At 38.6% G+C, this 72,089-nt stretch overlaps 1 protein-coding gene across 1 annotated transcript; it reads right to left on the reverse strand.

Annotated features, from left to right (window-relative positions):
- Nucleotides 1-2,923: 2,923 nt before the first annotated feature.
- On the reverse strand, nucleotides 2,924-34,850 carry sema3b (sema domain, immunoglobulin domain (Ig), short basic domain, secreted, (semaphorin) 3B). The gene is made up of 18 exons (XM_079895985.1): nucleotides 34,344-34,850; nucleotides 17,136-17,431; nucleotides 16,889-17,046; nucleotides 14,234-14,296; nucleotides 9,805-9,924; nucleotides 9,596-9,689; nucleotides 9,385-9,504; nucleotides 8,784-8,926; nucleotides 8,575-8,689; nucleotides 8,404-8,473; nucleotides 7,826-7,970; nucleotides 7,002-7,221; nucleotides 6,812-6,900; nucleotides 6,399-6,440; nucleotides 6,123-6,280; nucleotides 5,898-5,953; nucleotides 4,895-5,034; nucleotides 2,924-4,651 (listed from the first exon to the last, which is right to left on the reverse strand). Exons 2-18 carry the CDS (start codon nucleotides 17,257-17,259, stop codon nucleotides 4,172-4,174), a joined length of 2,337 nt encoding a protein of 778 aa, XP_079752111.1. The 5' UTR covers nucleotides 17,260-17,431; nucleotides 34,344-34,850; the 3' UTR covers nucleotides 2,924-4,171.
- Between the last annotated feature and the right edge of the window lie 37,239 nt (nucleotides 34,851-72,089).

The raw sequence follows: 72,089 nt of genomic DNA on the forward strand, positions 1-72,089 counted from the left end.
AATAACCTTTCAGGGTTCTTTCAACTTTGGGAGGGAAGGGAGTCAAACATTACCTCTTTATGCCTCTTTCAAAGTTAAATAGCACTGTGGATGTAACAGATCAAAAAGTGCATGAATGTGAGAAAGGCACTGAACTGCATCTAGTGTCTACAGTATGTAAACGGATACTGTGCATTTTCTATCATTTAATTCTTTGCCAGAATCTTGTGTTTTTTATTTGTCTTTGTGTGAAAGTTCACAGAAAGAATCAGAGTTTGATTTTAAACCATAGCATAACTATTTGGCTATTGGTTATATTCGGGGTTAGTAACTTGCTCAAAGCCCTAAACCTAAGTAGGCTATTTGTACCAAACTTTGGCACATATCTTGCACTGTTTGTGCTACAGACAATAATGATACCTTAAATCGAAGTTGCAGATTTGACAAAACAGCGGAAGACAACTTGGTTGCTTACTGGAAGAAACGAGGCCACTAAAAATACCTACAGTATAGACACACTTAGAAACATACTGTACTTGGGAATGTTGTTAGGACTAACTTTTCCGAGCCAGCACCACTCAAATAAAACTCTCTTATAAAATGTATTTTCTATTTTTTTTTACGACAAAAACCTTTTAATTTAGTCACCTCCTCCCAAGTCTGCCTGACTGTACCCTGTTCCACCACAACCTCACATTTATCTGAAGTGCTCTAACTCAAGCTTAGCAATCACAAACACTTAGTCATTAAGTGAAGCCAGCGGAAGTGTAAGTAATTGCTCTAAACAGTGAACTATAGCAGCTGCAGGAACTGTCATCATTGACGCACACGTACTGACCCACTTCCTGTTTAGAAACATGAATAAACACCCTCATGGTCCAGTCGGACATACCTGTTTACAATGGATTTTTACTGAGCAGCACAGCTGTAGAAATATCCAGTCACCTTACAGAAAGATGCACACTGCCAAAGTATGAGTGAAACACCATTGCTCACTCACAATCAGTGCTTCATTACAGGTAGTTTAGCGCAGGTTAAGGGCCACATATTCATTCTCTCTCTCTTTTTCTGTCCGGTTTCCCACATCCCTTGTAATTAGATCCACAAATAATATTTTCTAAAGCATTATTAACTCTTAATTAACTGATTTTCATTGTTTGGGCAGGTTGTGTTTTTCTATGCCACTTGTACAAACTCATCTTTCTCCGCTCATCTTGTATCTTCTCTTCCGATGTCATGGTTTGTTTTTTCAGCCTCTGACACTCTCTCGCTCGGTCTGATCTGACTGAGACAGAGTGGAAGACAGAAAAGAAAATATGAGTGCAAGAATCCATAGCTAGTGAGACAGTCTGTCGACACTGAGGCCATGCTTTCTTAAATCAACACCTCTAATGAGAGCCTGAGAGGTTAAGGAGTATAATGAAGGGTTAATTAGGCCTAATTAGCATCATTAATCATTACAGCTGTCACAGACACAGAATATGAGAGACATTACTACCAATTAGCAGACAGAACGGAAAATGTGTGGCAAGTTGTTGCGTTTTATGTTGTAGGCCTACCTATTTTTTGCAATTAAAAAAAAAATGAAAGAAAAAAAGTTTGTCATCTTATCGCTGTTTCAAAGAATCATTTTATATTTCATAAAGTGAAAATTATTTTTATTTTTTTGTACAGAAACTGAATAAAAACAAAAACACCTATGGAGTTAAAGTGTGACAACTAGCGTGAAACATAGCGTGCACAGCAGCGCACTCGAGTGGTGAGATTGCGCTAATGCACACACAAAGTTTTGTCGCAATTTTCATTCTTTCTCTTACCTCACACTCGCTCTATCAAAGATAAAACAGAGGAATTATTTTGAATTAACTGTAGGTTTTATTGTGTTAATCGTTTACAGTCTGATGCAACAATCCACAGAGAAAATACCCAGGGAGTAATACAGTGTTCATGTCAACTTTGGCCTTTGACCTTTGACTTGTCCACAAAATGAAACTCACACTTTTCCCCAATGTACAGAAATTCTAATATTTAACAGCACAAACACACAGAGCCTCTCTCACATTGACACACACACACACACACACACACACACACACACACTCTCTCTCTCTCTCTCTCTCTCTCTCAAAAGCTGAGAAGCGTCACAAAGCAGAAAGAGAACCGGATTAGTTGGAAATGCTGTTTGGATAGTCTTTTAAATTACCCAGAATGTGATTTTAGAGTGTGTCATGTTAGGTTATGAATTCAAAAGAAGGGAAAGAATTTCAAAATATACACACAAAGATGTTCTCATATTCTCCTCATTACACATATAGGTCAGTTTTTTCACAAACCACAACAACACATTAGCTTATCGATCCATAAATATACGATGAACATACCATAATCTCGCAGAACAGTTTTAAAACATGGTCTTTTTTTCATTGTAAAACAAACAAAAACTCTCAAGACGTTTAAGTCATGCAAAAATTACCGTTAAGTAGCTATAACTTTTAGACAACTGATATAAATACTACCACATGATAACCCACCAGTTCTACTCAAAACATTCTTACATCCGTTTACAAATGAATCGGATTCGGAATCGATTAATTTAATGTCGAGTTTCTCTCATCCGACACAGCAGAAACCACCAGAAGAGAGCGCCATAACAACACAGCGCGAGGCCATCGGGTCCACTATAACTCCTGCGCGAGCACCACTCATTTACCTTGTAAAAGTAGCGACTATACTTAATTATATTTTTTTCCCCAGGACGCTCCATGGTAAATTTGTAGAATTTAACTTTTGGAATCTGTATGATTCGCTCCCACATCGCTGTTTGCAATGCATTAAAAAAAGAAATTTGGCATCAAGCGTCTGTAAACATGCATTTACTGAGTAATTCAACACTCCTTTTCCAAAGAGACAGAAAGAGTTAATAAAAAATAAATGGACAATTGGCTAGACTCTTAAATGTGTTATTTTAAATATTCATCTGAATTGTCAGAGCTAAGAACATTTTTCTTGGGCACTTTTTTCTTGTTTCTTGTCTTGAGAGATGGCCTTGGATCCGTGTTTTCTCATTTAACCCATTATGTACTAGCATACATAAGACATTAGCTGTGCGGTTACAGAATATTGATGCTCATTTAAACAGTGAATATGGTAGAGCTGTATAAAAAGCGGGAAAATCTCACTCTCAAAATCTTACACAGACATTCAAATATACATAACTATTCTGCCTTATTCGGTTTCAACAGGTTAGTTCAGAGATTAGACCTAAAAGTATCTAAAAAGGTTTCTCTGTAGATTTCCTTACCTGGTCCCAGACCACATTACCCATAATGCCCCTGTCCATCTCAGTCTCATACAACACATAATCAGAACACCTGACACATAACTTAGTATCTCAAAATAGTAATTCACCTTTGTTACTTTGTAGACGTGCCAGAAATGTAAATTTCGCTGACCGCTTTCAAGGTATAGAATTACTGTCAAATGAAAAAACATTTACTTAAGCACTTACACTCATAGTAGCTACAGCCTTACCAGATCACAAATGTACAGTTTTTTCTCCTTTTTTGTCTTTTGTTTGCTTGAAATGTTGTGTTTTAAGTCTTCAAGCAGTGAAAGAAGAAGAAGAGTGATGATGTTCATCTGGTGCTGGTGAGTCAGGGCCAAAGTGAGAGGATAATCTAATCTACAGTACACATGTAGCACAAACACCCAGATGAAAACATAGAAGAGTATACATGATTTACTCAATGCGTGTCCACAAGAGCCTGTGTTTACTGATTTACGCAGCACATGCATGTCTTTGCGTCTCGGAAGATTTTCCGGTTACAACTCAAAGTGATTTTTTGGACTTCAGGACCTTGAGTTTGGGTTAGTATTTAGATGAACTGGATGGAGTGTGGGTTTCTGGATAGCCATCAGGAGTTGGAAGGTTTGGAGTAAAAGATGCTGACGGGAACGGGATTGGGGTCGTGGGGGCACTAGATTGAGTCTTCAGACTGGAGATGAGGCCAATAGAGTATATAGAGACTAATAACAGGCAGTGGAGTGTCGTCACAGGGGTAATAAAAAGCTGAACAGGCAATAAGCAGTCAATGAATGAGATGCTGTGTGAGAATCTGTCCACCTCCAGTGGTTATTTTGCTCTTCCTTTCTGTCTCTCAGTCTCTCTTTCAACTCGGCCTCTCACCCCTCGCTACTCTCCCGCGCTCCGCGGCGCTCTGGGTGCGGGTCTCCCGTCATGCGTTCTGCGATTTCGTCCTTTCCTCACTTCCTTCAGGTGCTTCCACTTTTTAGAGTGCAGCGGATCGTGAGCCGGCGCCTCACTGGCTGGACCTGGCGCGGTCTTCCCTGATAGGCTGTGCTTGCGTGACCAAACTTGCTCACAGATCTGGTCGACTGTGTTTAGGTTTGGGTGATCCACCAACTGCATGAAGTCCCTGTACCACAGCTTTTGATTGGTGGACTGCCCGTGATTGGTGTGTGCAGGGCTGCGAGGGTTAAGAGCGGAGGAGGCGGGGCCAGCCAAAGGCAAAATCTCCAGCGTGATCGCAAGGAGGGTCTGGGTGAATCCATGTTCCATCGCGTGACACTGATACACGCCGCCATCTCTACGCACGGCTCGTCGCACCAACAGGCCTCGCTCGGTCTGCAAAATACGGTCATCTAGACGAACCTGTGAACACACACACACACACACACACACACACACATATACACAATGAATGCATCAAGCATCAGTAGTGATTACACTGATAGGCGAGAGAGAATGAAAGTCATTAATTTAAACAAAGACACATTTATCATCTCTTATCAATGCTGTCTGCATCCGTCTTTCTCTATAATAACCTCTATAATCTCTTTCTCTATAATAACCTGACATATCTACCCCAGCCTGCCTCTCTCTGCTCTCTCTCACCTCCTCCCGTGGGTTTTCCGGATGCTTCTGATAGGTCCATGTAATCTGGGCCTGTAGTGATTTTGGGATACATTCCAGGAAGGAGCTGCTTCCATCCACAGCGTACAGCCTCTTCTCCAGGACACGCTGCTTCTGATGGTCTGCAGGACACACACGCAAAAACACTGTTATACTTGCATTGTCACTTCTCAGCCATGGTCATTCTAGTTACTCATATTAGAAATCATTTTGCTTTCGATTTTACACTGTATATCAAGAAGCGACACACACAACACAGTAAAAAATTGTGTATCATCCAAAAATGTTACCAAAAAGTAAACAAAAATGTCCATAAAACCAAACACTGAAATATATGAACTGCACAGGCTCAACAATGTGTAAAAAAGAAATGCACTGATATTAAAATTCTGGTCAACAGCAATAACACAATCATTATTTAAATGTTATGGCAGATAACTGATAAATAGGCAATATTCTATACAATTTAAAATGAAAAAAATAAACAGTAAAAATTAAAACCAGTAAATGTACAGTATGAAAATGGATAATAATTTTGAGATTACGGATACTTTTAATTTTTAAAAATGTTTATGTTAAAGCTGAATTTTCAGCATCATTATTCCTGTATGCTGATTTACTGCTCAATAAACATTTCTAATTATTAACAATGTTGAAAACAGTTGTGCTGATTAATATTTTTGTAGAAACCAAGATACATTTTTTTTTTCAGGATTCCTTCATGAATAGAAAGTTGAAAAGAACTGCATTTGAAATAGAAATCTTTTGTAACAAAATAAAAGTCTTTCTTGCTTGCTTTCGTTTTTAAAACTCTTACTGACCCCAAACTTTTGAGTAGTTGTGTATTTTATCTCTGATACATGTGAGCAGACTTGTGACCCACCAGTTGAGAACCATTGCTTTAATTCACAATGTGAATGAATAACAGTAGTGAGAACAGAGAAATGACTCCTCCTAGAGGCTGACAGAGGTACTGTAGTATTACCTCCTGAGCAGAGAGCATTGGGATCCCCATTCCTCACATCCTGACGCCGGAACCTTCTACACACATCAATACACACAAAAATATATACATAAAAAACCTTAACAAAAAATACTTCACAGGTTTGACTGTCTCTAAATGTATCTATTTTTCAATGTGAATCAGATTTCTACGAGGTCTAAAATTCAAAACAACAGGTTTGAATAAAGCCATTAATGAAGGTTTTACCGTTTTGTGTTTGGCAGGTAGCGTGTGCAGGTGTGTCCGTCCCAGGCACAGTATGGATCTCGAGCCAGGCAGCACTCGGCACAGGCTTTACCGTACATACTGCAGCGGTGCAGAGGAACCTGGACAACACCTGTATCTGAGCCAATGTACAGCTGTTGCTGTGGAAAGAGAGAGAAAATCATCACATGATTTACTAATATACTGCTTTCATGTGATTCTTTAATACTCCTGTTTAAAAATAGCTGAAATTTTATAAAAACCAAGACTCATTCTCACCCGTTTAGAGGAAATCTGCATACTGGTAATAGATGAAGAATCCTGCAATAAGAAGGCAGTACAAGAGTCTGTTGGTAACACTTAAGGCCCGTCATTAACTAACAATAAGCAATACATTTCTTATAGTAATTATTCATCTTTGTTAATGTTAGATAATACAAATACAACTATTCATGTCATTAACAAAGACAACTTTGATTTTAATAATTAACTGAGATTAATAAATGCTTTTTGTTAGTTCATGTTAACTATTGTAGCTAACTAATGTTAACAAACAGAAAAGAAAGCTTTAATCATTTTTAGAATGAACCTTTATTTAAACAAGAATTTGTATTTATTTTTTTCCAATAAATAGATGTTTTGACTGCTTTAGCTCACTAACAGTCACAAAATTCCCACATTCCTTCTCTCACCTTAAAGACCTGAAGCTCCTCCAGCAGAAGATCTGTGTTACTCCAGCTTCCCTTGGGCACAGAGATCACCTTCAGCACAGAGCCGACATCTGCAGAGAAACACAGAGGGGCTTTAACCAGGGCCGTAACCAGTAAAGACAGTTTAGTCTAGACTCTAGATGCTTCTGTCAATATTCAGTCAGTATTCTACCTGTGCCGATGAACATTACATCGTAGTGTCCATCAGCTGCATTGACACGGTCTACGGTAATCTGAGTGAAGCTGTATGGTATTCCGGTACGCAGGAACACTGGCCGACCCCCCAGTGGAGTAACTGGATTAAACATTAACGGATGGTGCCTTGCAAACTGGATTACGTTATCAGGGAAACCTTTAGTTGACTCAAAACTGCCGAAGGTCTTACTGGGACACTGAGGAAGAGAGAGAGAGAAAGAGATATCTGTAGAATCCGGAAGCAAAACCCATTCACATGATATCAACAGTCTACACACGTCAGCAAGTCCAAAACTATAACCAGTTATTGACAAATCTAAATCTATATTTACTTTTCAAACATTCACACTACACTACACTTACCCTACCATTCAAAGTTAGGGGTCAATTAATTATTTTATTCAGTAAGAATGCATTAAATTAATCAGATGTGACAGCAAAGACTTACATTGTTAAAAAAAAATATATTTCAAATAAATGATGTTTTTTTATTTATTTACTTTCTATTCATCAAAGAATCATGAAAAAGCAAATGTAACACTGAAGACTGGAGTAATGGCTGCTGAAAATTCAGCTTTGCTATCACAGGAATGCATTATATTTTAAAATATATTAAAATAGAAAACATTCATTTGAAATAGTAATATTATTTCACAGCATAACAGTTTTTAGTGTATTTTAGATCAAATAAATGCAGCCTTGGAGAGCATAAGAGACTTCTTTCAAAACCATAAAAAAAAATGACAACCCCAAACTTATGAATGATAGCGTATGATTTGAGGCGTATGAATCTGTTCTCACCATGCCTGGCCGTGGGTATGGCACTTTACCCTGGAAAGGAACCCACTGATAATTGGGTCCTTCTTTATGGGCAAAAGGCCCTAAAAATGCCCGCCGAATGTCATTCATGGTGTAGAGACACACTGCAGAACCTTGAAATACACTGCTGTAAGACACAAACACACACACAGACCGTTAACACGTTACAGTACAAGGAGATAAAAATAGTCACACAAATGCTGAATTCAGGTTTTTGGGTTTACTTTTTCTCAGTGAAATGACCAATTCTTGAATTCACCCTAAATGCTTTAGTTTAAATGTTTCAAAATAGATTGATGTCATACAGTGAATATAAATACTTTCAATACAAATCCAATTTCTTAAATCTTAAAGGCACAATTATGTTATGTAAAAAGAAAATTATGTTATTATGTATGACTTACGTTCTTTAAAAAAAAAAAAAAAAAAAATTGTATTTTGTGTTCCACAAAAGAAAGAGTCATACAGGTATGGAATGACAAGGTTAGTAACCAATTTCAATACATTTAGCTTCTTGAGTGAGTTAACCCTTTAAACCACACCCTAAGATGAACTCTGACCTGGAGGTGGTAAAAACGGTGTAGATCAGCGGGTTCTTTCTATCACGGGTCTGCAGCAGAAACACATCCCCTAAAGGTCCAGACAAAGGTCAGCAGGCAATGAAATGCAATTGTCAGTGATATCAGCATAATTTAACCCTAGTGTCTGTGTGTGTTTTTGAGCGTTCTTACTAAGTTCATCAAAATGCGTTTCAGTGCCATCATTGCCTGGTACCGAACACACAAGACGAGCCTTTAGAAATGTCGTCCACTTGTTTACTAGACTGCGCTGTCCTCCCATATCATTCTGTAACCAAAAAAACATGCATGTTAATTTAAATCAAGATGACAAACAGCAGCCAATAGCCATTAGGCTTAGTGATTAATGATTGGCTCCTAACCCTGCAAAGCTGGCCAATCCGGGAATATGTAACCTTCCCGAATCCCTGAGCTTCTACAGCAGTTTCTCTGAAGAAGAAGAAGACTTTATCATCGTCAGGATTCTCACTCTCGGGAACACCAAATGCCGCTATAAACTTGGGCTCTGAAACACACAGCATCATCATAGGGCACATTGCCATTATACAAAAACAGAGATGCACATAAACACATGGGTCAACAACAAATAAGAGTATGCAAGATAAATAACAGGAAAAATAAAACTTTTTAAAATATCTAGTTTAAAATGCATACTCCATATGCATATCCTTTCTAATATATAAATAATAATAAAAATCCCAGCATGTTGGTTAAACCACATGACTTTGATTTGGCTTTTAAATATTTATACTATTACAAAAAAAAAACTGATAATAAAAAATGTTTTCTTTTAAGAATTTCATCTTTTTAAATTAGACTTTTTGGACTTTATGCCCTCGAAAAAAAAATTCAGAATTCAGAAATTCAAAACATGCTTATCACAAAGGATGTCTATTTAAGTCACTATACGTGTGGATTGCATTTTTTAAAATGTTTTTTTAAATAAATCATACACAAACGCACCATTGAGCCAGCGAGAATCGTGCTGTTCCGTTCGTATGGAAGGCCTTTGTCCCATGCTGCGAAAGATTGTAAAGTCCCGACCCATCAAATCAGTGGCAACGCCGGCATAAAGCTCATCACCTATATGATGAAGTAGATATGGTTACTGATTGGTCATGATGTAACAGTATCTTTTAGATGAGAGATAGAAAGATGAACAGTGGCAGCTAACCAATCAGAACAGATGCTGATGTGTGGCGTGGGTCATACGGACTCCTTCCTTTCCCATCTTCTACCAGAGAGGGGTCAATTCTAAACACATGATCCTATAGAGACAAAGCAAAATATACTGTAGCTGTGCATTTGACCATCAGAAAGACAAACAGGGGCCATTTAATCACACAAACTTATTCATATGCATCCAAACAAACACACACTTACCTCTATCTTCTGTCCCACCTCCACAAAAGCACAGGTGGGGTGGAAAGCCCCAGTCCCACAGGCGTACAGGTGAGTCCGATTATAGTGGTGAAGCACTTTCACATAGTTTACACAGTCCGTCTGCAACACATTTTATGGAGGACATATTTTACATACTTTCACCAGTTCATCTGTGAGACTGCCACCATCTGGATTGAATATCAGTAGCACAGAGCCACAGGCAGACGAAAACATTTTCGGTTTATCTCTTAAGGGACCTCGTATGGGGCGGATCATAAATGAAACGTCATTGTATTACGCATATCCCTGACGACAGTCTGACATGAGCGCTGACCTTTGCCTGCTCGCTGTGATCCCGGATCTCTCTGTAATCTCTCACGCTCTCTCTTTCACACATAAAAACAAAGACACATCGACTGTTCAATTGACATACATGGACACATATAGTCTCTCTGTTTCTCTTTTCCTTTGTGAATGTGCTCGCTGGAGCATGCCACATTTCCCAGAGTGCCTGGAATCACTACGACAACATTAGCGAGCGGGAACATCCGGATTCCAGGGTAGAGGGAGAGGATGCAAGGATGAAGCATGGCCCGAAAGAGAGGAATGTGAAAGAGAAGAGACAACATGAGACAAGAAGGATGACATGAGACGTAAAAAGACGACATGGGACAAGGAGGAGATGAGAGAAGATTGAGATGAGACTAAATGAAACAACACCAAAGACGAGACCAGAGAAGATTTAAGTCAAGAAGATACAACTAGAGATAACCAGAGAAGAGGAGAGACAAGATGAGATGACCCGAGACGAGAAGAGAAAATACTGTATGAGAGGTGAAGACCAAAGTTGAGATGACTAGAAAAGAGTAGAAACAAGACAAGATGAAAAAGTAGATGTACTAGAAGACCAGAGGTACTGGACAAGAGACGTGAAAGACCAAAGATGAGGTGACTAGAGAAGATTCAGGATAAGAAGAGACAAGAACACACAACAAGAGTTAACAAGAGACGAGAAGATTTGAGAAGAAAATAGATGAGACGAGATGAGACAAGAAGAGACGAGAAAAGACAGCAACTGACAATCAGAGGCAAGATAACCACAGACAGCAAGAGAGTAGATGAGATGACTAGAGAAAAGACAAGGTCAAAAGAAAAGAGAATTTATGTCAAGAAGAGACTATTAGAGACAAGACGACCAAAGACACCAAGACAACAGACTAGACAAGAATACCAATGAAAGGGACATGATGAAAAAGAGAAGACACGAGACAAGATGAGACTAAACGAGAAGAGAAGACCAAAGATAAGACGACTAGAGAAGATGATTCAAGAAAAGAGGTTAACCAAAGGGTTAACCAAAGAAAATATGTCCAGAAAAACCAGGAGAAGAGACAACAAGAGACGAGAATAGCGGAGATGAGATAACCTTAAAGAGGAAGAGAAGAGACTAGATAAAAGGAGAAGAGAAGGAGAAGACCAGAGAGGAGAGGAGAGGAGAGGAGAGGAGAGGAGAGGGGACTCTCCAGTTTCATATGTTCCTGCTGTTTGGACTGTAATTATGCCTCACTCCATCTTCTCTCTCTGACTAACAGTGGGCTTTCAGCAGCAGAATGAACCCTGAACTGAACATCTGTTCAAATGTGCTCAAGAAACACACACACACACAATAATTTCAGATATTAGGCACTTCTCCTTTAAGTTCCAGAGGACAATGTGACACTGACCCACTGTCCCATGAAGGACTGTCCCAAAGCAAATAAGTAAAAAAAATAACTTGATTGTGTATCTATAATACTCTATTTAATTAAATATATTTATAATCTGCATTTCATCCACCATATTAGATTTTACTCATCACAATGCATTCTGGGATGCTAGAAAATAGCAAAAACAAGGTATCTTAGTAGGCAGCATAATCATACCAGCTTAAAAGGTGTGTGTGTGTGTTTTGTGTGTAACCTCTCTGCTACCTCTACAGAAAGATGTGATTGACATGTGCCCTCCTGCCATGCTTAAACCCTGCACACAAACTCACACATACACACACATACAGAGCTTGTGGAGAACAAAGGCCTCTCTTTGAGCTTAACGCACCCTGTGAAGAGTGTGTGTGTGTGTGTGCACGCTGTACAGAGGGGGTGGCGGAGTAGAATCATAGAAGACCAATTAAGTTGCTGACAAACTGTGTTTATACAGGAAGGGGTCTCTCCCTTTCTCTCTACCTCTTGTACACACACACACTGGTGCTTCTGTTTCGAGAGCTTTACAGCCCTCAATAAGGGAAGGACGTGTTAGGGGTGTGTGTGAGCATGTGTGTGAGCATGTGTGTGTGTGCGTGCTGATGGGCTCTTTGAAGTGAGCCCACGAGACAAAGAAAAAAGACAGAAAAAAGAAAGAAAGACTGAGAGAGAGAAAGAGACAGAGTGGAGAACAAAAGAAAAAGAGCTTTAAAATGAACAATGTCTCTCAGGAGGAATAAACCGTATGTGTGTGTGAATTTCCTGCTGAGACACGTGCGGTGAACTTTCAACTTTGACCTTATTAGCCTGATCACTGGATCCCTGTGTGATTGTCCACATGTGGTCATCTACTATCAACAATTTATAAATACAAATACATAAATACAAATATATAAATACAAAAATAATTTGATTAAAATTTAAGTCATTATTCACAAATAATCTTCTACTCTTTAAAGTTGTTGACTTTGACTAACTGCAGTGGGATCATTGGGTTGAACTTTAAAATCAACGTAGTATGATTCATGTTGATCCGATTCACAAAATCAAGCCAAATGATTTGTTCACAAATTAGACTAATTTGGTTCTCCAATTCAACTCACTGACTCAGTGATTCAAATGATTCAAGAGAAGAGTTGTTTCAATTTCAGTCTCATTATATGAAGCTGCTGTTTAGCTTCAGAAGATGTTGTATGACAGAGACTGAAAGAAAGGGAGTGAGAAAGAAGTAGGACATAAAGAGATTGAAAGACAGAGACCCGAGATTAAGGGAACTGAGTAAATTGAAAGAAATATTGAGTGAGAAATCAGAGTTCAGACTGAGACCGGACAAAAGAGAGATAGCATGAGAAAGTGAAAGGTCAGGGGGAGAGTCTTAGGGAAAATCTTAAGTCTTTATTCATGGAGGTCTGGTTCTGTCCCTGCCGTCCTGTACACACCTACATGTAATGAGGGTCAACTCACAGGTCAGCGCACTGAACAAAGTCTGTGTGTGTGTGGCAGATCTCATTGTCAGCTGACCTCAGTCCCACCGTAGAATGAACCCCGACACACACACACATTTTGAAGTTACACAACCTTCCACGCCCTTTAAAATAAAGAGAACATTCAGACAGACACAGTGTCCAAAAACATCCCACACACATCCGCTTAACACACCAGATAAAACACACACAAGCTACAACATACATGAACTATGACCTTTTGACAAACATGTTCAACATGTTACAACATAAGTATCATAGACATACTGAGAAAACCATAAAAGTACCATGGTAATAGAATTAGACAATAGTATGACAATACTATTTTGTTTTAGATTTTTTAATATGCCATGGAAAAATCATGCATTTTGGATATACTCTATGCAAGTTTGAGGTCGGCAACATGTTATGCTCACCAATGTTGCAATTATTTGATCAATAACACAGTAAAAATGTACAATACACTTTTTTTTTAAAGAGTTTTAATATATTTTTAAAATGTAATTTAGTCCTGTGATGGCAAAGCTGAATTACTCCAGTCTTCAGTGTCACATGATCCTTCAGAAATCATTCTAATATGCTGATTTAGAGCTCAAGAAACATTTGTTATTATTATCAATGTTGAAAGCAGTTGTGCTGCTACATATATATTTTGTAAACTGTGGTAGAGTTTTTTCTTTGATGAATAGAAAAGTTAGAAACTTTTCTACATTTCTTTTGTAACATTATAAATGTCTTTACTGCCACTTTTGATTAATTTAATGCATCCTTGCTGAATAACAATATTAATTTCTTGAAAAAAAATTTGCCAAAAACTTGTGACTCAATGTAAAACATTACATTTTATCAGTAACACTTTATAAAAAAATTAATCAAAAAACGAACTAAAAATAGCATTATTACAATATATGATGCGTATCAGATAAGCAAATATTCATTAATATTTTGAGAACATTCAATATGTTCAATCTTCTTTGTGGGCACCTTGAAGTATGTTCATGGACCCCACAGACCCCTGATAGAAAACTTTGGCTCTACATTGATTTCTACAATGATGTCTGTAAATGATGGAGCTGTTTGTGTGATAGCAGTGCTAATTGCCTTGTGTGTGTTTGTGTGTAAACAGCTCATAGGAGAGATGGTACCGATAAGTGTGTGAAGCAGATATGTTAATGACCACAGGATCTGATTATGGCAGAGACTCACATTGATATCTTTCCCGGCCCAGTTGCACTCTTCTCTCCAATCAACAGGTGCTGGCCAGTAGATCTGACAAAGAGAGAGTTCAGAGGTGAGGAAGAGTTTTGGCTTAAGGTTAGGATCTTAGTTTGCAGGGTTAGACGTGTTTAGTAGCTTGAGGGACATTCTCTCTGAACCCCATCAGAGACGCAGTTAAAACACGTCCAGGGGCGATGCACACATGCACATACATCCGGACATATCCTCTCGTAACCACACCTGTGTGTGCTTGTGTGAGTCTAGAGCTATAGCACACAGTGACCGACAACTCTCACTAATCATTCCTTCTCTTTCCTTCCTAAAGAAATAAAAATCCATCATTCTGTCATCGGCACATTGGCCTGGACCACCATAAATCATCTGGGGTGACTTTAAAGGCTGATTAACTTTACACAAAATAAATGCTAAAGCTTCTTCACCTATTCTCTAGCTCAAACACACACACAATTTAATCACATGTGGGCGGCACAAAATACTAGTGTAAACAGGCTTTTAAACATCAAATCGTGTAATCACTTCATTTGTTAATATAAGTAGGGCCAAGTTATGACCCTGGACTACTTAAAATAAATATATGACAGAGATATTAGAGAGAGCACAGGAGTGAAAAAAGCTGGCAGCAGATTCACAAAACATACCTAAGAACAAAGTATGTTGAACATCTGAAACACAAGTTTGTTGATCCTGGAACAACATTCCTGTCCGAAATCTAGTCCCAGTCCTAACCCTAACCCTACCCCAAACCTAACCCTACCCATAACTTCTCCCTAAAATCAGAGGGGATGATGGGAGAATAACACTGCTATAGAAACACCTAAACATGGCTGTAAGCCTAAACTTAACATAAACTGTAAACCTGTCCCTCAAATCTGATTGGTTGATTGGAATGTTGATCCAGGAACATGTTGTACTTGGTGAAATCAGATTCGCCTTGTAAATAACCTCAAAATTTAGGATAAATCTCAAAAGGAAAGATGTTTAATGAATTTATTGTATTGTTTTTAAATATTAAGCATTACAACAACATATATTATTACCACAATATTGTTGTGGTATATAATATTTTAGTATAGAAAATATATAATACACATACATAATATATAATAATATTAATAAAAATCTTACTATTATATTAATATTATATATATATATATATATATATATATATATATATATATATATATATATATATATATATATATATATATATTAGGGATGCCACAATTCTCAATATAATATTGAACCGTTCGGTACGACATCCACGGTTCAATACGCGCTTGTGAATTGCGGTTTTTTCGGTTTTACGTTTAAATAATTTATGTGCGTTTTATTTATCTCCGAATTGACTGTTTGTGTGTGCCTGTAAGTCTACAAGCTGATAAGGAAATTCCCCGCGAGTAAATATTCAATATGCTCTAAATTTAGGGGGCGCTTAACCATCATTCCACACTTTAACATGGCGAGCGGCGGTGAAGTGAGGCTACAGTACGAGGAAGCGCCGGCGTCTTTCAAATCCGTGGTGTGGGGACATTTCGGTTTTGCCGTTGAGTATAGTGCCGAGGAAGAAAAAACGGTAAACAATAAAAATAACTGTGTGCAAGCATTGTTTTACACGTGTAGCCTACTCAAACGGAAACACTTCCAACATGACTGCACATCAGCGGCGCCATCACCCAATATCACTGTCTGAAGAAGGCACAAATATGTTTATTTGAAATGGTCAATTTAAAGGGGTCGCACACCGGACGCGCAGCGCCACGTCTTTTAAATTCGAACACATTATTCTCTATGAGTGTACGTAGCACTACACACACCGTCGGCGCCTTTCGGCTCAGGAACGTGTTCAAAATCCTGCCGCGCCACAGAATGCCATCTATATAGTTTTACATTAAATGTACATTTATTTGTCTCAAATCGTCGTTAATGTATATAGCCTACTGACTTCACCCTGTGCTGCAATATACATTTAGTTTTACATTCATTCACAGAAATCAGCTGCTTGAATGAAAATTGCTGATGTTATCGGATTTTCAGGTGATATTGTCAATTCATTCAGTTAACGGACGCTGAGATGTCAGTGTTAATTGTATATTATACAATACACTAAGAACTAGTGGACTTTGCTTAGCTTTTAAGTAAAATAAAGGAGTATTGCAATAAATCGTTTTTATTTTTTTCTCCTTAACCTCTTACTGTTCCTATTGCCTAAGCACAGAATAACAAAAAAAAAAACACTATTATGTGTCAAGCCATCAGAACCGAACCGAACCGAAAACCGTGGTTAAAAAACCGAGGTATGTATTGAACCGTGGGCTAACTGTATTGTTGCATCCCTAATATATATATATATATATTCTTAAAATATCTATGAACACTTTAAGACTTTAAGAAGTTTTCAAGAATTGCATTTAAGAAATATCTTACAAACTTGTGAACTTTGTGAATCTGTCCCCAGGTGTTTATGCTGTATATCAGTGAGTTATGATTGACTTTGTTAAAAACAATGATTGACTTTTTTTAAAAAGACAAACAGAATGGAAGATGTTTCCCTTAACTCTTACATTATGAATGAAGGAATTGAAGAAGATGATGGAAAGAAAGAGAGTAAGGAATGTGCTCTACCTTCTGTTCCTGTTTGCTGATGTTGTCGAGGCTGAGAGATAAAAGAAAGTTACGAGCTCCAACAAACAGCCGCCCCCTCTCCTCGTCCAATAGGAGAGCTCCGAAACAACACGAACGCTCTAAGTCAAACCGCTTAACGCCGTTAAACTGCTGAAGATCTGAAGAACACACAAAAAACTCAAATGTAAATCCAAACACATGTATGCAGACAGAAATATGTACATGAGATAAAAGCCAGTTTCATCACCTTTATATGCCAGCTTCATCCGGGGTGAGGAAGGTGAACTTCTGCTAGATGAAGCACTGACGTCGATCAGCCCGAGCAGGACCAGCGAGCTGCATATCATCATCATCATCATCATAGTCATCATCTTCTGAGGAGGACCAGAACTTCTTATCAGTTATAAACAGCAGACAGCTGCCACACAGATGGTTGACTGGGATGCTGGTTGTCGTGGCAGCTGTTGCCGTGGCGGATCTCAGTCGTCCTGCTTGTTGTGAAAGTGATGCTGTGGATGTGGAGTTTCCTCTCTACACCGAAAGCTGGACACCAGAAAAACAAAACAAAAAAGTGTTTAAGACTTTTCATTTCCCTTCCATAGCTAGTTTTCAGTACTTCCTGACCCCTTTTTCACCCGCTCCAACACTAGTCCGATAATAGCCATGATATTTCAGATATGCAGACGCAGACACTCACACATGCTTTATTTCAGTAGCAGATGGTCTAAAACTACTGTCCTGTCTAAGATGAGGAGGGAGAAATCTGATCTCATATCACACACACACACACATACACATAAGAAGCATTTGGTCTTGTTGAGCCGTTCATTTTGTTTTTTTTATGGTTCTGGTCCAGATTCACTGAACGCACAAACTGAAAGCCAAGATCCACTCAGTCAGAACACCGTCCAGCTCTCATTTCAGACCAACAACATCTAATTGCTGCCGTGTGTGTGTGTGTGTGTGTGTGTGTGTGTGCTTGCTTACTGCACTAGGTCATATTCAGCATGCGGAGGGTAAAGAAATAATGAATTAGAGGAGAGAACAGGAGAAGAGCGGTCTGACTCTATACAGTATCATTTTGAAGCATATCATTCAGATAAACTGCAAAAACCCTCAAGCTAAAACAGGATCCTCTTAGTCAAAACAGTTAGATAATTGAACACACTGACGTATTTACACACTTCTTGATTTTAATGTTCTCACTTTATCTCATATTTTGGGTTTAAGACTGTGTGTGTGTGTGTGTGAATATGAGTTCAGTATTTAAGACTTTAAGAGGAAACCCTCCAACCTGTCCTCCCTTTTGTCTAATGCATGCCAAAATAAAATAGGGAGCATCTTTAAATTTCTTTCTTCATCTCTTTTTGGTGTTCAGGTGCTAGAAAAAGACAGATTATTGCTGTATTTAAGTACAAACAGTCATAAGATTACAACCTTTGCAGAATCTGCAACATGTTAAAAAATAAGACTGATCATAAAAATTGCATTTTGTTTTTATCTAACTGCCCTTTATAAGCTATTTCACATAGAAGATGTTTATATAAAGTCCAGGTAACAATACACAGTATTAAGCACTCATGAACTTTGAATTGTTTCATTTGTGTAAATTAAGTTATTAATTTGGCTTGTGGACCATAAGTACAAACATCTGTTATGTAAAATAGCTTATTCAGTACTACATTTTTAAGTTCCCTATCAATTTTCTTAAAAAAATATGAACATTTTGAAGATTCCACAGGGGTATGTAAACGTTTGATCACAATACATGTGTGAGTTTTAGGTTTAGAGTTAGATGATAGAAATATATATTTAGCTCAGTATAAAAACAAAGTTATATGAAAACGTCCCACTATGATCTGTGTGTTGAAATGAAGACAGAGATAAATGATACGTGTTATAAGAGGATAATACAACCGAGAGTGATAAATTACAATTTTAAAAAATCTGTTACATCTCCAAAACCCTGTTAGCAACACACACACACACACACACACACACACGCTGCAGTGTTGAATTTTAATAAGTGTTAGTGAGCATCACCAGTAAGATGAGAGGAGACCTACTGACTCCACTGAATATAGATTTTACTCCCTGCCCCACACACACACACACTTACACACACAGTTTTACTGCACAGCTAAAATGTACAGAATCCTGAAAAACAAGACTATCCTCCAACGTGTGAACTTTTTAAAAATGTATTTTAAACAGAGGAACAAATACAGCAGCATCCCAAACCAAATATAAAAGTGCTTTGTTTTTCTTCCTCTCTTTCTGTTTCTATCGCTGTGAATAATGGAACTATTCACACTGGCAGACAGCAGAAGTCTCATAATAAAACACACACACACACACAGTCCCTCTGTCTGTAGCGCTGTCACACTGATTAGCTGTGCTAATTTACTATAAACACAGTTAATATGAGCTACTGCAGGCCCGCATTCGAGTACATCCAGCAAGATTCACACCCCCCGTCCTGGGAGATTTATACAAGAGTAGAGCAGAAAAGTGCATCCCAGCGCCCTTCACATCTCTTTAAGCAAAGAGGCTGTGCCAACGCAGCAAATCATACATCATCATTACAGCCAAGGCTGTAGCAGGACACGCTCGATCGCTCGCGCACACACACACACATACACACACACACACAGAGGAAGACTCTTCCACAGGAACCAGGGCTTAAAACCAGACTAAATGCTGCTAAATCCAAAATAAACAAACAATAATTAACCTTAAGACCTCAATGCCACAATGACAACACCAGACAAAACAGACCAAATGAGAGAGAAAGAGAAGAGAGAAGGAGGTAACTGTGTCATAAGCCTCTCGGTTCATGACGCTCAGTGCAAGCGAGACCCTGAAGAGAGAGAAAGAGCGAGAGAGAGTGAAAGAGAAGAGGAGAAAGGAGTCAATTGTTCTGCTGAACAGCTCCTCTGGACTGCGACCAACTGTCAGAACGTCCAGTAAGGGAGCGAAAGAGAAAGGAAAGATCAAAACGTGTGAGGAAAGGCTTTGCTCACATGCAGGGGGAAATAAAGGAATAGTTCTCACACACAAAAAAGAGAAAATTCTGCCATTACTATCCCATGCTGTTCAAAACCTGCACGACCGCATAAGAGTTCATGAGAAAAGTCTGATTCATAAATGAACAGTTCCTTTGAATCAGATATTTTCAATGAATCAGTTGATTCTGTGTACAGAACTAGTGTAAATGGCTGATTTGTTCAGATTATCAGTGAATTCATGACTTAAATTTGAGAAAGTCTGTTCTCTCGTTAAATTACTGTACGGCCTCCAAAGACTTGGAATATAGTGTACAAGTTGTATGAACTACTTTCATTCAGCCCTTTTCAAAGCTTTAAAGCTCCAGAATTGTAATTGCTCGGGAAAAAAAAGCGTCCAGCACATTATTCACATTTTCTGCTTTTGTGTTTTAAGAAAGAAAAAAAGACATCCGATTTGAAATGACAGTGTAAGTAAAAGATGACAGACTTTTTGTTTTGGGGTAAACCATCCCTTTAAGCTAATGCAGGTAGTCTTTGTACTGGAAAGAATCAACCAACCTTGCTGACTTTTGTGTTTCAGTCTTTGTAGGTCCAACAAGGGCACGCTGGCACACTAACATGAGTTATTTTTCCCTCCTTAGTCTCACTTGTGACTCTCTCTCTCAGGCACATAGATGTGAACATAAAACCACTCAAAACCCTCTTGCTTTAGACCAACTACTACATTCTCTGAGATAAAACTGTGTATAAACATAACAAAGACAGACACAAATCCCTTCAAATGGAGTCCAGAGAATGAATTTGGCGGATCTTAGCCCTGTCAGAAGCAAACAGCAAGTTTCGGCAAGTGTGTGTGTGTGTGTGTGTGTGTGTGTGTGTGTGTGTGTGTGTGTCTGTGTGTGACTGCAGCGATCTCCCAGGTCAGCCACAAGCCCTCAGTCCATTTAAAATAATACACACAAGTACAAAGCTCTCTCACACAGGCACTGTCAGAATGATAGATAGAATGAACTTTAAATTTGAAGAAAAAGGAGGGGAGAGAGATACAGAAAGAGAGTTAAGGAAAGAAAGGGGTTCAGATGGTCTAAAAGACTCAGAGCTCTTCTTCGGGCTGATTGTGTAAGTCTGTGTGTGTGTACGACAAGCTCCACTATTACTATTGATTATACTTAATTATATTTAGTTAGTGATCTGAACAAACCAGTAACCATAAGTATTAGATTTCAGCAAGTAGCTTTGCCTTATAGTAACCACCTAGAAAAGCCCTTGCATCCACACAGAACACCCTTCAAACTGCATAGTTACACTAATATCCCAATGAGAGCATCTTAGCAACTGCATAGCAATGCCCTGACAACCAGCTACAAAACCATAGCAACCATATAGAAAAGCCCTTGCGCCCATGCCAAAACACCCTTGCAGCTGCATAGTCACACTAAAGCCCCACTGAGAGCCTTAGAAACTGCATAGCAATACCCTGGCAACCTCCCACAGCACTCTAGCAAACATCTACAATTGCCCTAGCAACCACCTAGAAACTCACTTGTAACCGCATAGCAACGCCCTGGCAACCACTCACAAAACCATAGAAATCACGTTGAAAAGCCCTTGCGTCCATGCAAAACACCCTTGCAGCTGCATAAAGTCACACTAAAGCCCCTTTGAAAAGCACCTTAGCAACACCCTGGCAACCACCCACAACACTCTGATCTAGAAAAAAAACTTGTATTTGCATAGCAACGCTACAAACCCACTCAGAAAACTTTATTAATTGCACAGTGATGCCCTGGCAACCACTGACAATTGCCTTAGCAAACACATAAACTCTCCCTTGTAACTTCATTCACTTCAACGAAATGGCAATCAGCCACAACACACTAGCAACCACCCACAACATTTGCCCTAACAACACACTACAAAACCTTTTAGTAACCGCATAGCGATAGCAATGCCCTGCCAACCATCCAAATCATGCTAGTAACCACCAAGAATTGCCCTAGCAACCCCCTAGAAACACAAAATGCAAAAACCTTTTTAGGATTACTATTATTAACATTATGTAGAGCTTCACTCACACACATAAGGATATCTGTAATGTATAATGTGTATGTGTGTGTGTGTGTGTATGTGTATGGCAAACACTTCTGGAGGGTTAAGGACTTATAGGACAAAACTCTTTTTCTCTCTCTCTCTGTCCCAGATAATAGTGCTCCTTAACCCCAGTCTGGTTTTCTGATTACCATGGTAACGTTGGGTATTTGATGGGTGTGCTGCTGTATAATCTTTAAAGTATATTAAACACTTTAAACCCCTTGAGTTCAAGAGTGTGTGTGTATGTGTGTGTACGCTCAATGTCCTATTAATGTATTGTTTCTGGTGTAGAGAGTTTGTAGGGTCAGCTGTGTAAAAGAGCCCGATAGAGTGGTGAGCTTTAAGAAGATGTCATTTCAATATGTGTGCCAATAAATGAAGGGTGTTTCACTTATAAAGTTTGAATAGAGGACACAGATACACAAACACACACACTCTGGAGTTCAGAAGGTAATAAACTCTTGTCCCACACCACAACATCCCACGACTTAAACAAATGAGCATTACGTCAGCATGAGCAGCTGACGTCAATAACAGCTGATTCATCACACTTACACATTCACATAAGAGATTCACTTCTTGTTAAGGGACTAGTTATTTCTGAGAGTACTTTTAAAAGTATATTATGCAATGCAGAAGGTAACGTCATTTCAGCTACAATGTACTACAGGCTCAGTGGACTTAATAAAAATAAAACCTCTTAAAACACACTTTTCACATTCTCACTATAACTCATTTAATATTGTCTACCAAACATGTCTAACTGTGTATGATATATACATGCATCACTGGAAAATTCAGTTATTTTTTCTCTGAAAATCATTAAAGCGCTCATTTTCATCACATCTCAAATGATGTATTGTGTTAAACAGAATTTTGTGATGCAAATGACAGTGATGACATTTATAATATTTTTGGAATAAAATGACAAACTCTTACTAAGGTTAATTTCACAGTTAGCAATTTATAATCCTAAATAAACACAATTAAATATTTTTTTTGTAATAATTTTAGAAAAAGACACACAATAAAAATAAACCATCCATAAGTGATATTTATTGTGATTTTTTATTTTTTATTCACTTTCATCTTAACATATTTCAAGCTCTTTACTGAGACTGTTCTCTTCTTTCAAAAATAGTACTAACTTTACAAAGCAACTTTACTGGGGCAAAAGTGTTGGAAAAATGTATCTAAATATGTTCTCACACAAATATATATATATATATATTTTTTTTTACTATTTGTTTAGATTTTTATAGTTTGAGTTTTAAAGTCTAGCTCTGAGGAAAAAATTACAAAAACAAAGATGAATTCATGGGTGATTGGGACACTTTTTGCCATTGAGATGACTTGGAAAAAGTGTCCTGATCAACCTGAATTCACCCCTACACAAAAAACACATTTGAAATGTAGCATATACAGTATATATATAATTCAGGTTGATCAGAGCTATACTTTAGACTAGACTATATATATATGCTACATTTCAAATGTGTTTTTTTGTGTAGGGGTGAATTCAGGTTGATCAGGACACTTTATCCAAGTCATCTCAATGGCAAAAAGTGTCCCAATCACCCATGAACTCACCCTTGTTTTTGTAATTTTTCCCTCAGAGCTAGACGATGAAGGCATAATAAAAAAGGCTCCAAGACTATTTTTATGTGATCCTCATATAAAACAAAATAGTTAAAATCTGTAAGTTTCAAAAAAAAAAAAAAAAAAAAAATAATAAAACCCCAAATTTGAAGAAACACCTATAAATAGTGTGTGTGTAGTACAAAGACCATCACTAGAATGATAGCTGTCCCGTCTGTGTGAACTCGGGATGGCACAGTGTATGAGTGTGTCTGTGTGTCTTACACAGGGACATCAGTCCATCTCAGCCCGTGTTGGATTCTGGGTCATTGTTGCTTGAGTTGTAAGACCCGTAGCTAATCACCATGTCCGTGGTTGACTCGGCAACATGACATTAAACAAATTCCAGAACTAAGAGGGTGATTATCACTACGGCGACATCGCAGTGTCATCCACTCGGGTCCGGCCATAATATTCAAATCTGATTGGCCAGTAGACGTGAACCACCGCAATGGACTTAACGTTTTGGGACTGAGGATGTCATAACTCACCCAGCTGACAGTTAAATGTGCTAATTAAGGCTAAAAGCACACCAGCATTTAGAAGGTGAAAATTACACGCTCCTCATTTCAGCCCTGGTTTAAGAGTTTTGCTTCTCATGGTTCTGTTTTTTTCACACACTCTCCTCTGACATTCACAAAACGTCCCCTCTGAACCTGTGATTAGGGTCTGCACACATTCCACATGCTTCTCAAACTGAATATTATCTATAGTCTATTTCACTCTCTCACACATTTTCTCACCCCCCCTTTATCTCTCCCCCAGGGTCAAACCATCATGAAGTTAAGCCCTTTCACCCATAATCCTCTGTGTCTTTGAAGTGGACACACACACACACACACACACACACACACACACACACACACACACACACACACACACACACACACACACAGTTACTTAGTTATTTAAATGAGGACATATCATAGACTTATTTGCACTTCTAGAACATAATAATATATTATTTATGAACTGTTCTTCCATTGAAGGACATTCCAGGATGTATCCAAAATTTCCTTTTCTTTTTAATCTTCAAAAGGGGGTCTGAGGTGGTCTTGCAAGGGTCAGTCAATTAACTTCACCTGAACTGTCAATTATCTCCAGCTAATTTTTGTGAAAAAGGAAAAAACTGTTTTCAAAACAGAAAATATGTTAAAACAATATTAAGTTAACTTCAATTAAAGCTAAAGAAGCTAAAAAATAATGTTTAACAATTCCTTCCACAGTAAAATAAAATTACTATGTAATTTATATGAATTTGTACGTAAAAAATATATATTATTTTAATGGATTATTTTAAATATAAGCTCATAGAAACATACATTAATATGGTACTAAATTCATGTTATCAGAATGCCAGGCCAAAAATGCAAGTCTTTTTTTTTTTTTTTTATAAAATATGTAAAGTGGGTCTCTGCTCTGTTTCTTTATCCACTAAGGGGTCCTGGCCTGAAAAAGGTTCAAAGACCCCTGATTAAAGTAGCTAAGTACATCCATGCACGCCTACTTTTAGAACAGAGACCATCTAAAAACTATCAAACCATCATCAGAGTGCTGCACATATCTGTTTCAGCTCTTTTGCACCACACACAAAGCATTTTCTCATGAGACCGATTTAGCTCTAGTCCCAGGCCACTTCCATCGGGCCATTTTCTGTGACCTAAAACAGCAGCAGAGTGGAACCAGTGGGGAATCCAACACAAACCACACACACTCACACACTGACAGGGTCAATCACTGGCCCCACCCCCTGGTAGGATTATAGATGATTGACAGGTGCTTTATAAATAAAATGACACTGATTAATATGACTTCAACCTTTTATTCTTGTTCTCTGTTCTTCTTTTTTCCCCTCACTCTCTATTTTGTCTAGTAGAAGTGAAGGTCACATTTATTTGGATGGAAGTGGAAGTAGATTTGGAAAACACTTTGACAATTTTTCTGCTCTCCTTCCCGTTCCTGTCCCTGCCTTCACACACAGCGCCTGACTCCCTGGAGCGGCTGAAGATCTGCTCCCAGTAAGAGCTGTCAGAAGAGATTCTGGTGACTGGATAAAGAGACAGTGTGTGTGAGTGTGTCACAGCATACCGTCAGGAAGCTGTCAAGGCCTCTGGTATAATACTAATGATCATACACACACAGCAGTAACATTATTCATAGGGATGGTGAGAGATTATCAGTGGCTTGACTGATTATGCCGGGAACGTGATGGGAAGAGAGTGGCGGATCACTGCGGGAGTTTGAGCCTTCGACCCACAAGTCTCTGGGTTTCAGTTCCACGCAAACCCAATGAGACCATCAGAGCGTCTCAAACACACACACACACACATGGGCTTCGCTGCACTGTATAATACTTTTATCACCTTACATTTAATCCCTTGTCAGTTCTATTGCAGTTTTGCTAAATTTGACTGACTCTGGGTCTTTCTTTCTGTTGCACACACACACACACACACACACACACACACACACACACACACACACACACACACACACACACACACACACACACACACACACACACACACACACACACACACACACACACACACACACACACACACACACACACACACACACACACACACACACCTCTGGATGAGCTGTCTCAAAAGAGGCAGAAATCCCCTCTATTAGAGTGTAATTGAAAGGCAGGGGCAGCAGTAAAGAGAGATAGATGGGTTTTACACACACACACACACACACACCTTGTTTCTCAGGTGTCAGTTAAAAGTGTGATTGGACCATGCAGGTGGGCCATTTATGGTTTCCAAGGAACCACCCAGCTGGGAAATCACCCTCAGAAAGAAACAGAGCAAGGTGTACTTAACAGGTCAAGGGAAAAATCACACACACACACATCATAAAAAAACATCTAGTCCTCTGCAATTCACTTTTGATTAAACAAAAACACACTTTTCTCCTCATCTAAAGCCAAAAAATCCAAAACCCATCTATTATAAGTCAGACAGACAGACTGAGACAGAGACAAAACTTCTAAATGCATCTGTAAATGAAGCCTAAGAAACCTGAGTTGGTTAAATGGTAGTGGAACAAATTATGTAATGGCCTGCAAACAATAAAAATGTTCTATAAAGAATTTATTAGATTCACAGATGCAGAATCCACAGCAAAACTAGAGTATTCAATTATTTTACATCATTAACCAGAGATATGCACTTATATACACCATCTTTACCTTGTGCACCCACACACAATCGAGTAACACGCACACATAAAAAATCATAGAAGAGCAAACACAATGAACACTGAACAGCAGGTTTTAACGATATGTGGCATGACAAATGTCAAGTAACTAAACGTGGATAAGCAGATCTACACAGGGAGTAGACAGCACAGACGCCAGCCTCGTGTGTGTGTGCACACTCAAGACTGTGTTTAGTTGGGTGAATGTTTAATTTAATCCAGTAATGAGCGCAGCTGCAGAACTGAACAAATGTAATTTCACACAGAACAAACAGCCTATATACTGATGAAGAAAGAGAAGCTTTAGAGATTAAATAAAGTGTTTTTTGTACTATCAAAATGTACTATCAGAGGTTTATCTTTCACTTTCCACATGCGTATGGATTTCTAACCTACATAAAACACACATGGAGGTTCCTCGCAGAATGTCCAAGATGAATGCAAAATTAATACATTTATTCATATGATGTGATTACAATGACATAGAATCCCCTCTGTTTCTCTATATCAAACACCTATTTTAATTCTCCACCATTACTATTAATTCAATGAGGTATATATATATATATATATATATATATATATATATATATATATATATATATATATATATATATATATATATATATATATATATATATATATATTTTTTTTTTTTATTAATTGTTATGGATTGACCAAGGTAAGTTTTAACGAAAAGTTCAAATAAAACACATTTTATGCTGTTCAATCCTAAAGTACGGTGTGCGAGTAGTTTCCAAAGGAATGCAAGCAGGAATTCTCATCATTGTCTCCACTGAGCATGCACGCACACACACACACACACAGTATATTGTATGTTCAGGAAAGGTCAATACCAGCTGACATCTAGTACAGAAAGAATCCGTGCTAATGGAAATGTGGGAACTGCAAGTGCTAATCACTACTTGAGTTGATTAATTAAAGAAACAATCCGCACAGTAATAAGGAAACCACAGAATTACACTTTTCTCATCTCTACACACATACACAGACAAAACTGCCCCACTATCTGCTCTGAGGTGCCCTAGGGCAAATAACCATTGAGGGTGTGTACAGCAGCCAGGTGTGTGTGTGTGAGTGTGTGTGTGTGTGTGTGTGTGTGTGTGTGTGATTGACAGGTATTGATTTACTATGGTTGAGAGTGCTAGTGGGTAGAATCTCAAAGGGAATGGACATTCAACACTACACACACACACAGTTATTATATTTCACTTGATCATTCGTTTCTGCAGTGGCGCTTCTGCAGTATGTAAATATATCCACTGTAGATGAAGGTTAAGAAATCAAATAAGTTTGCTAAGAGAGGATTATTTTCTCTCTCTCTCTCAGGTAGCTTGTTAGGGGTTTGTGGGCATCAAATCAGAAACTGCAACCACCCCCAATCTCTCTTTATCCTGGGACTCCATTTTTCAAACACACACACACACACACACACACACACACACACAGCTATCTGTGCACATCCAATATCTTCTATCTTCTTTCATTATTTAAAAGCTGCTGCTGAACACACACTTTAGTCGACCACTACGGAATAATGAGCTAGGATGCAACATAACCACACACACACACACACACACACACACACACACACACACACACACAGACATGAGCAGCATACTATTGAGGGGTGTATGTAGGGACACATTCTCCCCCTTTTCATGCGCGCTGTGCACACACACACACTTCTACTCCTTGATGAGCATTAGCTAATCCACACTGACGGGCCTGCTCCATTACCCATAATCCTTAATGCCTTTTTAATGTATCGTTCTTACTTTTTCACTCTGTCTCTCTCTCTCTTACTATGTAGTGGCATCTTTAGCCGATGGATTTGAACCTGTGTGTGTGTCCAGTCACACTCAGTCCAGTTCTATTAAGGGAGAAATCTATCAGTGTCACACAGTCATTTGCACCTTCTACAGAGGTGTCACGCTGTATTCCATCCCCTATTACAACCAGTTCCTAGAGCTCTAGTGAGGCCGAAGGTGAATGACAAATGGGTTGGGAAGGAAGTAGAGAGGGAGACAGAGGAATGTTCTTTATTTACAGTTGTTTCAATGCCTCTTAACAATTCCTGTTCCTTAAAGCTTCCGTTAACAATTAATTAATGGAATGAATTTGAATTTGAGGAAGAACTATTTGGATAACTGAAATGCAATTCCAGTTACCTAAAGGGACATGGTGAAGAAAAAAGTGAGATGGGAGGAAAAATTATATGTCAATGCTTTTGAGTTCTCTCCCAAATGAATTGCGTTCCACCAAGAAACTTTGCGTTCTATCACAAAGAACAAAAAAGTTTCACGGGAAATGCAAAACTTTTTCGAGGGAACACAATAGCATTGAAATACAGTATCATTTTTCTTTCCATCTCATATTTTTTCTATCACCATGTCTCTTTAGGGGCTCTGTAGTTACCAAATGCTGGATTTACTTAAATACTAAATGAAACAAAGTGGTCACATATTTCATTCATTTAAATTTTTTTTTTTTATAAAATACCACAGACAAAACTCATAATGTGTCTTTCCAAACCAACCTACAACTTGCAGGTTGTCATGATTTATCTGTTGCCTCTTTAATCATAGCCACACAACAACAGACGTACACACTTACATGCACTACACAAACAAACACACTCCCTGTTTTAAAAAGCATGCATTCAGGAATGCCTCCCTCTTTTTAATCAAGCAGCAATGTTTTGTCATCTTTCAGACCCATATGAAAGCTCTCACACACACACTTCTGTGGGCACTGTCTAATGACATCATACCTCTATACTTAAAAAATAAACATGTAGTGATGGAAAATACTTCAGTCAAAAACACATTAATCTGAGAGGGGTTTATCGAGCTCAGTGGTATGTGTTATGTGTATCTACTGTGAAAGCAGTGTATACAGTATTTGTATGTGCACAGGTTTAACTGTACATTATTTGTGCAGGTCAAATGTTTTGCTTTCATGTTTTTCTACAGATATCAAAAAGATTCAGATTTGAGGTTTAGAAAATATCATTTTTCTCCATTTAGAAACCTGTTTAAAAGTTTCAGCTCAGTAAGATGTTTTTTCTTTGAAAGAAATAAAGCATTTTTATTCAGCAAAGATGCATTCAATTTATAAAATGTGACAGAAAAAGCTTTTATAATGTTACAAATATTTCCATTTCAAACAAATGCTGTTCTTTTGAACTTTCTATTTATCAAAGAATCCGGAAACATAATAATAAGAAATGTTTCATGTGCATATTAGAATGATTTCTGAAGGATCTTGTGACACTGAACAACTGAAGTAATGGCTGAAAATTCAGCTTTAACAAGCTGAATAAAAAAAAAAAAAAAAGTTATTTCAAATTATTAAAATATTTAAATTATTTTTGATCAAATACATGCATAATAGAAAAAAATCATACTGCCCCTAAAAATTTGAACGGTAGTGCCTGTCTAGTGAAACTGTGTATGCGTGTGTATAATGAAAGTGTGCGTAAGTGAGAAGTGAAATGTGGCAACAGCAGCACAAAAGACCATCACAATGACCTTAATCAGCACATGCACACACACTTACGTCATAAAACAACTTGTACACCACTCGCACACACACCACTGAGTGAACACACAAACATTCATGATGTGCATTTGCTACAGTATCATTACAAAAATCAACACCCTCCTGCACTGCTCTCTAATCCTTCCTGATCTATCATTCTTTCTTATCTTTACATCTCCTCTCCCACCAAAGTATGTTGTCCCACCTTCAGTAAACTGACCTGTTCAACTTTTCACGTTTCTACACCTGTTGACTCGGTCCTGTTCTTCTCTCGCCATCTTAATATCCTCTAAAAACTCGCGGCAGACATTCTAAAGAAAGACACTCGACATAAACAAACTCAATATCTGAATAATCAAAACAGGAAGAGATAAAACGTTTTATAGACAGCTCTGTTATTGTTAAATTATTAACTTTCGGCAAGCTTTATACCAAACCAGCACTTTGGTCTTGCTCAAGCTACAATGAAAGTTTCGTTTAGACTTAAAGAGATTGTAAAAGATTACAAAACCTCTTGTAATGAAGTGTCGTTGCATACAGGGTGGTGTTATGTGTGACTACAGAAAACATGTCTGAATATACAATATATCAAAACAGAGAACAGAGCCTCTGCTTTAAAAAAAATTATAGAATAATATAATTATGTAAGCTTCATGCATTCCTTTTTTTTTTATCAAAAGTTGGTAGTTAAAAAAAGCAACATTTTGAACAAAAAGTGGAGAAATTCACATTTTTATCTAAGACTTCGTCCAGATTGGATTCAGAAGTAAATCACGTCCATCAAAACCCCCAAAGCTTCACAGTCCTATACCTCTTCATGGGTTCGTTAGGCAGTTTTGGTTTATTTGCCGTTTAATGTTGGATGATTGATGATTGATGTGCATAAGCAATGCTTCTATCGCTTGTTTCTGCTTCTTCGCCTGTGTTTTGATCCAGAGATTCTGTACTCTTTCAGAAGATGCATAATAGCACCCCCCAATTGTATTACATTACAAACATGGATGGAAAGAGTTAATGGGCAATAAGAGATAAACTGACAATATTAAAATTCTGTACTATTTTGTAAAAAAAAAAAACACTCATTTTAAATGCACAAAAATAAATGTAAGCATTATAGCATTACTTTCATAGACCTATTTATCAACTGACTTATGATTTCTTGAAAATATATAATACATAAACCGATGTGTTGGTTTGTAATGGCAAATGGCAAATAACATAAAATCAGAACAGTCAACTTGATGTTGTTGTGGAATAACTTTCCAATGGATGCCAGAATAGCATGTCAGAATCTGAAATCTCCAAGCTCACCAAGTCTAGGAAGAGCCAAAAGTGCTCATGTTAGATTTATGTTTTGAACATAGTTCGGGAAAGCTGCTACAGTTATCCCACATGATGTTTTTCCACATAATCCTGCACATCTCAAAAACACGAGCCGTTAAATCGCTCCTCTATCGCTACACTACACCATGTGCCACTTTACATGATCGCTTTTATCTAGTTTTGGGCCACAAGACACAGCTGTTCATCCTAATAGCTTCATTCTACAGTATCTGAACATGTGAGGTAGGATATCGGATGCAACCACTGAGTCACACTGCTGTTCAAGAGACAATGCTGTAGGCCCTAATCGAGTTTTCTCAACCACAAAAAAATAAAACAATAAAAATACCGCAGAGTATTTAGTCTTCATCTGCCTGTAACTTTCATAATAGAGCAATAATGGAGAATTGATTATGTAACAACAGTATTTAAAGGAAGTTTAAAATTTCTGAGGTTGCTTTATGTACCCAAAATATTCCAAAGTCTGTGCAAACATAAGTGACATATCACTTTTCCATGACCTTTTCAGGTGTGTATGATTACTTTAAAAAATCATTTTGATTTCGACTGATTCAATAATGAATCATTCAGTGAACTGATTCAACTGATTAATTGAAAAGAACTGACTCAAAAGGACATCACTATGGCTTGTTATCAAGTTTAACACAATGTCTAGCTGATGAAATGTTTTAAAGTGAAGTATATTATGCCTGGAGAGCACACATCTAAGATTCCCGATATATTTTCCATGGCTTTGAACTCAGAAACATTCACAGTGATGTACAGAATGATTTCTTTGTTACAAGACAACCTAATGTGTCCAGGCCTACAGGTCCCACCGCAGTTAAATAGTACTACACTCCACAAAACAATCAATAACCCCACCATAGAGACACTCGCCCACACCCACCCGCAATCTCCAATCAGAACAGAATCTCCAGCAGTGACAAGACATCTGACAACTGTGGTCTAATAGATGGATATAAAGGGCCCTAAAAGAGAGTGTGAGTTTGTGTGAGGGTGAAAGCATGAGTGTGTGTGCGCTTGTGTGAGGAGGGGGAGCCAAATTAATCTGGGGTCTGATACCCCCCTATGGGAGCAGCTCAATTAACGATCCACACCGGCTGAGGCACCGGGCTAAAAGCCATCTCACTCTCAATCTCTCTTACTTACTCTCTCTCTCTCTCTCTCTACCCACCCCCCAATCCTGAGAGCAAGAATCAAGGAGCCAGAGAAAAATAAAGAAAGTCACTTGGTGATGCACATTGAAGGAAAGTCTGGGACCGTTCGGTTGTGTGCTGCGCGAGTCGTTGCGTGTAATTTCATCAAGCACATGCACACACAATGTTCTCTTAGAGTCGCCACTAAAACAACACGACATTCTTCCCCTCACCGAAAACACAGCTGACCAAAAACACAGCACATGGTGTTTCTGTGTGAATGCATGTGAATGAGAGAGTGTGTGTGAGTGTGAGAGAGAGAGAGAGAGAGAGTAGGTATGTGAGTGTTTGTGTGTCTAATTACTATTTTGGGTAGTGTATGGTATGGATTATGTGTGTTTTAGTTTGTATACATACTTTGCTATAGTTTGGGGCCAAAATCTGACACAAACACTGTTTTGGGATGGCCAGGATGTTCGTAGTTTAAAAAACTGATTGATTGATTGATAAAATAAATGTATTGTAATTGTAAAAAAAAGTGTATACACACATATAGATATACATATACATACATACGTATGTATGTATGTGTATATGTATATACACACACACACACACACACATACACATACACATACACATACACACACATACACACACATACATATATATATATATATATTTTTTTTTTATGTCTATGGAACATTTCCACTCAGAAAAAAAAGCTAGCATATGTGTTTGTGGGTGAATGTACACTCTTATCTTGTCATCTTTCCATTAATCTCTAATGTTTTGGGGTTGAAAATACAAAAATCATAAAATGTTGATGATGAAGTGATGATAACAGTCTTTTGCTCTTTGTGTGAACCAAAGAACATCATCCCATGAGCACCACAGGAACCGTCAGAGTTGCACCAGGGTAAATATTTCAGCAGAAACACACTTACAGAACGAACTTGTCTTTCCCTATCACTCTTCCATTCTTTATCTGTCTCTATCTCCCTTGCTTATTCACAGACCATTTAATCTTTTAATATCACCCTATATTAAGAAAACACAGTCCAGTTAGATCAGTCCACACACATACAGTACAGAGAGAGACACCCAATCTAAACAAGTGTTTATACCCGTAACAACACATCAACCCATAATTTATCTATACGTTACACAACATCTCAGACTAAACTACAGTATTCATATCTAAAAATACAATACCAAGCCTTCATTCATGCACATGCACAAAGAGGTCGAACAGCTTGTCGCATTGGAGGGCTCCCAACCCAATATACACATTCTCACTTTTTAAACTGTGTGTACGGCCTTTATTCAAAGTATTACAAATATCAAAAATATTAAATACAGGTTAATATAGATACATCTCAGATAATCACAAATGAAAGAGGCAGAACCTTCCACACACACACTCCTACATGCACACACAGCATTGCTAGAAAAGAAACTTACCTATTACTCTTTCAGCTTTTTTCTTTCTGCTTTAATCTCTTTCTTCCACGAGTTTTTTAAGCCTCAAGTTCATCCGTTCCTGACAGGTGCCATGGTCCCGTAGACTCCAGAGGAACGACAGGCTCACACACACACTCTCCTCAGCCTCTCAAGAACACACACACACGCTGTGAGGAATAATGACAGATCACAGCAGCAGAAACAGTCCACGCATGAACATGTGTCTCCAATGTGAAGTCCAAGACTTCTTTTAATTCATGTGTCTGTCTTTTTCCCCCCTCTCTCTCTCTCTCTCTCTGTCTCTTCTGTCCTGGTCTGAAGTTATTTTCCAGACTTCCTTCTTTCCTTTTTCTCCTTAATTTTATTTCTTAGTGACTAATTCCACAGTTTCTTTCTCAATCTACCTTCTTTTTCCCCCCCTCTCTCTCTCTCTTTCAGTCTTTCTCTGCTTTGGTTCTTGCGCTGACTGCTACCGCAGAGCTCTCCAGCTTTCCCTCTCTCTCTCTCTCTCTCTTTCCCCTCCCTCGGTCAGCCACTCCCTCCTGGATGGCAGGCTATTATGGGTGGAGACTGGTCAGAGGTAAAAGTCTCTCTTTCTCTTGTGAATACAGGGATGTACACTATCAGATGTGTGTTTTGTTACGTTGGAATGTTTTAATTAGTTCTGGATGAGTTCCTGTAAACTGCAGCGCAACTTTAGTTCAACTTAGGAGTGTAATGAGGTAAATTATTAAAGGGATAGTTTACCCAAAAATTTTGTTAACCCTAATGTCAACTTAGGAACTTAAGAACTCAAAATGACTATGATTTTTTTTTAAAGAATATTCTGCTTTTTCAAGTCTTCTGAAGCCATATGATAAGATTGTGTGAGGAACTCAGAATCATTATCCACTGAACATCTTTCATCAGAGGTCATAAGAAATTAGCAATGTCTGATTCATGAACGAATCATTCTTGAGTCAGATATTTTCAATGATTCAGTTGATCCAGTTCACAAAACCAACCTACTGTAAATGATTTGTCCACAAATTGGACTGATACGGTTCTCAGATTCAATGATCCGGTCGCAGTGGTTAACAGCTCACTGGTGGGAAGTCAGTGAATACAAATTCAAATCGTGGTTGGTCACAAAAAGATATTGTAGGACTTCAGATGACATGAAATACAGTGCATGCATCGTATGAATCACTTTTATGATGTTTTATGTTGCTTTTTCATCCTTTTTTGAAGCTTGAAAGTCCAGTCACCATTTATTAACTGCAGGAAAAAGACACTTTTCCCCCACAGTCTCTACTTTTTTTGTTCCAGAAAGAAAAAGGAATACATTTATATGGGTTTGGAATAATAATAAAGTGAATAAATTATGACAACATTTTCATTTTTGGGGTGAACTATCCCTTTAACTCTATATTTAAAACAGTTTCCCATGAACATATATCCGTCTAACAGTTGAGATCTGCAATCATTACAAACACAGGTCAGTGTGAGCTGCACTACACACTTTCGACTGAGTGGCGTCATTATGGCACCAATGAGACACTCTAGAGGGCAACAGTCAGCAAATATGATTCCATCAAGCTCTCAAACACATTTACATTTTCCCTCTATCTCCTTATTTTTATTCTATTTTCCTCCCCCAAACACACACCTTAATTTCTAGGTCTTTGCCACCTGAAATCACAATAATCAGAGATACATGACTGTAGCAAGTTGCACTGTGAGAGGAAGAGAGAAAGAGGAAGTGAGATAGAAAGAGGGAGAGCTGGCCCATGTTATATGATACTTACCATAAGCTGTCATGGAGACCTGATGTCGTCAGCAGCATATAATGTAAACCTTTGTTTTCCATTAGCTTCACACACACACATAGCAACAGACAATAACACACATGCACAGGTGTAAGAGTTATTTAAAATATCATTAGATATTTTAAGCAAGAAAACAATGACAAGCAATTAAGAAAAGTAGCACAGAAATTCAAAGTGAATCCCCATTTGCAACCTATTAAACTTCCAGAACATGACATATTTCAGATTGAAACAGGATATTGTTTATGAGATAAAAAATGAGGAGATAAAGCCAGACGGGACTGGATGCGAGTTTGCTGAAACAATGTTTAAACAGCCACTTGGCTTGGCTTACTTTATTCATTAGCCCATACAGTAAAAAGCGACATATGGAAAAAAAGGAAAGAAAGAAAGTCATCTGAAAGTCGGAAGTGCACGTTTGTATACATATTGATGAAATATTACCATTTTTTTTTCATATGGTTCGCATTTCGTTCACAATAAGAGGTACACCAGGATAAGACATCAAGAAAGTAACTAGTGTCAATTCTGATTTCATGTAGAATAGTGGGATGACAATGGATACTACGTCCCTACATACACTATTAAAGGGGCCATGAATTGAGAAATCAAATTTTCCTTGATCTTTTGACACAGTAAGTCGTAGGTTATTATAAAAATATCCCGTAAGTTTCAGAACACAAAACTTCCTCATTAGTCCAGCTTTCATTGACACCAAGCTGCCCAAATATTTTGGATTTTGTCACATTATGATGTAATAGTGTGGCGAAAGACATCATTGCCTCTTTAACCCCGCCCATCGATTCGCGCATGTCATATAGTAGTAAATACGAGAGAGACGCAAACACAGCATTACTTCAGCAACAAAACAATAAAGATGCCTCTGAGGATTACAAGATGTTTTGCGAAGAAGCGAACCTTATTTTAAACGAAGTTCCAGATCACGTCAGTGAGACACCGATTCATTTGTTGGCTTAATTTTCCTGCAAATTCGTTTTTTAAACAAGATAATGTTCAGTGCAGGCATTTCCAAGAGACTGAAAATAAAAGATGATGCAGTGCCAACTATATTGGATTCAACAGCAATGTCGCAACACACAAGTGTGAGTAACAATGTTTTTACCATGTGTCACTATTGCTATTGTCTGTTACAGATTGTTTGATTTATTTTTTGAGTATTTATTCTGTAGCGCCACAGTCAGACTGTGAATAGTTGAGTTTTTCTGTTCTTTCCTTTGCTTCGGAATTTAAGGGTTTAACACGGGATTCCCGGATCCGGAAGAAAGCACGTAGATAATGTTGTTTTATAGCGCCATTCGCTATAATCCTGAATAAAAGCTTCAGTTTTATTTAAAACACGACACTGCAAATTACAATTTATCACTCTATCGAAAAGGATAGGCTAAAAGAAGGACAGTGCGACAAATGATGACAACTATAACTGTGGTAACTCAGTATCCTACTTAAACTTTACTTGTCACAACCAAGAAATATAAAGCATATGTAATATGCATAAATGTTTCACATTGTTGTTGGGTGCGTTTCCTCCGAGGAGGCAAGGGAGGCAGTGCCTCCTCAAAAAACTGTTTTTTTGTGTAAAAGTCACTTGTTTTTATAAAGTAACTTTGTCCAACAGCAACACCCGCAGGTGAAGTTACAGCCGGAGACGTGTTAGTGGGGGCCTGAAAATAAATGGGGGAAAGTCACGTGAGAGGAGGCAATGTCTCCATCGCGCTACGATTGGATATGATTGGTTTGTGCGATAAATCCTGCCTCTTGTTTTCGTGCGCGTTCACGGATTGGCCTGAATGAAGACAATGATGGCGTTATTGGGAAGACTAATATCACCACAACTTTACGTCACATCAAAATCAAACTTGAAATGGCCTGAAAACATGATGACTGGGTTTTTATTGAACAATCAGCCTGGGGAAATTAAAGATACATCTTCGTGTCTGTGACCAGTGTTTACAAGCTTGTTGACTGCTAAAAATAAGTTGACTATTAAAAAGAAAAGCTGAACATTAATAACAAAAAATATGAACAAATAATATACAGTAAAGTGCAAATGTCTTAAGCACGTTAGTATCTTCACCAGAAAAAAAAAGAAGTTTTTTTAGCCAGTTTTTATTTCTTTTGCCGTAGTGTCAGTTGGAAATATTTTTACATTTCCAAACATTCCTTTTGCCATTAATTGTAATAATCCAGTGAGATTTTTGTATGCACATGGAGTCTGACAATAACCGGTATGATACACACGGAGATCTGATCTTACCATCATCGAGTCCATCTGGTATTACATGAAGAAACAGAAAAAACAGACATGTTTTTTGCAAAAACATGCAAAAACATGTTCGAAACAGAGGGTCAAAAACAGGATAGAAAATAGCTTATTACTTCTAAATTAGAATGTTTTTTGATGTAAATATATACCCAAATATATAACCAAAAGTTTATAGATTATTCAAATGTTCTTCACACTAAGAAAAAGAGAGTTAGTTTAAGAACTGTTCACTGAAAGGTTCTTAGGGGGAACCCAGAATGGTTCTATGGCATCACTGCAGAAACCCTCTTTTGGAACATTTATTTTTGAGTGTACATGGAAACAAGAACATATTGTACACACACATTTTCACCTGCTCATATCCCACTTTCTTCTCTTTCCTTTTCCTCTCAGCTAAAGGATGATGGAGAACACACACTTACATACACATAGTTGGTCTCTCCGGGCAATATTCATATGTGTGTGTGTAGGCCTGAATGGTCCAGGTGGAGAAACAAATCAAGAAATGGGACTGGTGCTGTGAGAGCCATTAAGGCCAAGACCACCCTAAATGAACTAACACATGAAATTACACAAATCACAAAATATGTGTTCATTTAACCTGGCTCATATCTGAGACATACAACCTTGCATTAAATTCCCAAGTCAAGATTGCTTCCTTTTATCTTACAGAAGGCCTAAAATAAGGACAGGTTCCTGTAATTACAGGAGTATTCCTGTACAACCATGAGTTAAGAGGCTCGCTCAAGGGCACGGCGGTGACAGAACATGATGGGCAACTTGGTAACCGTTCATTTCACGGCCTGCCCCAACCGGAGATTAAACCTGTGACCTCTGTTACCACATCAGCGCTGTTACTCCGCACAGCCATTACTCCTCATCTTATTCTAACCTCAGAGACAGTATAAGGAGGAGACGAAAAATGAATGCGAGGAATCATAATGCTCAAAATGTCAGCTGAAGTAATGTATAGCAGTCCTATCTTTTAGTTAAGAGCCAATAGAGGTATTGCTTTTCATCACCTATTCTTGAATGCATCTGCACATTAGCTTGACTAGCCTGAAAAGACTATAGCACAGTTTGAGGGGGAAAAAAGCAACATTTATGATCCCATTGTGATCTTGACAAATAGTTTTGGGGATTTCCATCTTTTCCTTTTCAAGTAGTTAGTCTACGTAAAAAAGAAAAGAAAAAAAAAGTTGGATGTGTTACAAAGATGGTTGCAAAAAGAACTGACTTTCTTTAAAGGGACTTTGTTTGCCCTCACCCACACCCAATTTTTTAATTTTAACACTTTCCGTGTTAATGCTAGCTTTGATTTTGATAAATGAATAATACCATGATTAATTTCCTTTTTCATTTACACATTTTAATTACATTTACACAATACAACCATGTGGTATACATTTCCTACTGTAACCACATGCAATAATAATATTCATTTATGATGTTCCTTCTTCTTTCTCAACTAAACCATGTTGGTAATTGATTTTATTAAATTAAAATGTTTCCTACATCCATAAATAATATACGTCACATTCAAAACAAATGCTGTAATTTGTGACAGCTCATTATAGTATTGGTTCCACAAAAATCTGCATTGATGCATTAAGGGGAAAAATAGATTATAACATGCATTTAATAATTTTTTTAAATAAGACTTTTCTGCTCAGATGTTTGGTAGGGTATAGGGTAAGTTTGCTCATAATGGATGGGTTCAAAGTCTGTCCTTTATGTCACCAACAGAAGTTTATATAGTCTTGCTACTGTAATTTATTCAGCTGTGAATGTTATTTGAAGAAAAACTAATGTGGAAAAATGCCATGTTCTAGCACAAATCACAGTCCATTCAATGGCATCGTAAATCACTTCAAGACTTTAATGATTAAGTATTAAAGAGCTTAGAGTTGTAATAGATTTTACTGTTGAATCTAAATCATAAGAAATCAGAGAACAAATACTTCCTTGTCTTATCCAATAGTGTGATTTAAAATGTAAACAACAACTCAACTATAGCTGAAGTGGGGAAAAGGGAGCCATAGTATAGCCCACCAGAGATACTGTATATAAGGTGAATTCTGCCGAACACATGATGTTGATGATGATTAACGACACTTAATACCCCGTTCTCTGGTCAGAGAGCTGATTCAAATCAAAATGTTCCCTGCTTGATCCCTCTGTCTTCCTCTGTTATTCACTTCAGCCAGCATTCCTGATGGACTGAGTGGAATTCAGGCATTCTGGCCAAAGTCTTCCGCACACACACAAAGCGCACTGGAATTCTGATGTTGTTTCAAAATGCGGAGCTGAGCCCCCTCTCCTCTCAGATACTGAATGCATTATTATATTGTGTGTTTATTATTTTACTGCCGACTGTCTGGTCAGTATTGTTCCTGCCGGGATGACCTTTGACATGTATCTCCGCCTGTTCTGACCCTACAGTCTCGGGCCACTTGCAAAGTTAGGTGTGTGTTATTGTCAGACAAGAATGACTTGTCACCTGCCAACAACGTACAATACTCGTGACATGATGGCAAGTTGATGAATGTGTTCACCAGCTATATACACACATACACGACTCAAGGTCTTTGCAAGCATTGTGGCACATTTGCTATCAGCATGGCCGAGACCTTGAAAACAGTTTATCAATCACTACTGGCTCAGTTAGGACGAGAGAGAGAGACAGAAGATTGTGATGGAAGAAAAGAGGATGGGATCAGAATGTGAAGAAACTGTGGAAGAGGGACACAGCGGTTTCTGGCAAAAGAGGGTTCCGCTGTAGCATGCTTGACTATGTGCGTGTGTTTTGGATACAGAGTATCTATGAGCGTGTGTATGCATCACTCAGCTCTAGCGTACAAGTCTGTTGTTATTTATCATGCCATGAGCTCAGGCCTTAAAGTCACCATCCACAACCACTGTCACCACAACAAATAGTTTGAAAGAACAGAAGAATTAGACTCCAAACAACATGTGTTAACTATTAAACTGTAATGTTCAAGCAATTGAATAGTCAGGTACACTAACATTGAAAAGTTTGGGGTCAGTAAGACAAACTTTTAACACAAAACTTTTTTTCTACAAAGAGGCATTAAATCGATCAAAAGTGACAGTAAACTCATTTATAATGTAACCATTTCTACTTCAAATAAAAGCTGTTCCTTTGAACTTTCATCAAAGAATCCTGAAAAGTATCATAGTTTCCACAAAAAATAATAAGCAGCACAACTATTTTCATTACTGATAATAAGAAAATTAACTTGAGCCCCAAGAATGATATCTGAAGTAGGGGTGAGTGATATCACGATTTTTGATCGTGGATGATTAAAATGTCTCCATAATCATTTTCTCCATAATCTGCTTTTGAAGAAATATCGTAGTATCGTGCTACAGTGTATTCTATCAGTTGCTGTTCTGGTGCCTCCATCTCTGTACAATGCGACGTACACGTTAACACAGAGGTCAAGTTACACTCACGGGATACTGCAATTCACAAAAGTTCATTATTTGCATGTGCTTTAAAGCCTTGGCGTTTAAACATTTCATTTGCGTGCTGATGCGCTGTCCTAACATGCTAAGCGCATACTGCCGAAGCGTACATGCACTTAAAAGCCTGTCAGACAGTGCCTGGTTACTGGACTAAGTTATCCTTTGACTAAGCCGGACACCGCCACGGACATCGGTAAAGACATCGGCACCAGCACAGACACACCGGCACGGACACACCAGCACGGACACTGGCACGGACACATCAGCACAGACATCAGCACAGATATCAGCACGGACATCGCCACGGACACCGCCACCGGTACAGACATCGGCACCAGCACGCACACCGGAACGGACACCGGTACGGACACCATCATGGACACACCAGCACGGACACCGGCACCGGTATGGACATCGGCACGGACACCATCATGGACACACCGGCACGGACAACGGCACGGACAACGGTACAGACAAAGGCACGGACACACCGGCACGGTCACCGGCACGGACACCGGTATTGACATCAGCACGGGCACGGACACACCGGCATGGACACACCGGCACGGACAACCGCACAGACAACAGCACAGACACACCGGCACGGACACCGGTATGGACATCGGCACGGGCACGGACACCGGCACGGACACACCGGCACGGACATCGGACATGATATCGAGATATGATATTTTTGCCATATTGCACACCCCTAATCTGAAGGATCATGTGACACTGAAGACTGGAGTAATGGCTCCAGGCATTACAGGAACAAATTGCATTTTAAAATATAATAAAATAGAAAACAGATATTTAAATTGTAATATTTCACAATATTACTGTTTTTGTTCAATGTTTGATCAAATAAATGTAGCCTTGGTGAGTATAATAGACTTCTTACAGAAAAATCTTAGACAACAAAACATTTTAACAGTAGTGTATTTAAAAACAAAAAATTATAATATATACATAATTTACACTTTTTGATTTGTTTGTGTGCCATACCTGGACAGGTTATACAGTAATAGCATCAGTGTAGCACAGAACCTATTTGAATTTGCTTCACAAATTGGCCTATATGAGCCTACTGTTTAAAAAAATGCAGAGAAATGCTCTCATAAGTTTGAAAAGAATTTAGTGTAGGAGAAAACCTGATATGTTAAACTAAAGAGTTATTTTGTCACATTAGCTTTCATTATTTCTTTGATTTTAAGTGAAAACAACACATCATAAAATGAAACGGTTAGAAGTAAACCTTTTTTTTTTTTTTTTTTTTGAAAGGCTTGTCATCAGTGTGAGATTAATACAACACAAATGTTGTAATGCAAAAATACAAATGTTAAACATGAATTGTGCCATTTGCACAAAAACATGAAAACTAAATTATTTATTGGGTAAAAGTGGAGTGTTTTAGTTAATTAATGTGAAGTGCCAATTAAAATACATTTAATCAAATTGAGTTACGTTATTCAGTTCCAAGTTTGCAAATGTATGTGTTTTCAGTGGGTTTGAAGCCCATTTCTTAATTTACTAATCACATTAACACTACCCAGTGGTTTATGCCCTTAATTGTCTGTTTTAAGCCACAGAGCTATTTCCTGTAACAGATGTGTGTTAGTCCTTAAAAGGGAGACAGAAAAACTGGGAAACCATATAAAACACACAATCCATGCTAGCAAAAAGGCTAGTTGAAGAGAAAATGGTGAGATGCGAGATGTGAAATGAGGACAGAGATGCTAGTCAAGTAAGGATGAAACAGAATGAGAAACTAATTTTCAGGAAATTGTTTCATATTCATGCAACATAATTGTACAGATAAAGTCTGTCTGTGATTTCTACTCCGACTTTATGCCAGTTATAAAGACGCACACACACATTAGCTGTTTTACAGAAGTTTGCACAAAGATCGGGACTTCCCTCTGCTTTTCAGACACTGTAATTGAGAGACTTTAAAGCATTTGGGCTTTTCCCTGACACACACACACTGACTCATACACACATGCTTGAACCACGTGTGAGGGACTTGGTAATTGCTAAACTCTATGAAAGACTTTAAATTTGTAATTTATATATCTGCTAAAAGCGAGGGAATATCAATGTTTATAAGAAATGAGCTGAAAAAAGGAAGAACGAGAAAGAAAGGGGAATTCACTTTATCAAATGAGGACACAGTGGGAATCTGAGTGTGATATTTCACAGACATCACTGTATGTGTGTGCGACTAGCACTGTCTGACCTTTTACATCACCGTGACATCATCATACATTGTCATCGAATGAATTGCTAATTGTTCTATTACCACACATGCATACATATCACATCAGTTACATTAATGCAATGAACAAACACAGTTCATTCAAAGCTCTGAAAAGAATTGCATTCAATCAGCCCAATCTGTTCTCAATCAGTTTTTTTCCCTTTCATCCTGCCATCTGCAAATTTACCATTTCTGCTTTTTATAGCTCAAAGTGCCTTCTCTTTCTCTCTTTTCTCTTGCCATATCTTCTAAAGAGGTAGATCTTGACTGGTGGGTAAATAATAAAATCACTGGTGCACAAGAATGTTGAGGCCTTTACAGGTCACCAATAGGCCTAATTTAACTGCATTTACCAATACTGATCAAGTTATTTATTTTTTAAAGTGTCGCTTGCCAGATTTTAAGTTAATGAGCTGCATAAAAAAAAATACCAAAATACAAAACTTCAGACAATTTACATTTTTGTGAAATACAAAAAATAATTTTAAAAGTTGTGAATAGTTCTGTTGTCACTATCAAAAAACTTCATGAAGCACTGGCAACCAGTAAAGCTGGAGCTCACAGTCAGGGTCAGCGTTGATACGTTCAAAAATGAGGAACAGTATGAGGTCGGTGACCAATCAACCGGTTAACTAGGACAGCAAACATAAACAAGTTTATTTAGGTTATGACATCATTGGTCATGTATCTGATTTTTTTTATTTTTCATTTTAGAAGCACAATATTCTCAAAACAATGAAAAAAGAAAATATGACCAAGATTACATAAATGGTTCCATTTGCAATGTGGATAAATACACTTGCCGACCATCATTTGTTTTGTGCAGTGAATTATCAGCATGCCGAGAGCATGAAACCATCAGAATACAAGGGACAAACCAAATCAAGCACTCAAACCATGAAGACTGTAAATTGTAAGCCTTCTGCTGTTTACATGTTGACAAAGTTGTCAATTTCATTCAGTCTATATTGTCTTAATTTTACAAATTGTTGGGCCTATGCAGGATCGCCACTTGATGTCCAATGCAAAAAAAACCAAAAAAACACTGTTTAGGAAATTATGCCGTTGGTTTGGTGAACACTGATCAAAAATGACAAAAACCTTGTTTTAAAAAGCCTCTAAAAAAAGCCTCTAAAACTATGTAGAAATGAAGTGACAGAGAAAAGAAAGTTTTCTTTCATCATTCATCTCATTTTTCAACTTGCTCAGAAACAACTCTTTCACTTTTGTTTGATCTGTTCCCAAACCCTTTGATGTGCTGTACCATATCATTTATAAAAATGAAGTGTAAGCACACAATAATTATTAAAGACACACACACACACACACACACACACACACACACACACACACACACACACACACACAAGATATCAAAAGCTGCCCATTAGACAGATACCAACCGCTCTTCGGTGTAGTCCTACACGCACACACTCCCTCAATTGAAGGTAAGTTAGTTACATTTTTTCCTTTTACAGATACAAATCCCTCACTGTGTGTTAAATGGTGAAACGTGTTTCTTTTCCGAACCGTTTGCCCACTGACACCAAATTCACTTTATTACCTTATTCTTTTTCTCTCGCTTTTCTTTCTTTCCCTATCTTTCATCCTGCTCATTGTTAAAGCAGATGTTTGTCTGGCTCTTCCATTAGTATGAGCTGCTGCGTGTGTGTGTGTGTGTGTGTGTGTGTGTGTGTGTGTGAGTGAGAGAATGAGGAAACTAAAATGACTTGGCATTTAATATTAAACATGTGGGACAGCAATGAACTCTGGGTAATGGAATGGTGCCAAAAATACAGACTGCAGGTGAAGGAAGGTTGAATATTAACAGGTCTGTGTAATAATAATTGGGTATGAGATCGGTTAGATTAGGGGTCTACATAGGTGTTCTACAGCGGTGCTACAGGCAATTTGTTTATGGAAAAAATTATGCATTAAAGGGCACCTATTATGCAAAATTCACTTTTACATGGTGTTTGAACATAAATGTGTGTTGGCAGTGTGTGAGCAAAACCACCCTAGAATGATAAAAATCCACCCAGTGGTTTTTTTACAATCTCAATAAATCATAAGCACTGTCTCAGAATGAGCTGTTCTCAGATTCCGCGCAATGTGACGTAGAATTGAGCAGGCCCCTCCCACGACTGTTGAGTGACACTTCAGTTTGAGCCTAGACCCGCCCTGTGTGAGCTGGACACAGAGTCCGCCATTGTTCGACGCTTGAGCAACTGTAGACAAGAATGTCTCCTAAGCGATTGAGGTGTGTTGTTGATGGATGTAAGAATGAACATAGCAGTCTTCATTTACTCCCGTTGTTACTCAAGGATGGATCTGTACTGTTTGTGATCCAGCTTACACTCTCCGGAGCAACAGGCCTAACGTGACTGGACACGGAAGAAATGAAAGTGCGAGCGCGCTCTTTATGACAGCTCTTCGAGTCATTTTACGGATATAAGGTTTACCAGTTTATTTAGCACCCACTGAAAAGGTGTGTATATTTGTTTACTGTTAGTTGTAACGAGTGTTTTGTGTACTTCGCTGTGTATGTTGTTGATAATGAAAGGGAGAGAGTAATGCGCACTTCTTATACTATGTTTATTCAGCTCTTACAGTGATTCTCTGGAGTAAAACTAACGCTCATCTTTTGTGTGATGTACAATAAACTTCACTGAACTTGTCAGTATATTTGGTTTTGCTACAGCAGGCTTGTATTAGTGGATAAAAGCAGATGACAAATAAGTTATAACCATAATTAAACTAAACTATACCTGTTCTATGTCCATACAGCATATATTCTCTGGCTCTGTGGGCATTATTGTCCGACTCCGAGTCGAAATGAACACCGCAACTGAGAGTTTCTGTTCTGATATTATCAGATGAGATTGTCCTGAGCGCGAGCTCGTGAGGCTCCGCCCCCTGTGCCGTGCAGCAGCAGTTAATTTGCATTTAAAGGGCACACACTAAAACAGCGCGTTTTTCTGAGCCCCAAAAAATTACAATTTAAACATGCTGTAAAAAATGATCTGTTGGGTATTTTGAGCTAAAACTTCACATACATACTCTGGGGACATCAGAGACTTATTTTACATCTTGTGAAAAGAGTCATAATAGGTGCCCTTTAAACAAAAATATAATAAATAGTATACAAATTTTATAAATAACAAAGTATATAATACTTTAACCCTCTGAGGTCGGCAAAACGCGCCCCCGCGTTTTGCTGGATTTTCTTCACATTGTAGAACTATAAACTTAAATTACTCCGTCATTTATGGTCATACAGAAAAAAGAAATATAAAAAAAAGAATCTGTGATATTTCTACTTTTGTATGTGTCCACTTACAATCAAATCAAAACATTGTGCTTTTGTAAAATAAAGAAAATAAACAGGGTGTGCTTTCTGCCTCTCCGTCGCGGTGAACTTTTTTTTCTTGAGCACGTCTATAAACTGAAACAAAACTCAGCGAATACTTGTCACACATTTATGAGCCATATACCTTTATAAACATTTAAGTGTGTACTTTTAAATGATCGGATTCAAACTGAAAACAAATATTCTCTGTTTAAGTAATTTGTATAAAACCAACAAGATGTCCAGCTTCTCAAATGCTTCCTAATTATTTTTAATTTGAACACGCCCACTCGCGCAAAAGATATTCACATGCAAATCTCCACATGGAACGCGAACGCGCTCATTACCTCAAAAACAAAACACCAAAACACTTCACAAGTCTCTGCTTTTCGTCGAGTTTGAAAGGCGCACCGTGAGCTTACATTGGATTTAGGCTACCTCAGAAGAAGAAGAACGCGATTTGAAGACAAGAAAGATGTAAGGTAAGAAATTCTTACATATTAGTTTGTTATTGTTGCATAAATTTCACATTGCAGTTGAACTGTTGCTAGATATATGGTGAATATTATAATATTTAGACCCGTGTTTACTGTTACTGTGTTTGTGGATATCTGCTCAAACGTAGATATGTATATGGTAACCATAATGTTTTATATTTGAGCGTGATCGCGTTTGAATGTATCATATTTGATACATTCGAAAAGCAAAACGCACCAAACCGCTTCATGTTTTTAATATTATCTCATTTCATATCATAATAACGAATGGAAACATTTGAAGTAACATGATAATCAATATATTTTTCTCTAGCTTAGTTGTTACTGAAATATTTTGGAAGATTTATAGGCTGCTATGGTTATTGTTATTATTTTATGCAGCACTGCGCATAGCCTATGCCTACAAGGCACAACAAACCTGGTGTTCATTATATTATATATTGTTGGAAACATTTGTGTGTGTGTGTGTGTGTGTGTGTGTGTATTCTGTGAATTTTAAAAAGCAATTTTAACCAGAAAAATCTAAAATGTATTCCCAAAATCGTGCAGGCCTTTCTCTTGATATCAGTATGTTCACTTTTTTTTTTTTTTCAGGGCCCAGATGCCACTCCTGCTGACTTCAACATTCACATGAGTCTCTGTACATGAACCTGGTAAAGTGAAAATCAAACACCTTGGAAATGAAAGGTATGTACTAGGGGTGCAACGGTACAGATAGCCCACGGTACGGTCCGTACCTCGGTTTTTGGGCCACGGTCTCGGTTCGGTTTCGGTACATGTTTTGTGCAGAAAGAGACTGCTATTTCATCCCAAAAATATGTTTTATTTTTCTTATGAGCATAAACAGAATGTCACAGTAGGAAGAACATCACTGTATGGAATAAATTAACACTCTAGTCTGTACTGAACAACACTAAGTAATACAAGCTCTTCAACTATCACTTATATGAAATACAAAATGTAAACAAACACACTTCAAAATATTCAAGTGGATCCCAATTCCAAACCTTGATAACTGGTATATGAAGTGATCAATGTGAAAGAAAAAGTGCACTTTTACCTTTAACAAACATAAATTAGCTTGTGCTTTGAATAAAAAAAAAAAAACAGAGCAAAATAATATAATAAAAAAATACTGCATTCAGGATACAAAGTGCAATGTTATTTACTCATCCACTATTGAGAGATTATTGTGCAAAAAGATGAGTCTATCAACACAGTCTGGTGCAAGGCAAGACCGGTTGGCACGATGTCCCCAGCAGAAAATTCTCAACTTTTCAGAATGCCGCAAGCGCACCGTAGGTCACGTGACAAGAACCAACCAGAGCGCAGCTGATGTTTGCTTTAGCAACGACAGACGCCTCCGGACTCCGGAGCGCAACCGCCCTAGCGCTTTGGAAAAAGGAGAACGCGCCGCGCCTAGCGTTTTCTACGCGTTTTTAGGCGCGATGTGTGAACGGCGCCTAAAGCAAAAACTAAAAGGATCAGCGCGAACTCAATGGCAAAACCGAAGTACCGCGGGACACGAGGGTAGATTGTCCCGTGCAGGGCTGACCGAACGGTCCGGTATTTTACCGTGTACCGTTGCATCCCTAGTATGTACAATGTTTTTAGGAATGGCACAAAGGTCTCTGTCTTTGGATCATTGGTTTCAATGAGTGCTTTTTTGTCATTTGTTGTGTATCTTTGGATTATGTTGTGTTGTAAATAAATCAAACAATCTAAAAGCCATTCTTTTTTAAATCTCCTCATTCTTTGTGCAAGGTTGCTCAGAATGATAGGGCCTGATAGCTCCTAATAGGGCCGTTAGGGGAGGGTCTTTTTCTTTCCCAGGTTCTTTCTTACATATTAATGAGCTCCCGCATAAAGCTTTGTCGCACAAAACACGTCGTAAAAATTTTAAATCAATATATTGTCTTATCTGAATGAGCAGTCAGGGAGATTTTCACATAGTTTTAGAGCAAATATTCTAGGCTACGTCATACAATTTTCAAAAGTCTTGTGAAGAAATAATCAGTATGGGTTTCATGACCTTATTTCAGTGAGAATTTTTTTTTGTTCACAAACCACGCATAAATGTCGTTATCTCAAAACTACAAACTTTTACACACATGCTGCTGATATATTATTGTAGCAGAGTTTGTGCTGAATACAGTGTAATAAGACTTTAGCCATGAAAATGTCACAAGTAACAGAAATAAGCACAAATGTCAGAGCATGTCAGAACACCTCCATGGCCCAGAAAACAGCTCAGACCCCAGAGGGTTAATATGGTACATGTTTTTAGAGGCCAGGCATACAGAACTTAATTGTATGTAATATTAAACGGAGCATCATCTCTTGATCCACCAAGAGGTCTTTGGTCGCAAAAAGGTCAGAAAAGACCCCACAGGATCAAAATCATGGACTGACTGATATATCCCACATTACAGCATTATTGCAAACCTATATAAAAAGCACACACACAATGCCCTTTATTCAGATGCCATAAAAAGTCCACAGCAAAAAGACAAAATGTTTTCGATATCACATCATTAGTGTCTACTTAAATTATAAGCTTACATTATACAAATATGAATATTTACTGTTGCGTTTTATTCTTGTTAAATATAGAGTGTATTTAATGCATTTTTAAATACATTTCTAAATAAATGTATTTTTATCTGCATTCACACTATGCAATTCATATTGTAAATACATATTTTACAAGATATGTCATTCATAGTGTATGATTACAAAGTTACACACACTCAAGTTCATATTTTAATGAAAGCTTAAGCAACTGCACATTGCAGAATTCAGGACACATCAGCATCAGGCACCATCAGGATATTAAATTTCCCTGAATGCCATGTGGCTAAAGAATTGGTAAGGCCTCAAGGAACTGCTCTTACACACACACACACAGACACACACTGCCAAATATCTACAGTGTGCTTGTGTGTGCATGACAATTTTATTTTGTGGTTTGAACTTGAAGTGAATGGCATAGAGCTCTTGAAGAGTTTCTTGGCCTCTATTTTTTAACCTCCCTTTCTTGGTCCCTCAAAAACTGCTCATTTCAGAGGATCAGGGAATGGAACAACGCTTACACACTGACACACATTTTCTGTGGCAACCAGCAGTGGTTACAGCTAATGAGGTGTGCAAGGACCAAGTGGCCACACAGACGAAAACAAAGAGCTCCATCTGAACTGTCCTTGGCCACACACACTCATGTTGTGTCTCCAGGAGTTAACACAAAGGGACAGACTGAGTCACTGGAGAGAAAGAGCCACTGAAAGAAAAGGAGAAGAAGAAAAGGAGTGTTGAGAGACTCTGGGGTAGTTCACAATGATGGATTGTCCATTTAACCTGCCTTTGAACTGAATGACTATGAATCAGATTCATTTGATTCACAATTAACTCTGGTCTGATTCTGAAACCAACAAAGCATAAAACGCTTGACTGGATAGCATGGTGACAGGATGTCACACTGAATATAATATAAAATAATATAATATAATATCTAATATTTGAGCTCTAGCATATTCGTCATTATGCGACCGGAAGCTCGCGCTCCAGACTGTTTTGAATGCGCTCAGGACCCTCCCCGCTGATTTTAGAGAGGAGATTTTGGTTAACCCTTCGGGTAACATACATAGGCGGAGGGTAAACCAACTCAAGGGTAAATCTAAGGAGATGCACCTCACCTTTAAAAACACATTTAAATAGATTTCCTTGACATTTTTCAAGTTACGTGTCACTGCACAACCTACACATCCCAGCATAAACGCTCATGATAAACTGTTTGTTATTAAAACATCTACGTTCACAAACTACAAATTTGACTTGCTTTAGTCAAGCGTTACAATAGTGATTATTTAGTTTTTCTTCGTTTCTGATGTCGCAATACATCATACTTTCATGAAATCATGCAACATACTCTACCTTGTTTGTGGACATTCATTCCAAAGCCGGTGCTGGATAAACAGCGAGTGTGCGTGCGACAGTAGGTTGCGGGCGGCGAAATTATTTACGACAGCGGTAATGAACAATTCCGCTTCCAACCTGTAGGGCAACCGAAGAGGAAAAGTTCCTTAGTGTTGCTTTAATTTTAACAGAAAAGCAAGCAAACTGTATGCGGGATTTGGCATGGCAGACAGTCCCGTTATATGAAGCTGACTGCACAGTGAACCTCTTATCTACATAATATCTACACTTTTTTGTAATAATGAGAGGATTTGTGAGCGTGCAGAACTCAGAATTCACTCTCTACTCAAAAAACACACCCGAGTTTTTGTTCAGGGCGAACTTAAAGGGGTGGTTGATTATGATTTCACTTTCCAAACTTTAGTTAGTGTGTAATGTTGCTGTTTGAGCATAAACAACATCTGCAAAGTTACAACTCTCAAAGTTTAAAGCAAAGGTAAATATTTTCTTTTAAAGAAATTGCTTTTTAAGGACTACAGCAAACTGCTGGTAGGGACTACACAAGCTTCCTCCCGGATTAGTGACATCACAAATCCTAAAATTTACATAAACCCTGACCCCGGGAACGTGGTTTATAGATTATGATGACAGAAATGCTAATCAATGACTAGAAGATAAGATAACTACACATAAGCTACATAAATTCATCAACTAACCATTCAGAAATGTCCTGTTGCATTCTACATGTTGTCATTTCTTCTTGAGTCTCTCCATCTTTGTCTGACTCCGGTTTGAACATAAAAGGAATTTTCAGTGCATGTCTGTGTGAGGTAACACAGGAGGTGTTGTAGCTCCGCCCTCTGTGCCAGGAGCAGAAGCTCATTTGCATTTAAAGGGACAGACACAAAAACGGTGCGTTTTTGCTCACCCTCAAAAAGTGACAACTTTAACATGCCATATAAAAATATCAATAAATCAAAGACTTATTTTACATCTTGTGAAAAGGGCATTATACCACCCCTTTAAACACCTCTGATTGACCATTGCATTCAATAAATCAACAGATATGTGTTTGTGATTGGCTACATTGCTCAATGCTGCAAAAACACGCTTTAAATAGAAACCTTTGACGCTCTACAAAGCGCAAACTAAAAGACAAAAAAAGCACAGGATTGTTTGACAGATCTGTTTCGCCATTATGCTATTATTACAGAGAAAATACTAAGAGGAGCTATGTGGGCAGCTTTTCCATCTAAAAGCAATCAGAAGCAGCCGCAGGAAGTGGCTTGAGAGAAAATTCCACGCTATCTCATGTCCGTGGCCAGGGGAAAACTAATGAACACTCAGCCTTACAAGTGCTCCGCCTACCATGTAAATATAAATATAAACATGAAAATAATAATTATTTAATCATATAGTATAAATCACAACAATGGTACTAGCATCTGATACCATACCACCACTGCACCAAGGTACCGCTCCAGTACTTATGTACGGCCTACACAAACTCACAATCCTGTCATTCACAGACCATGTTTTTCTTCAGTCTCACCCTCTGCTTGCTCTTGTCTAACATTACCTGGCTGGCCAGTGAACCACAGAAAACACACAATGTGCCAAATTAGTAAAGAGGCAAGCCACACACACACTCAGGCATACCCAGAACTCAATTCCACAACACACCTGTCAGCAACAGAGAAAGACAGAGAAACAGAGATGGAAAATATCCTTCATGTTACATGGCCCTGAACTGAGTCAATGGCCCATTCTAAATCTCTGAATCTTAGCGTGCACTAAGAGAGCGTGTATATTTTAGTGTATGCGGAAGGAAGAGTGTTTGTGCGGGCATGTGCTTAACCCTGTGTGTGCTGCTCAACAGGGAAGGAGGAAATTAAAATGTGGTTAGTGATTAATTGTGATTTCATAGCATGTAATACACACAACCACAGAGCACAGTGGGCATGGGATTGGTTGAAGGTAACTTGGCAGAAGTCCCTACAGAAGGAGGGAGAAAGCCATACCGAAAATGAAAAAGAATGAGCAGGGTGGACACACTAATGATTCATGTTAAAAAAAAATAAGGCATACATAATCAAATGTAGGAAAATAGTCAATGTTTTTTTTATCAATCATTATAGAAGCAATAATTAGGGTTGAAAATCGAGAAATTGTTTTATTCAGCATAAAACATACAGTTATTGACTCTGATGAAACCGTTCTTTTTAGTGAATCAAAAACATACTTCATAACCAGTGAAGGGTGATTTCTGAACAAATGAATTGTGAATCAAGAATGAAAATCCCTCACTGTCTGTTAAGCCTAACCAATCTGACAACAGAATTTAGTTTCTGTTTAAATTTTTCCTCAAATTCAAAATAATCATTAAATGTAAACATTAAATACCCCAAGCCTACTACTAAGATTATCTAGCTCACTACAAATTACTGTGCTGAGGCAAATTCCTAATTTTCAAAGCACTTTAATACAGATTCACTCTTCAGCAATAGCAATGAACGGTCAGTCCCTTAAAGGGATAGTTAACCCAAAAATGAACATTCTGTCATCATTAACACACCCCATGTCATTTCAAACCTGTATGACTTTCTTTTGAAAAAAGACATTGAAAAATATTGGTAAACCAGTTTTGGTGCCAACAAAAAAAGAAAAAAAAAAGAAAAGAAAAAATTTCTCAAAACATAACTTTTTGTGTTCCACAGAAGAAAAAAAGGTAAATACATTTTTTTGAATGGCACCAAGCAGCATCAACGTTAAGGGTGTTGCTAAAATGTATTATTGATAAAACAAATAACTTCAATGTTAGCTGCTTCGGATAAAATCTCTGCCAAATGCGTAACCTCCAAAAACTGTGTAAAGATGCCAACATAATAGTATTATCATTATTTTACAAAACATTTAAGCCAACTACAAAGTTTAAATCACTGAACATATATCAGTGGGGTTTTTTTTTACAATGCAGGTATGCATTAAAAGATTGAAGAGTTTTATCTAGAAGTCACTACGCACACCTGACCCCTGTTCCCATCTGTCCTTATCATACAGAATGCTGAGAAAAACATGTCACCAATAAACCATCCTCAGGGGAGAAAAAGAGATTGATAAAACAAGCGCTGTGAGGGGAGGAAAGATTGATGGGAACATTTGCAGCACATGGATGTGCAATATATTAGCACATAGCCTATATCAGCATAAACCTTAGCCCCTCTCTCTATCGCTCACTGTTCACCTGGACAGGTGTGGACTTGTTCTGAAGGACAAGTGCTGGGAATGGTGTTTACATGGGCTCACATAACAGAACAGTGTCCTTTAGTGTGCAGTTATTTCCGTGAGATCGCTCAAGGAAGATTTGTCAAAAACAGGAGGTCAATCTTAGTATGTAGAATAATAATCAATATGGGCTTTACAAAGGTAATTTCTTAAACTCTTCCATTTTGTACACACAAACAGGAATATTTAGTTGTATCCTTTGAGCAGTACTACAGACAGTCAAAAACGAAAAGGACACACAACTGTAAACATGTAATTAAGTGGTAATCTTAACGGGTAAACACATTTTCAAACTTTCATGTTCATTCATTCCTTTCCACCTCACTCTTACATTTTCTGCCCTTATTATTCTGCCTCTCCATTCCTAATATATGACTCAATAGTATAATTGCAAGAAGGGGAGAGAAATATACAGAAAGAGGACAGAGAGAGAAAGAGGACAAGGAGAGAATGCACCCTCAGGGTTCCATGTTGTTTGGGCCTGCCTCCCAACACTCACATTCACACTCACACTCATTTTTTCTTTTGTCAAATCAACTTAGATAATTTACGTGGTTCAGATAACATACAATTTTGAGTTTCTGTTGATTAAACCAATCTCCCTCATTGTATGAACAATTTTTCATTTCAATGAACTTAAAGTAAGTAACCTGCGGTTGCCTTAAAATTTTAAGTCAAACCAACAATACATTTTATTTACAGCGCACGCGCACACACACACACAGCCTAAAGTACAATAAACCCTCTTTCTGGTATATATAAATAGTACTGTAAGCAATCAGGATTACTGATTTTAAATAACTAATAAGTAACGCTTTTAACACCCTCCTCCCCCATCATGTGAGAGTTAGACTAAACCAGGAGAGCGAAATAAAATGGATAGTGAGAATCACACCATAATGGCTTGACAAAGAGGAGGAGGAGGAGAGAAAGAGGAAGACCGTTCCAAATCCTAGTGAGCTCATGACACAAAGGTAGGCATTCTTAACTATGCTGCCACCTAAGACATATCGTTTTGGCCAAATCCTAAGGCTGCATTCACGGAAACGGCAATCCCAGAATGAAAAAACTTAAAAATTAATCCAAGTAACTGAAAAGTATAGTTCAGTGTAGCTAACAAATTATTGTTTCCTAGTACTTCCGTGTGGTGTGCTTTTGTATGCATACATCAAGTCATTAGCTTAGCTACATGCTAACATCAAACTCTATTGAAACCAGTGAAGCTGATAAGCTTTTACCTTGAGCGCCACATTTTTAGAATGCCATGTCATGTAGGATATGCTGCAAAAGACGCAGGACGCAGGCACAACGGTCAAACATGGCAGTCTAATGTGTGTTTACATAGAAAGTAGCAATGCACAGTGCAATGGAAAAACAAGTTCTGTGTGAATGGAACTATAGAACGTTCCAAATCACTCACTTTTGTGGTTCCATAACAGTTAAAAAGTCGACTTAGAAGTCAGCTAAGTATGCAGGAAGTATGCAGCTCACTAAGTTCTGGAATAAAGTCAGAGTGTTACATTAGAAGCAGGTTACATTACCCAAATAACTGGAGGAAAGGGGTGGTGTCAACATCAGCTGATCCAATAAGAGAAAGAGAGTGAGGTTTATATCCATTAATGGGATAATCGGCTTGTTTCGGGCAGTATTAAAGCATTAGGATGTATTAAATGTCTGGTGGTTTAGCCGTTGTTGGACAAATGTAGCAGTTTTTGCTGGCAGGTCTCGAAAGCTTATCCTCAAGAATATTTCTGCATTTCACAACCGTATTGTAGGTTAACAGTGACATTATTAGGTTTCTGACTACAATGTGAGTGCCGCCTGAGGCAAAATTCAATACTGCAGTGCTTGCCAGTGTATTGCTATGTGGTTGCTATAGTGTTCTGAGTGGTTGTTATGAAGTTGCTAGGGTGTTAGATGTTTCCAAAAGTGTCCCCTAAATTTCAATGATATTTTGGTTCCTCTTTTTTTTCTGTTTCCATCTCTCCCTCTCTCAGTGTCACTTTTAATGTGAACAGATCCTTTAAATTAATTTCTAAATTCACCCTGACATTAGTTTCCTCATAACTGATGTGATTCACCCTTGGCATCTACCATGTGCATACGTATCCAAGCGTGTGAGCGTGGTAAGCTGTGTTTGGTCTTGTCCCTCTCTCGGTGTTTGCACTCACAGGGCCAATGGCAAATGCAAAATCCAAAGTCTGTGTGTGGTTGTGTTTATGTTGCTTATTGATGTATTTGTTTGTATGTGTACTCATGTGTGTGAATCTAAAGGTGGTCTTTGTCAGCAGGGTTCACACCTGTTGTGTGAACACCTGAAGGCTGTACTAATAGCTGCTCCAACTGCATTATGGTCAGTACCTGTTGCATATCCAGCAAACAATATTTCCGGTGTGTGTGCTTGTGTGTTACTTCTTTTTCTTTGGGTGTCACTGAGAGGCCAAATCTAAATTCCATAAATAGTGAACAGAAAATAGAAAAGGAAAGGAGGGACTTGTAAAATTGATGGCGAGCTGTTCACTTGACCTGATTTTTCCAGGAACAACCTCAAAACAAAGCTTGCATGTGTGTGCACATGCAAAAACAAAGCTTGCACATCTGTTTGATGTTGATTTTTTTCATAATAATCCACCCCAAAATGAATATTCGGTCATGTTTTACTGATACCATTCCAAATTTATGACTTTCTTTTATTCTGTGAAACACAAAAGGGTGAATTTTTGAAGATAATCCCTGCCAAATAGTGAAATGAAGTATAGAGTTTGGATGTGATGTCAAACTTTAAAAAAGAAAGAAAAAGCACCATAAAAAATTATCAAATTATATATATAAAAAAAATGTGAAGACTTGTTTGCTACCATCTTCTAAAGCCTTACGATGGCCATATGCGAGCAACAGAAATAAATTTAAGTTTTTATTTCAGGTGAACTATTTTTCTTTAAAGGTAAAGTGTATAATATCTGCATCATCAAAAGAAATTCCCCAAAAAATTTGCACAATGAATGTTTTTTTCCCCTGAAATTCACCCTGATTAACCAGACAGTCCTGCCCCAAAACTTATGCCACTAGTTAGGCCAATGTTGCTGGGTCAGGGATGCTCAAACAGAGCAATGTTTTGATATATATGTGTTGCCATTTAGCAACAAAATTCTTGACATACAGGGGGAATAAATGGATTACTTATAGTTGCCTATGTTTACATATTAAGATGGGATAGGAGAAAGTGAAAATAATTACTTCATTCATGTGACAAAGATAAATAAAAAAAGAGAGCAATAGAGCAAAAAAGATATAATGTGGCTATAATGTGGGACAATAAGTGTGTGTGTGTGTGTGTCTGTGTGTGTGAGAGAGAGAGAGAGAGAGAGAGAGAGAGAGAGAGAGAGAGAGAGAGAGAGAGAGAGAGAGAGAGAGAGAGAGAGAGAGAGAGAGAATGTCAGCGTGGCACATTACACTTGAAGGTAGACATGTGCAGGCTGTATCTGGACCCACAGGACCTGCAGTACCTCACTGAGATATAAATCAGTGTGTGTGTGTGTGTGTGTGCTCTACATATCAGGCACATTCAGTGGACAATCTTTTTCCACTTTCACACAAACACGCACATTCCACATTTAGGGTAAAGCTATTTTTCTAGCAAACAAATTTCCAACAAACAACCACACATTTTATGATTCTAAAATTCTCATTCAACTTCTGCAGGACAATGTAAATATAAGCAGCACAGCACAAAGCTTCATGTGCTCAGCGTCTCCTAATCAGGACCCGAAATATATAAATATTAAGGACCCTATCTTGCACCCAGCGCAATTGACTTTGTACAACGACGCATGTATCATTCCTATTTTGCACCCGCGCACAGCGGACTTTTCCCTCCACAGACGCACGTCGGTTAACTAAGAAATACACTTGCGCTCCACGGGGCGGTTCAGCGCAAAGAGGCGGCGTGTTCCGGCGCAAACATTCCCTCATGCTATTTTGCAGGTTTAGAAAACAATTCCACCACTGACCGAAAAAAAATAGTTTAAAGTCAGTGGCGCGTTGCGCATGTTATTCATATGCTATTTTAAGGGCGCATGCTTGGCCATAATCAATGTAGCGTGTGCACAACGCGCATACACTTTGATTCTCTCATCTACACACAGACGCAGCAGGTTTCATTTTTGCAAATCATAGCCTACATTATTACGATAGATAGATAGATAGATAGATAGATAGATAGATAGATAGATAGATAGATAGATAGATAGATAGATAGATAGATAAACAGTTTATTATAAAAGCATACATCTAGCTTACACATTTACCCAAATTATCATACGCCTGTTTAACCAAAGTTAATTTGGGTGTGTTTCTCCATCCTCAACGTCCCTGCCGAGAACGTCGGTCTCCTCGGCTGTGAACCACTCCTGGCGTGCGTCTGGCAAATCCGCCGTTATAATAGGAATCCGCTATAGAACAAGCGCGCCTGCTCTTAAAGGGAATGTGAGATGTTGCTCTGATTGGTTTATTTCACATTACGCCCAAACCACACCTATGAATAATGAAGCTACTTCAGACCAACCCATTTTAGATTTGCGTCGGGTGCAAGAGTCATTTATCCCGCCGGTATAATAGCAACAGCGCCCAAGACCCGCCCACAAAGTTACTTGTGTTTTGCGCTTGATACTTGCGTTTCAGATCGTTAAAATAGGGCCCTATTTTAACGATCTGAAACGCAAGTATCAAGCGCAAAACGTAAGTAACTTTGTGGGCAGGTCTTGGGCGCTGTTGCTACTCTTGCACCCGACGCAAATCTAAAATGGGTTGGTCTGAAGTAGCTTCATTATTCATAGGTGTGGTTTGGGCGTAACATGAAATAAACCAATCATTCAGAGCGACATCTCACATTCCCTTTAAGAGCAGGCGCGCTTGTTCTATAGCGGATTCCTATTATAACGGCGGATTTGCCAGGCGCACGCGAGGAGCAGTTCACAGCCGAGGAGACCGACATTCTCGTCAGGGACCTTGAGGATGGAGAAACACACCCAAATTAACTTTGGTTAAACAGGCGTATGATAATTTAGGTAAATGTGTAAGCTAGATGTATGCTTTTATAATAAACTGTTTATCTATCTATCTATCTATCTATCTATCTATCTATCTATCTATCTATCTATCTATCTATCTATCGTAATAATGTAGGCTATGATTTGCAAAAATGAAACCTGCTCCGTCTGTGTGTAGATGAGAGAATCAAAGTGTATGCGCGTTGTGCACACGCTACATTGATTATGGCCAAGTATGCACCCTTAAAATAGCATATGAATAACATGCACAACGCGCCACTGACTTTAAACTATTTTTTTTTTGGTCAGAAAAATGTCAAAGTCAGTGGCGCGTTGCGCATGTTATTCATATGATATTTTAAGGGCGCATGCTTGGCCATAAACAATGTAGAGTGTGCACAACGCGCATACACTTTGATTCTCTCATCTACACAGAAGCAGCGGTTTTCACTTTTGCAAATCATACATTATTTAGATAGATAGATAGATAGATGGATAGATGGATAGAAAGATAGAAAGATAGATAGATAGATAGATAGATAGATAGATAGATAGATAGTTTATTATAAAAGCATACATCTAGCTTACACATTTACCCAAATTATCATACGCCTGTTTAACCGAAGTTAATTTGGGTGTGTTTCTCCATCCCCAACGTCACTGACGAGAACGTCGGTCTCCTCGGCTGTGAACCACTCCTGGCGCAACCATTATAATAGGAATCCGCTATAGAACAAGCGCGCCTGCTCTTAAAGGGAATGTGAGATGACGCTCTGATTGGTTTATTTCACGTTACGCCCAAACCACACCTATGAATAATGAAGCTACTTCAGACCAACCCATTTTAGATTTGCGTCGGGCGCAAGAGTCATTTATCCCGCCGGTATAATAGCAACAGCGCCCAAGACCCGCCCACAAAGTTACTTGTGTTTTGCGCTTGATACTTGCGTTTCAGATCGTTAAAATAGGGCCCTAAGTCTTTTTAAAACAAAGAAAAGCGATACCAGGATGATGGTTAGTATGTGCCAAGAGCAGGAAACTGTACATTTGTGCAGTGAGCGGATGTCAAAAAGATCAAATCTGATAACATGATCACTTTATTTAGTGTTCATGTAAACAATATGTTCGGATTTATCAATCGAAATTATTTCATTCCGATTGAAACAAAGTGTCCATGTAAACGTAACTTATGGCGTAACTATACACAGCTCCTTTTATTGTTTCTTGCAACCTTCTCAGCTCAGGGTTAACCACACCTTGAGCAACATAATGACCTAAAGCCTAAGTAACACGTTTTGACCCGCGCACTGTGTGTATATGCGAGCACATGCTTCACACACAAACACACACTAGTGTCAATCTAGGTGATTTAGGTGAGTGTTTTAGAAAACTCGTGAGCTTAGAATTATAAGGTTCTATCTCCACTTTTGGTCAAAATTGAGTTTTTGACATAATCTGATCCATTAGGTGTTTATTAATGCTTGTGTGGTGTTATTTTTGTAAAAAAATATTTTGTTAGTAGTTATTAATAAAATTAAAAGGTTCCATCTCAGTTTTGCCAGCTGAGATGTAAAAACTTTGATGCTCAATATCTCGGAACTACCCTAAACGGAGATAGAACCTTATAATTCTAAGCTCACGAACTGTGTAAACAATTTAATGGTATTATTTCCTTCCATTTCATTATATAATAGCATTACTACTACATATACATATTTGATAATGACTAATATCAGAACGTAGAACAGTGTTAGGTGTGTGTGTATAAAAGTGTGTTTGCATAACCCCGACCTCTTTTGCGATTGGTCTTTACACATACCCTGAGGATAACTCTGATTGATGGAGGAGAAGATAGATGGATAGAGGTATGGAAAAACAGGTAAGAGAGCAGCTGACTCTGACACCCAGGGAGTTCCTGGTGAAAAAATGCAGCACTGTAGGACATGCTAGATGAAAATCTTTCTAATCTGTGCTGCTGATAAAGATGCCTGATCTGAAATCATAATCATAAATCTGTAACGGCTGATCTGATCTGACAACATAAAAGTGATCTGAGGAAGAAACAGTTCCTGTTTTGGAAATGTTTACATGGATTTAACTTTAGATATGCAAAAATTATGGTCTCAAAAACTTGTGTAAAAATTCATGGAACACAGAGAGCGTTTTACCAGTGCTCCAAATTACTCTATTTATTTATTTTTTTACTTAGAAAATGTAGCTTTTTCAAATCTTAAGCCAAGAATTAAGATTGAAAGTGTCTGAATTACAGCAGCTGGTTTTAAACATTATACGCAAATATACGGGCTGAATTCTTCAACGAAAGTAACAATGATATTTACTCGCCCTGACCTAGAATGGTAACTCTTACACCATTTAACCAGGCACAACATCTTTTACATATAAATCTGAATTTTTAGTCCCAAGAAGCCACAAGTAACAGGTCATTTTTGCCAGTCGCTTAGTTCCCGTTTTTGTAGCGTCACCTCATCCACTGGAAAATATCACTGGTCTGGAATATCAAAACTGTATATTAAAGGAAATTACTCAGGAAATTACTCACTGCACTGCATCTTTCTGACACACAACAACAGTAGCTGACAGGAGATGAATAACGGGACTTCCATATTTACTCCAAATGCCGGTTCAAACATAGAGCAACTTAATGCAGCAAGTTAAACTTTTCAATGCCATACTTGTCGCTGTCGTTCATGTAACTGAAAGTGGACAGAGCCAGTTCTCAGTTGAACACAGATAAGTAGTGTAAATGATCTTTGTAGGTCACCTTTTATGAACACACATTCAGGAACAGCAGCCTTTTTTAGTCTGGTCCTGTTTTAAAATCCAAACATTTACCTCAATAGCTTGGAGTACATACCAGATTTTCACACAGAGAGATAATTATAGACTTTCTCTGTGGTATTGAAAGTTGATCCTCAGTAACGGTGCAAATCAGATAACAACCACTTTTACTACATTCAGAAAGAGAGAGAGACAGCAAGCTGTAGTGAAAAGTAATTGGGGCAAAACCCTGATGAAACTGGAGACAAGACAAAAAAAATTTGGTCTGTCTAAATATTCAGTCAAACAAGTCTTTTACACACATACACTCCTGAACACACACACACACACACAAAAAGGCCAAGTGTGTTACTACTTAAAAAGCCATTGCTGACTCAGAAAAACATCAAAGACAGAATTAAGTTTTTGGCAGAATATGGGAAGTTGTGTGTGGAGTGATGAATCACAATGAAACAAGAGTTGCATGGTGATGCTCCAAAGCGGTGCCTTCGATCTGCTGAGAAATATAATTACAAAGGCATCTCTACCATAGAGAAACATGGAGGCAGAGGTGTCATTGTATGGGGAACCTTTTTAGCTGCTGGTATTGGTGAGATACTTTAAGGTGAAAAGTCATTTAATGCTTTGGAGTACAGGAGAATATTACAGAATGGCTTGCTTCCAACAAATGAAAAGTTATTATCTAAAGAAGAATGGTCAGATGATATTTTTCAAAACAATAACAAATAGACAATGTCATGTCAAGTCAAGTCAAGTCAAGTCAAGTCAAGTCAAGTCAAGTCAAGTCACCTTCATTTATATAGTGCTTTTAACAGTATGGATTGTTACAAAGCAGCTTTACAGAGATAAGAGGAAATTACCGTAACAGATTGTTTAGGCTTTACAACAGCTCTAGGATAAAGTTATTGTCCAGCTAAAGTTAGTTTTGATTGATTGATTCACTTCCGTTGCGAAGATCATTAGTTATAAACTTAGAGGCCGCTAACACAACACCGATCTAACAGGAAAACCCTTAACGTGCTCCGGCCGCCCATCCGCACAAAACAGTGCCTGGTGTCTCGAGAACACACTCCATGAAATAGGTTTGAAGGTGCAAACGATTATCCGTTATCTCTGCGCAAACTTCAAAAACGCAAACCCGCGAAAACGCAGACGTCACGCACATGCGCCTTACGTGTTCAGTCCAAAGGTCCACAGTCCACAGGCGTGTAGTCCTTTACAAATCAACCCTCAATAAACTACTTGTCTGGCCTTAAAATTTTTATAATACAGAAATGTTTTGTCGCGTCTACGTAGCCACGCGAACCAGAATTATCCCCTCCCCCCAAAAAAAAAAACACAAAACAAACAAAAAAACACACGGATGGCACGCTAACAGGCTAGAGAATTACTAGCGTGCTGTGCTAGCAATAACAATTTAGAATTAAGCTAGCGATGTCAGGTTAATGTGTGATGTTGAGTAAGCTATATTTAGCAGTATAAACAACAAGGAATGATAGCAAATAATGATTCAAAACAGAAAGATATACGAAGCTTACAGACACAAACCAACTCAGCAGCAGCAACGACAATGCTCCTGCCAAATTGCAAAGACAACCAAGAAGTGGCTTGAGAACAAGTCCATCAGGCTCATGTTTTGGCCTGTTTTCAACTACAACTATGTGTTTAAAGCAGGGATGTCCAATCCTGCTCCTGGAGGGCCACTGTCCTGCAGAGTTTAGCTCCAACCCCAATTAAACACACCTGAACCAGATAATCAAGGTCTTACTAGGCATTCTAGAAACTTCCAGGTAGGTGTGTTGAGGCAGGCTAGAGCTTAACTCTGCAGGACAGTGGCCCTCCAGGACTGAGTTTGGACACCCCTGGTTTAAAGCCATTAACTTTAACACTGACTCATCTTCCTGTAAATAGCGGTTTGCAAGTTAAGGAAGGCTATTCCGTGTTAAGTTACTTTATCTACAGTGTTTGTCCAATTCTTGATCATTTCCAGACCAGTGATTTGTGATTAAAATGGTTAAGACCATTTAAAATACCACTAAATATTTTGCCATTGGCTTGGCCCAATTTTTATTTATTTATTGGAATTACTTGTACAGCCATTAGTGGTGTAAATAGTAGCTGAACAAAAGTGTATTTGAACCTGAAGGGATGATGTCCAATGAATTGCGGTAGGCTAAATACAATACTTCAGTCATAACTGAGGGGGGCTTGAGCGAACTAAGGTCGTTCTGAGTTTTAGTTCTTTGGATTTTATGATTTTTTTTTGTGGCTCAGACCTGTTACCCAGGCTCAAGCTAAATCAGGTCTGCAGCCACTGCCAGACTTGCACAGTAGTCTGCTGCAGGGTGGGACCAAGGGCCCAAGAAAACCATGCTGACAACGTTGGTTTGAGAAGTATCTGGGTACTCCAGTCCCTGAGACCTCACTGGACGGCCTCGAATCCCAGAGAAAATTGGGGAATTACAAAGGAAAGATGAGTTATTGAAGTCATTGTTTAAAAAAACTGCTAGTGGAAAAGTGTCAAATCTGTGTGATGAAAAGTATGTGATTGTGATTTGTGAATTATGTGTTGTACTTGCAAGCCAATGATGTTACTCGTTTAATTGTCCCTAAATGTTGTAGACCCCTTGTCTTGCACCTCGCACACACCGTTCCATGGGCTGGTCATTTAGGACAGAAGAAAACATACACTCGCATCAGTTCACGTTTTCATTGGCCTTCACTTTACACTGACGTACAGATATTCTGCAACACGTGCAACATGTCAGAAAACCAGTGATGTGTCCCAGCAGGGCCCTTGTACCTTCTCCTTGTTATCTCTACTCCCTTCAGGTGCATCGCCATGGTTGAGGGGCCACTTGAGAGGAGCAGTGCGGGACACCTGTACATCCTGGTGATATGTGACTATGGGACCAGATACCCTGAAACCTTTCCACTCCGTTCCATTACCACACAAAAGATCATCCAAGCCCTTGTGCAGCTGTTCTCCAGGGTGGGAATCCCTGAGGAGATTCTAACAGATCAAGGTACAAACTTCACGTCATGGCTAATGGGGTAGCTTCACAGCCAGTTGAGCATCACAGCCATCAGAACCAGCGCATACCATCCGCAGACAGACGGCTTGGTGGAGAGATTCAACCAGACACTGAAGAATATGCTGCAGAATTTTGTGTCAGACACGGGATGGGACTGGGACAAATGGCTCCCATTCCTGCTGTTTGCTTACCAAGAAGTACCTCAAGCTTCAACCGGTTTATCCCCTTTCAAGCTCCTATACGGCTGGCGAGTTCAAGGACCCCTGGACATGATACGGAAGATCTGGGAGCATCCTGCTTGCAGAGAAGAGAAGGGTATCGTTCAGTATGTGCTGGAGATGAGGGACCGGCTTGAACGTTATCCAAAACAGGCAAGCGAGAACCTGAAAGAAGCACAGATAGCTCAGAAAACGTGGTACGACCAGAATGCAAGAGAGAGACAGCTACAGCCGGGGCAGAAGGTACTACTACTACTACTGCCAACATCGACCAACAAGCTGCTAGCCAAATGGCAAGGGCTGTACACCGTAGTAAGGGATGATGGGACCGGTGACCTACGAGATCCACCATCCAGATAAGGGTAAAGCCAAGCAGACATATCACATCAACCTGCTCAAAGAATGGAACGAGCCACCTGTAAAGCAAGGGACGGCGATGATGGTGAGGGAAGTGACGGAGATGACTGATGAGGCACAGAGAGAACCAGCAGAGGTGAACCTGAAGCACCTGAAGGACCCCAACAGGGTTCAGCTGCAACGCCTTCTGGAACCGTTCCCTGCTTTGTTCCGCCAGCGGCCGGGGATAGCAAAGCAAATTCACCACACAATCCACCTCCCTGACCCAATGCCTTCAAGACAGCGACCATACAGAGTACCGGAAAGGCTAGTGGATTCCTTGAAGGAGGAAGTAAAGACTATGCTCGAAATGGGAGTGATTGAGCCATCAAGGAGCGAGTGTATCAGTCCCGTAGTCATTGTCCCAAAGAAAGAAGGTATGCTACGTGTCTGCATAGACTTCCGCAAGCTAAATGCACAGTCCCGTTTCGATGCTTACCCCATGCCGCGATTAGATGACTTGCTGGAGAGAATCGGACAGGCCCGATACATTACCACCCTGGACCTGTGCAAGGGGTACTGGCAAGTGCCCCTCGATAACAAATCCAGACAGTCCACAGCATTCAGAACACCGATGGGGCTATACCATTTTACGGTTCTTCCCTTTGGCCTACACGGAGCACCTGCCACATTTCAAAGACTGATGGATCAAGTTCTTCAGGGATGTGAGGGATGGGCAGCTGCTTACTTGGATGACGTGGTGATCTTCAGTAACTCCTGGGAGGAACATCTGGAACACCTGAAAGATACCCTAAGACCAGTCCAGAGGCAGGACTCACCTTCAGACCAGTTACCTGGGGTATCACCTGGGCAATGGCAAACTGAGACCCAAATGAACAAAGTGGAAGCTATCCGAAGGAGCCCAAGGCCTAAGACAAAGAAGGAGATGCAATCCTTTCTAGGCCTGGTGGGCTGGTATTGGAGGTTCATCCCTAACTTTGCATCCATCGCTACACCGCTTACTAACCTGCTGGCGAAATCAGCAAGGAGCCTGATTCAGTGGGCAGAGGACTGTGAGGCAGCCTTCAGATCTTTCAAAGAGAAGATGTGCTCCAGCCCGGTCTTACAAAACCCTGATTTCACTCAGAGATTCCTGGTCCAGGTAGACGCCTCAGCCACAGGAGTTGGGGCTGTCCTGGCCCAGGGGGATGGGGAAGGAAAAAATCCAGTGGTCTACATCAGCAGGAAGCTGGTGCCCAGGGAGACCAGGTACTCAGCTGTGGAGAAGGAGTGTCTCGCCATCAAGTGGTCCCTTGAAAGTCTAAGATATCTCCTGGAGAGGGAGTTTGATCTGGAGACTGACCACAGAGCACTAATGTGGATCCAGACAATGAAGGACCACAACTCTAAAGTAATGAGATGGTACCTAAGCCTCCAGCCATATAAGTTTAAGGTGCGGCATAGACCAGGATGACAGAATGTGGTTGCCGACTACCTTTCGCGGTACCCGGACAGTACACGACCAAGAGAAGAGGGAGGTAATGTGAGAAAGTAGACATTTTCGCTGGCACAGTGCACACACACACATACCGCACCCACACACACACTTACTTACCACGCTGATGTCCTTCCTCTCCGCTTGGTTGTCGGCGGAGCGGGTGCACACGCAGCCCCGATAGCCAATGGACAGTTTAACACACTACATTTCCCTGCCGCAGTTATATCCTGATCATACATTGTACACCACACACAGTTTGTCTCGTTTATGTGTCGTGTATCCTGTAATTGTTTGTCGGGTGTCGCAAGTGTTTTGGTGTAATCAAACTGGCTGGTGGCGCCGGCGAAACCGATCGACTGAGTGGCTCCCGCTTATGGCGTCACTGTTGGTGCTGCGCCAGCACACTATGTTAGAAGTCCGACAAAACCATTTGTGTTGTTTGTAGAGGGGCTGGCAAATGAGGAAGAAAGTGTCAGTCATATGTGTTATTGTGTTTTCTTATGTGTTTTATGATGTTTATATGAGGATTTGTGCTGAAATCTGTTTATTGGATATATGTGAAGTCTGATACACATAGATGTCAATAATGATTTTAATTACCAAATAAATGGTACGCCCAGAGAAGGGGCGGAGTCTGGCCTATAAAAGGGGAGGCCAGACTCAAATTTAGGACTTGTTAACCAAGTCAACAGCGAGTGTGCAACTGTGGTGCTGTGAGCAAACTACCAGAGCGAGTATATTGAACATACCCTTTGTGTATATTTTGTTTATATATATTTTTTTCATCTTTATTTTCCAGTTTGTTTCTTTGACACTTTATATTTTTGGCTTTTGAAGATTACACTGTTTATATCATACCATCACTCGTGGACTTTTGTATATATCTTCGGTGCTGTAAATAAATTACACCTTGCACGACAGTGCTGTTGTGAGTAGAGCCATCCTTTTCTTTTCATATATTTATCACAAACGAACCCTCACGCTATCCAAAGCAGATCTCCAGGGGTCGCTTTGTGACACTCTTATACTTGGTCATACTAAATAGAGTTACAGACTATATAGGAACACCTTTTACTTTGAGTTCAGTGTGTGGACTGTTATCCATACCAGCATCCAAAATAGACTCAATAGGCAGATGGTACATAGCAAATTACCAAATGTGCCTTCACTCACACATACAATGTGGACACACCAAGAACCTGTATCCACACCCACCTACACAAATACCAAGAGCAGTAGACACTGATAAACTCGATATGCTGTGAACTGCGAGCATGTGTTTGTGTGTAGTAAGGTGGTTTTGGATGACCTATGGGCCATTCTCCAGAATGATGGGATAGCAATCTTACAGATCCAAAACACACACACACATCAAATATTTTATAAAATGGTCTGTCAATTTCTTCACAATCCTTCCTGTATCTGTCTGTATTCAAAACAAGCACTCAGAACTGTTGTCAGTGACATACCGAAATCCCACCCATCCTGCCACCTGCTACTCAGTCATCTCGCACTTTATTACGGGCTGTAAGTAGCTATGGCGACTGGCCAGGTTGGCAGGTGAATGTTGAGGTCACTGAGGTGGGCGGGGTAAAGCTGTATGCCCCAGACATCACCGCACCACACACACTTACACATTAACATCTCCACAGAAACGACCTCTGCCCTTCCAGAACTCATAGATTTACAATCTAAAACCAGATGCTGCCACAGTGACACACCCATTTATACGAGAATTTGAACTAAAAATCTACCATTGCTGTGGTGTTACTTCAATCTCAGAATTAAAAATGAAATATTTAAAAAGAAGAAATACACCCATTTAAAAGTTTGGGGTGGGTAAGACTTTCTTTTCTGGTAATAGTGTTACAATTTAAAATATCTGTTTTTTATTGTAATACATTTTAAAATGTAATTTATTCATGTGGTGGCAAAGCTGAATTTTCAGCATCATTACTCCAGTCTTCAGTGTCACATGATACTTCAGAAATAATTCCAATATGCTGATTTGCTGCTCAATAATGTTTCTTTGTAACACAATAATGTTGAACTTGTGCTGCTTATTATTTTTTGTGGATTTCTCTCAGCATCCTTTGATGAATGGAAAGTTCAAAAGAACAGCATTTATTTGAAATAAAATTTCTTGTTACAATGTAAAAGCCTTTACTATCACTTTTGAAAAAAAGGGAAATCTTAATAAAACATATAAATAAATAAATGAAATCTTCTTGCCCCCAGTAAGATTAAGTGGTCTCAAAGTTTTGGACATGTACATTACATTTTTTGTCATTATCATTATCATGATCATTATTATTATTAGGAGTAGTAGTACATTAAATATACTTTTATCAACTCAATCCTATAAACTCAAATGAGGTCATAATCTAAAAGGTCAATAAACCATGAATATTTTGAAAACAAAACCTAGTGTTGATGCCAACCAAGACAATGACACAGCAGGCATGGCAACCACGGGAACAATCAAGCATATCTTTGTTTACTGCCAAATACACACGCTGACACAAACTCTCAGAGAGAAAGAGCGAGAGAGATGAGCATACGAAAAGAATAAAACACCATATCGAATTGGCAGAATGTGGTAAGCGTGAGAAAGAACAGAAAGAAAATAAACAGAGGACACAGGACAAGGACAAGGTTCACACGGTGATTAGGATAAAGACAAAAAAATAAAAGCTGCAAAATTGGTTCTCTTAATATTTTTTGTCTTGTTTTCCTATAAAAAATAATAAATATATACATACAGTATATAAGCATTCTACAAGATAAATATAAAAAGTTTTTCCCCTTGTTTGAAACATAAATCTAAATTTTGTTAGAATTATGCTTTCAACCAGAACAAAATAGCCAATATATAAATATATATCATATATACAGTATTATTATATATTATTAATACAATATTTTCACCAATTTTTTCAGTTATTTAACTTGTTTTATGGCTGTTTAGATGTATTTCTGTAAAACAAAACAAAAACCCTGCTTTAAAACGATTTGTGCAGTGCATACAACATTCACACACCCATCCCTCACAAAACCCTCTTTTTCCCCTTATTTCTCAGTTCTTCATGTTTCTCTTTCAGTCATTCATTCATTATTCAGTGTAGGAACACAGGTGCACCTGTTTCAACTGACTCTTTTCAGACTAGCAGCTAGAGTCAAACACACATAATCCCCAACTTCGCTGACACACACACACACACACACACACACACACACACAAACTTCAGTAGCACCCACCAGATCGCTCACTGAATGTCTGCCCTTTAACAGAGAGAGGAGGAGGCACTCAAAAGTCATCCGTCTTTTTTCCTCTTTAGCTGTATTGTGTTTGCAGTGCGTCACCTGGTGGAAAAAAGAAAGGATAAAAAGCCTACGGATGGAGAGATGAAAGGCAGAACAAAATCAAAGGATGAAAAGGAATGGAGGGAATGGGAGAGGTGGAGTGCACACAAAATGAGCAAAATAAAGCAGAGGATGTCGTCCAAACTGAAAAAGGCTTTTTAAAGCTGCCCTCCCCTCTAAACTGCTCTTCAGTCCTGTGTGAATGTTCGGTCTTTCTGTTCTCAAGCTCAGGAGACAAAGAGAGAGGATGGAGAGCAGCTAATAGACGAGTGAAATGAAGGCTGAATCGGGACAGTCAGAACAGTTTACTGACTGCATGTTCGAGGAGTGTTACTTGCTGAGTTTCCCAAAGGTTACAGTCAAAAAATGTATACAATAAACATGCAGAAGTGCTGAGGCGGAGAGAGTGGAAAATATTAAATCACAAAAGGCACAATACAAATTGTGCAAATTATTTATTTATTTTTAAGATGATAGTTGTAGTTTAGTACACTAAAAACTAAAAATTTTGTCTGTCAGTACAACACAAGTGAATATGTGTACTGTATATATGAATATATATGCATTC

The sequence above is a fragment of the Squalius cephalus genome (assembly GCF_949319135.1).
Source record: "Squalius cephalus genome assembly, chromosome: 16".
Taxonomy (NCBI): Eukaryota; Metazoa; Chordata; class Actinopteri; order Cypriniformes; family Leuciscidae; genus Squalius; species Squalius cephalus.

Bases quoted from the DNA above. Each gene is read 5' to 3' on its own strand.
- sema3b (XM_079895985.1), bottom strand. From the start codon at position 17,259: ATGATGACTATGATGATGATGATGATGATATGCAGCTCGCTGGTCCTG. The intron at 8,927-9,384 runs GTGCGTTTGTGT...TGTGTGTTTCAG, and splicing joins CGATTCTCGCTGGCTCAATG to AGCCCAAGTTTATAGCGGCA. The intron at 4,652-4,894 runs GTGAGAGAGAGC...GTGTGTTCACAG, and splicing joins CGGAAAACCCACGGGAGGAG to GTTCGTCTAGATGACCGTAT.